At 39.5% G+C, this 60,948-nt stretch overlaps 2 protein-coding genes across 3 annotated transcripts; both read left to right on the forward strand.

Moving 5' to 3' along the window:
• The first annotated feature begins 44,779 nt into the window (after positions 1–44,779).
• On the forward strand, positions 44,780–53,854 carry mcm8 (minichromosome maintenance 8 homologous recombination repair factor). Of its 2 annotated transcripts, none has more exons than XM_080869884.1 (21): positions 44,780–44,915; positions 45,337–45,593; positions 45,790–45,855; positions 45,982–46,064; positions 46,255–46,404; positions 46,556–46,653; positions 46,747–46,945; positions 47,085–47,170; positions 47,744–47,889; positions 48,101–48,181; positions 48,269–48,407; positions 48,714–48,744; positions 49,459–49,596; positions 49,771–49,831; positions 49,952–50,032; positions 50,346–50,541; positions 50,621–50,834; positions 50,928–51,137; positions 51,276–51,352; positions 52,236–52,425; positions 53,043–53,854. In XM_080869884.1, the coding sequence occupies exons 2-21, from the start codon at positions 45,344–45,346 to the stop codon at positions 53,133–53,135; spliced, it is 2,589 nt and encodes an 862-aa protein (XP_080726010.1). In that variant the 5' UTR covers positions 44,780–44,915; positions 45,337–45,343; the 3' UTR covers positions 53,136–53,854. The 2 variants fall into 2 exon arrangements, with proteins under 2 accessions (XP_080726010.1, XP_080726009.1); XM_080869883.1 differs by having other exon boundaries at positions 44,813–45,019.
• A 225-nt stretch (positions 53,855–54,079) lies between these two features.
• crls1 (cardiolipin synthase 1) lies at positions 54,080–60,361 on the forward strand. The gene is made up of 7 exons (XM_080869885.1): positions 54,080–54,734; positions 56,161–56,298; positions 56,697–56,826; positions 56,909–56,994; positions 57,632–57,700; positions 58,414–58,505; positions 59,343–60,361. The coding sequence occupies exons 1-7, from the start codon at positions 54,231–54,233 to the stop codon at positions 59,437–59,439; spliced, it is 1,116 nt and encodes a 371-aa protein (XP_080726011.1). The 5' UTR covers positions 54,080–54,230; the 3' UTR covers positions 59,440–60,361.
• The last annotated feature ends 587 nt before the right edge of the window (positions 60,362–60,948 follow it).

The following is a 60,948-nucleotide window of genomic DNA, read 5'->3' on the forward strand; positions in this document are numbered from 1 at the left end:
CTGAGACACTATTCACCTCCAGTGATCTCAGGTTTCTCCATCAGATACCGGGTGTGTTTGTGTAAATGATATCTGAGTGTGTAAAGTCCTTTGTTAATTCTTATGTCTGGCGGGAAGCAGACAGGGAGCATCAGTGAGGAGAGGAGGCCTCCCATGACGTTTGCCCTATTGTAGCTCTGGTGGTTTTCAGACAGCATAGAGCTCGGAGGCTTCTCCCAGAGTGACGGGCCTCCAAAGAAGCTTTTCCACCAGGCCACCTGTCAGTCAGCGTTATCCCTTTCAACTGACGCCGAGACAAAGAGTTGCAGAGATAGTGAGCTCCATTTATGGCGTTAAACAAGAAACACTGGGTCTGTAGTGTGTTGTTCTTGGTTTTACCTTATTTATACAGCCACATAAAGGAAAACCAGGACAGGTACTTATTGTTTTAGAAGTGTCACAACACCCACCCAATTAAAAATGAATCAGTTGAAGGTGAAAAACTTGGTTTTGATGATGGCTCTATTTTTGTGGTAAGGTTAGCATTAAGGACTGGTGAGTGTGTAAATTAAAGACAGCACATGTTTATTGTAGGAAGTTTTAATTTTAATGCATTTGTTGCCATGCTGATTTTGTTCATTTAATTAAAATTCCTCGTGTGTAAATTTAACAACCCGCACACGTAGAACGTAGCGCAAAGAAGCCATCATGTGTGAATGTCTGTTTTGCACACGCTGCTGCAGTTGCACGCTCTCACAGGTTGCTCTCTGCAATCAGATGTAAATCGACTGACTTTTGACTATTTGGAGGTGGAGCCCAAAGGAAGCGAGGGTCCTATTGTGACTGGTCTTGAGACTATCAACAGTCATTGTTTGCAGTGGAAATACTGAAAACTGTCACTGGATCCCTTTAATAGTGAGTAAATCTTTAAAACTGGAAGATTCTGCAAATCCTGAAGCCTCTGCACTGCTATCTCGTTAATCTGGTATTAATGCAACGTGTGACTGAAAAGTAGTTTGATACCTATACTTCTCTTTAGGATTCTTTTGGTGCCATTTTCTTCCTGACAATGTTGCTAAGGTGACTGAACAAACTAGCAATGGAATCAACAGAACCACAACATGGTTTTGTCAATTCCATTTCTTTCTGAAATCTCTTTGTGTTTCGATATAATGGCTCTGATTCTTTGTGGAATTCAGCTTTACCCCATGACATCCTAGTTGAAATATTGTCTGGTGATAAATCTGCTGCATTTTTCATCATCAGGTTGTTTGCAGTGTTCTTATTTTTTGACCCCGTGATTGTGTATCTAATAAAGAGAGTAAAGCCTGACTCAGTGTGTGTGTTTGTATATCTGTGTTTCTCCTCTGCAGTGGTCCTTATGAACACAATCTCACTTATATTTGTCTCCCTTTATATCATCATGCCTTTATTTCGGCTATTCCTCATCTCATGTCCACCATGGTTACCTGCAGAATGTACTGTATATGCTTACATCCTTGTTTTCTGAATCATTCTATAGTGCTCCATACGTGAGATTCTGTGTGGGTGCTTGAAAGTGTATATAGCATATAATGATTTCACATGCATTTCTATATTCATTTGTGCTAGAGGCAATTGGGGAACGCATTAGCTAGTTTGCTGACTTAACCGTTGTGGAAATGGGCAATTTTAATACCTGCAGTTACACTGACAGTCATGGTTTATGAATGCAGATGATTTTTTAAGAAGCTAACAAAAGCTGAATCATCAGCAGCAGGCAATGGCTAGAAATGCATGGTTATCGCATGCATTCTAGCAAATGCAATCCTCATTTTTCTCTCCGTAGTGACTGTTTACATGAATGCAACCAGAACCTCCACGGATATGATTGGTAAATAACATTTGGACTTAAAGTGACCTAACAAGAATGCTTCTGGTAATAAAATTCTTGTCCCTTTCCCGGATAGCCTTCATATTATTATGCAGAATCTGTTTATAGAGATGATGCTGCAGGTGCAAGGGTGTGTGTGTGTGTGTGTGTGTGAATTTCTGTGTAACCCATTATATCCAAAACTGTGTGTGTGAGCAGATAGCTGACTTCTGCGTAGAAATGATGTCAAAGGGCACAGAACATGCCAAGCAATGTTGATTAAAGCTGACATTACAAAGATAAGCTTGATTAATTCTGCCACTTACTACAGGTTGACAGCCGAACAAATACCGCTGGTTCATTATAAAACGCTGCCAAGAGGGAGAACTCTTCACCACCAGTCCATGTTTGATTAATTCTGCTAAGAAAAATGGATTCCTAATTTTGCTCCGTGTTTGCTTTGCTGCAGTAGATCCCTGATAAAACAGGCTTATAAAGCATCACATTCACCATTTGAATTTAAACTTTGAACATAACCACAGAGTGAGAAATACCTTAATAAGCTGAAGCAGAAGAAATAAAAAGAGTTGAAGGCTTGATTGTAAAGTAAAAGTTAATGAAATAATTCTCTTCTTACAAAATAAGCTCAAAAACCATAACCAGAAATGGTGAGTGTGGCCTATTTGTCTTAATTACTCTGTATTGCGTGACATCTGAGAATGCTGCAGCATTGCTAAAAAAAAAAAGAGAGAGTTTCTCATGTGCAAAAAGCACAAGCAGCTATGTGACCATGGGTGATTATAAAAACTCAATGTTAGCCAATTTCCTCTGAAGAGAAAATAAAGTAAAATTACAACTCAAACTGTCAGATGTAAACAACCATCCCAATTTATGACTGCCGAGCCCTTTTATGTGAATGCACTTTCAGCTTTGAGGGGAATGTAATTGCTCTATTATGCACACTGGCAACATTTTTCTAGTCAACAAAGTGCTGCAATCTTGTATTTTAGAAGCATCTTAAGAAGTGGTTGGGGTTCTAAGTGTACAAAACCCTGAACTCTGACAAAGGACTTGTGTTGGCATCCTGCATCCTGTGTTCAAGTCTGTCTTCAAAGAGCCTTCATATGGACACTAAAAGCATCATTGACTGTTAATTGTTTTTTATACCAATACTAACAACAAGCAGATCCCTTTCCAAAATAAGTTAAATCCTGGATGAAAGCCACCTTAGCAATCTCAGTAAGTCCAATCAAAATTCATTCTATTAGCACTACCTTTCCTTTTATGTCTGTGCAACTGTGTTTTCCTCTCTGGGCTTCTTAAATCTGGTCCATTAAAAAAAATAAAATCAATAGATCTAAAGCATCCACTTTACTACACTACATAATGAGCATTGAACATTGGCATTAGACACAAAGAAGTTAATTTTCTCATTATGAGCTGAATTTTTAAGGCTGTGCTACATGCCAAAACTGGTACAATCCATCCATCTTCACCTGCTTTGCCAATAAAGAGTTGTGGGAGAGGTTGGCTGGAGCCTATCCCATCTGTCACAGAGCAAGGGGCAGAGTACACCCTGGACAGGTTGCCAATTTGTCACGTGGCTCAAAAGACAATAATCTTTAGTGTAAAATTAGAGTGCAGAATTGTGCAGATATAAGCTTAATAAACACTGATTATGGTTACTGCATGTGCCATAAGTGGATCTCAAACAAATTATATGATTTCTATGAACACAAATTACACAGGCTGACTCTAACATGGGACATAAACCATGCTTCAGTTTGAAATCTATGTCGTAACTTATGATGGCTCCATCGGCCTGACATGTAGTTACATTTCTTGCGAGGTGCACGTCAGATTTCGTGGAAGGTTACGGCATAGGTTTAGGAGGTGTCACCAGCTACGTCAAAGCTGCGACGTTCCAGCTCAATTCAGGCAGAATTGTTTTGTCTTTGAAAGCTGACACAAATATCACCAGAGTTTTATTGTTGTTTTCCAACCGGCTGCAGGTTCTCTTGCACACCTTTTGCAGACTAGCAGCTGCTCCTTTTATTTTAGTTTGCCTTCACTGACGTTTATGTGTTGTTGGACTTATTCTTTGTATCAGTTTTATTAAATAAAGATGACTGTTTTGTTTTTGAAACTATCTCCATGTCTGCATCTGGGTCTTCATTTAAACCAAATTGCTTTCGTGACGGACTATAGAGTTGACTAAAATAACAAAAAACAAGGTCCAAAATCTAATAAACCAGAATTTACCTTTAATAACTAAGAACCAAACTAATAAAATACGTTTGAAGTGCCACTGGCAGCATAGGCCCTCAGGTATCGAGTGTGTGTTTTTTCCCTCCCTTATACACTGACACGAGCTCAAACTCACAGCCTGAGCGGACACTATAAACCATTACCTGATGTGATTTCACTTCCAGTACTGTCGTTTTTTCTAATAAACCAGGGTTGTAGCAGAATCCCACGAGTACATGCCCACTCTGAAAACTCGAACCCACAGCATGTAGTGCACCCTAACATGATGAGCCCCGATGTTTATCACATCGACTCGAGGATTATAAATAAAGCATTCATACAGCACTGCGGGTATACCAGCCCAAAGGTGCACACCGAATTCGAAGGCTCAAACTCACGGCCAGATGCATTGGTTGAACCTTAACCCGCTGTGCCACTGCGCTTTTCCACAGCTGAATGGGGGATTTTTTTAATAAAGCAGCCTTATAGCACCACAGGTACCAGAGGCCCTCAGGTAAACAGCTAATGAAATCCCTCTCTCCCTCTCGGACTAAATCATCCAAATAGCAACTGGCACCTCAGGCACAGAGGCAGACGGATGGCAAAGAACCAGAGACAGATAGAGAGCAGGGGTGGAGAAAGGAAGACAGACATGTGGAATGAAAGAAGAAGAAGAATAGAGAGATGAGATTAATAAAGAGATGAGGGATAGATTATTAACAAAAAAAGTTTGAGAAATGATGATTACCTGCAAAACCAGAATGTGTGAGTCGTACTACAAAGCACTGTTGAGCACTATGGATTTACAGTTATTTTATAGTAAACCTTAAACATCTTGAGTACTATAAATCACTACATTAACAAACGTGGCCCTAGAGGAAGCAGCAAGCATCTGACAGCTGTTATGAATCGAGCCTTTTAAGATGAGATTGATTTTCTTCCACTTGATGCTGTAACCACGGCTTGAGCCACGTACTGCAGGTTCCACTTTGTCTTTTCAGAAATAGGCGAGCCTCAAACACGGAAAAGGTCACTTCATATCGTTGATAACTGTCATACTGTAGTAACAGTCTTATTTTATCCTTTTATATATCCCTTATATTCCTTTATATTTATAATTTCAAAAGTCTGAGATCACAAAAAAAGGTGAGAAAAAAGAATAAACAGCTTAAGATTGTAGGTCTGTAGGGCTCTTTTTCTGACATGGGTTTTGCCAGTGTATGTAATTCAGAAATTGAGACATTTGCAATAGTAGAGGTGGATCCTGCACTGGATTTAGATTTAGTAACTAACACACAACTCCCTTCTGCTACAGCCCAGACATTCCCAGTTTAATTCTACAGAGCCAATACACATTTCTGATTTCTGACCTTTCGATTTGCACTTGTTTTGGAATGGATATGTTTTCGTTTGGTTTTAGCAAGTGTAGTCAGTTTTTTTGCTCTGATTTTTTACCACTGCTAAATAAATACAGTTAAATCCCATCAGTAGTATACAGTTCAACAGTTAAAGGTTCAATGAAGTAGAACAAAAAGCTGGCAGGACCTCGAGCTCGGAGAATTGAGAACTTGGAAAGAAACCAGCAGCTGTTTATTTGATGAGACTTCATTTCATCTCTTATTACTTTTTATCTTTTTTTGTGTGTGTTTGTTTTTTTGCTCATGATGTTTGCTTTAAAAACTGATCTTTCATGCAAATTGTTGGCTTCTGTTTTATATCTGGTCAATAATTAATAAAATAAAAAAGTAACAAAGGCCAATACTGTAAACTGAATGTTTTTATTCAATTGAGTTTTTGGAGAGTTGTAAACGGAAGTTGTTTATCTAAAATAAAAAAAGAGTCACAGTTTATTGGGGTTATTTCCCAAGTCCCTTAAATGTAATGTCATCTACTGTGCTAAAGGTTTTTTTCCACCACGGAAATGTAGCTTTTGAACCAATTTGATCAGACTGAAAAAAGCAAACAGCTCCAAAAAATCAATAAAAGCCCAAAATTTCCATGTCATTCATGCTCATGATGAGTGTATGTAAACATCTGACCACAACTATAAATGGGTATCGACAGTATTTTTGATCCATACCTTAAATAAAATGGATTGCGAAGCATCTCTTTTTTTCCAGTTGTCATAGACCGTATCTTATATAGATAAGAAATATTGTATTTGAACCATAAAATGCTTATTAAGACAAGGAGCTTTTCTTAAACAACCACTTATTTTACAATTACAACAAAAATCACAACAGCATTTATTCACCTAGGCCAGGTTTGGGACTTGTCTACAGCTGCCCCAGAGCAACCAGAAAACATTATTACATTAATATTAGCCTTCCTTCTGGGACCCCCTGCAATTTCAGGCACTGATTACAACAAGGTATTAAATGCTCAATAATTTATCACTGTTTGGTTTAACCAATATAAATGTGTTCAAGCTTGAACTTATTGACTGTGGAACTGCTTTTCATTCACCACACATCAGTGGAAACAGCAGGGGGCTGAGCTGTCTCCTGTGCCCTCCCTCCCGAATGAGCTCTAAGCTCAAACCTGTTCATTCTAGACTGATGAACACATTTTTCAAGTAAACTGAAATGCAGCACAGCTACTGTGAAATTAGAAAAGATTCCACCTCAACTTTTGTCACTGAAGAAGGCATCATATTAACTCTTCTGACCTTAAGACATGAGTATGTTCAACACAAGCAGCTGGGGAACAACATCAAACCTTTGGGAAGCATCCATTCCTGAATTTCTACATCTTTCCAAAACTGGAAATTTTTAAAAGCATCAACTTACACAGGTTGAACAGGAAGGAAGGATTTCAGCTTACATCTTTGGCTCTCTTTTTTCACAAAGTTAGCATTTACACACTAGTCAGTCAAAATACAAACCACCGACAGGCCCTTGACTTTCATCTGGACATTAGAAATAAGATAAGATAACTATTTATTGTCATTGCACAGTCATACATAGTACAATGAAATTGGAAAACTGTCCTACGTCAGCACTACATATGACACAACACGACCCAATACGACACATCACAACGCAACACAAACAACACAACACAGTATAATAACTTAGTAATAAAAAAGAAGAATAAGTGTATTTGTATTGCACACTGTTATTATTGCACATTAATTGTTATTGCACCTTGTTATAAATATAAATATTATTATTGTTATTGTTTTAAACATTGTTACCTCCCCCCCAAAAAGTCTAGGTAGGTAGCCAGTCAGGTCAGCTATTTACATTGATTAGGGCTATTGCCCTGTTGTAAAAGCTGTCCTTGAGTCTGTTTGTTCGGGACCTCAGCAGCCTGAACCTCCTGCCAGACGGCAGCAGCTTAAACGCCCGGTGTCCTGGGTGTTTAAGCGAGTGCTGTACAGGTCCTTCAGGGAGGAAAGGGGATGTCCAAATTTTTTTTGGGCCATATTGATGGCTCCCTGAAGTGCCTTTCTGTGTGCTGTGGTGCAGCTGGAGAACCACACACCGATGCAATATGTCAGCACACTTTCAATGGAGCAGCGGTAGAAGACGGTCAGCAGCTCCTTCTTCAGGTCCATTTTTCTGAGGATTCTCAGAAAGTGGAGACGCTGTTGGGCCTTCTTTAAAACTGCACAGATGTTAGAGCTCCATTGGAGGTCTGTGTCTATGTGCACGCCCAGAAACTTGAAACTGGAGACCCTTTCCACACACTCGCCATTGATGCTGACAAGCTGCAGTTCAGATTTCTTCCTTCTGAAGTCAACTACCAGTTCTTTTGTCTTGGTTGTATTGAGGTCCAAGTTGTTATCTACTGTGACAAAGTGGCTAGGACAGAATTCATTTGCCATTTGTCACTTGCGTATATTGTTATTCTGTGTTCTGTTATTTTACAGTCAGCCATAATGCTTTAATTTAGACAGTGCTGGTGTAACTTCTCTTAACACACAATATCCCGGGTTTTGTTTGTGGTAGCAGTAGTTACATTCTTTACATCCATGCATGTGTTTTAAAGCAAACACTACTAACCATCAGATCATCTGAATTTTCTTCTGTTTACAGGCACATGTCTAGTAAATTATGTTTCTTTATGTTGCTTTGGTTATACTTACCATGGTGTCCATGTTGTGCATTCAGGTCCTGTATGTGAGACGGGTGTATGGGAAGGGCCGCCCACTACTTCCCGTTTATATAGGGTCATGAGGTCAATGATTGGATCACTGGGTGTAACCAAATGGAGGGTTTTTCATTTTGTATAGTATTGTTTGTTTTCTTTAAAGTAGCCTTTTGAGTTATATTGTATGCAGTGTTTTACTTTACAAACCATTTAGTTGAGTAAATGAGTTTGTCAGTTTCATGCATGACTTTATTCCTGTTCTTTGTTTAGAATTGTATTATTTGGTTTGACCTATTTTGTTCAATGGTAGGGGCTAACGAGGTCAGGTGTGGGCAAAGTCTTGTATAAAGCCAGTGGGATTTTTGCATGCCTGATTGATTGTTTTATGGTAAAAGGGAGATGCTAGCAATAAAGTATGCTTAAAAAGAACTTCAATTGTCTGCTAATGCTATTTACTTATCACCTTCCTTGCTGCTTAAGTTATGCTACATCACACTACACACTAGTGATGGCCAAATGAAGCTTTCCGAAGCACTGAAGCTTGTATTGAAAAACGGTTCATTACTCGAAGCTTTTCAACACAGTCCTCTCCGGTGACATCTGGTGGTGAAAATTTTGAAGAGCAGCTTGAATCTGCAAAATAAAACGGACTGCTCAATTATCACTGCTCACTCAAGAGTGGAGTTCTCTCTGATATTGGGCCACCGTTCCGTTGCTTTGAACATGTAATTGGTTTTGTTTTCTCGATTGGGGGGCTGAAAAAAATGTAATGCGTATCTGCGTAATACATTTTGATCAATAAACTTTCCCTATTTAAACATGCACTATGGTGTGGCCTTTCTTTGCTCATAACTCCTTGATGTTGGTAAATACAATAAGTGAGCAATATATATAATATACATATGATAATGCACAGCACATTATGGAGTATGCCCCTGCTGTGAAGTCCTGCCTCCATCTACTTGTCGTTTAATCACTGGACAGCTGGACAGGTTCATACAAAATATTAGATTAGGCCAATTCCTATACATATTTTTGACCTAGGGGTGGGATTGATTGTGAACTGGAAAGGGAAAATGCTTAGGGGGCTGAGTACGGCTGCATCGTCACTGATTTGTAGAATCCTTTTGATTCGATACAGGATCCGATTCAATTTGATTGGAATCTGGAAAGTTTTGCCTCAGTCAGAAATATTACAAGTCTGATCATTTAACAGTATATATCCATAATTTCGTATCTATTAAAAGAAAGCTGACACATGTGAGACTTAATTAGAGATGTAAACAGAGAGTTATGAAACCTGCAGCTGCAGAAGCCAGCGAAAAAAAAAAGAGGCAAACACAGCGCGGACCCGACGACGCACCAAAATCTGACTCTGACGCGTCGGGTCCGCACTCTGTGTTCACGTTTGTATGCAGAATCCGTAAACCTGCTCGCAGTTACTGTTTTAGCTGCATGGTGTTTGACGACATGTTGTGAGGTTTAACCTGAGATGCTGGCGTTTCAGGCATAATAACGTTAATTTACAAATCGACACGGGATTTTAATGAATCAATATCACTTTATTCAATTTAGCATGGATTGTAATCAGAAAAGCGATAATCAAAACCCACCCCTAATCAGGAACTTGCAAAGTAAAAACATGATCTATGTAAGGTAGCCCTTTTGTTATTTACATTTAAAAAGAGGATTAGTGTTACTGTGCGCTGGCTGAGTCTGTTTCTTTTCTTAGAAATAGTTTCTCCTGCCCTGGAGAAAATCCATTTGCATGGAACAGAAGAGGCTGTGGAGTGCAGGAACCACACTGCAAGCTGGTAGATATGCAGGTATTCCTGGGTCCTGCAGACTATCACCTAAAAACAATAAACAAAATGATTTTCTAAACTGTAGCAATGTAATGTACTGTTACACACCGGCCCGAAGCCGGGGTGCAACACAACAAAAAGATAAACCCGATACATAATAACGACAAAAAAAAAATCACACCACGGCAGAATGACGAGAGTTGGTTAATTTATTTACTGAACAGGTAGCGAGCTTCAGGGTGGGCGATGCCAAAACAACAAACAAAACACACTAGAAAGAAAAACAGAGCTAACTTACCTCCCACGATCCCAAAACAAAATACAATTCTCTAACCTGTCTCCCTACCCGAAACAGGAGAAAAGAGGGGAATAAAAGAAAACGGCTTCCCACCCCTACAGCTACCAAGCCCAGGTACAACCCCTTTTTCAGCATTAATATTGCAGCCCCGTGCAGTCACACACCACGACGGTCCCCAGACACACAGCTCACGGGAAACCAGGAAGTCTGCTCGCCGACCCAGTCCAACCCCTTTTGTAGCTGGCCTCTTTCCTTCCTCCACCAATGGGTGGCCTCCACCTGGAAACAAGCAACACTGAATACAAATACAAACAATAACAACACCGTACCGCAAATAATGACCCTGGGTCATAACAGTACGTATAGTGCCAAATACATTTTTGTAGTCTTCATTAGCTTTAATTCACATGGAAGTGTTCCTAAAGTCATATGCTGTAATGATATTTACATTATGAAAACATGATTTTGGACATTTCAAGTTTTTCACTTCGGCAGATAAAATGAATTGAGCAAAATCAACTCAAAATATTTCCACACGCCATAACGTCCTCTCTTCCTCGCTGGCTCCATATCTGTCAGTGGAATGATCACCTCGTCGCTATCTGTCACCATCAACACACTCCACGAATCCCGTGGATGATTCACTTCCTTATATCCGTTTGAATCAGGTACCGAAGCAGTTACGTGCGTAATGAAGCTTCGGACGTCACTGGTCATGTGACTTTTGCCAAACGAAGCAAGCCTCGACACAGTGCTTCTGAACCAGTGTGTTGTTTTTTTCGACACACGCTCCGGAGCGTCAGCTTCAAGCGGGCCATCACTACTACACACCAATCTGAAAGCCTCTGAACGTCAGCTCTGTACCCCATCTTATCTCCCCCAGAGATGAGCCCCACCACAGTGGTATCATCTGCAAACTTGATGACTGCGTTGTCTGGGTGGGTACTAACACAGTCATGTGTGTACAGAGTGTACAGTAGGGGACTCAGTACACAGCCTTGTGGACAGCCGGTGTTGAGGCTGAGGGCTGAGGAAAGATGAGGCCCCACTCTAACTCTAACCCCACTCTACTATGAAATGTATCAAATTTGTCACCCTCCTAAAGATGATTTCAGACCGAGCATACGGTCCCATTAGCAGTAGCCTCTCCACAGCAGGATATAACCTGCCAAGTTAGAAAATTGATTAAGAATTAGCATACACTCATTAACAACAACAAAGAGCAACACACAGCACAAAAAAGAGCTCTCTGCTAAAACACTAACACTAGCTGGTGAGCTAATGCTAGCTTAGGTCTTCCTTTCCTGGAAGATAATGGATTATTTTCACTTGCTGTTTATTTAACAGCCATTTATTAAACTTTAAAAAACGATCTGCTTGGTTATATTTGTGAATCAGAGGTTTGGATAAAGTACATTGTTGGGTTACTAATTCACCAGCTCGTTGCTAGCAAATTAAGTACAACTGTGGATTCAAGACTTCAAAAGTAACATTTGTCCAGTGTTTGCTGTACGATGAGATTTAACGGCTTGCTAGTGATGGCAGCTGAGGCCTACTACTCTACAGATGAATTGCTAAACTACAAAAGTAGCTAGGAAGCCTGCTCTCTAAGGATCTAAGGACACAAAGTTGAGAGATTCATATTTCAGATCTCAGAAAACATCCACACTCTGCCATTGACCATTGACAATATTTATGCTGACCCCAGCGTTGCTAAAATGCTGCCACCTGTAATAAAGGTTCAAACTAAAAACGAAAGTCTTCACATTAGTCATGCTAGATTACACTGCCACATTGCATGCTGTGGTGACTGAGTAACGTGATTTCTCAAGTATAAAGGTAAAAAGGTTTCCAAACCATTTTGGTTTAGCTTCAGTAGTTTTAAGATTCCACAACTAAATGAGAACATTTTTTCTCAAACACCCAGAGCAATCTGTGGAAAGAATAGTCCCATTCCTGCCATGCAGGGACCATTTATTGGCCCATGACCCATTTTGTTTACTGATCCATAGCATAAGAACCATTTTAGTAGAGAATAGAAAAAGCAGGGAGGACCTTGGACTGTGGGAACACAATGATGGCTTGAAACCAGGAGTGAAGGCTTCACTTGAAGTCACTTTAATCTACAATTTTTATTACTCAAGCTGTCTGCTGTGCTTATAAAAGGAGCCAGTACTCAGAGCCTTTCAGGTTTCTACAAGGCCTGCAGAACTTTATCCATTTGACTTTTATTTAAGTACAAAGAGATAGCATCTGCAAGTATAAATCCACCAGTAAAAGGGGGGAGAACTCAAACGTCTTGCAGGACAGAGGCAGACAGAAAATTGTCTTCAAGCAGAAGTGCATTAAAGAATCTATAATGGCTTTCTCTGAATGCTGACATTTTATCATAGAAAGTAGATAAAAATGAAAAAAGTTAAAGACACTTGTTCTCTTGAATCATTTATAAGGATGTGTTTGCTTGTTTTGAATTCCTGTGACATCAGTGCTTTAATTCACTTTCAACAACCATTTTTTAATGTATTTAATTTTTTAATGTGAGTGTTTAAATGGTGAAATGGAGTGTGTAATTAGTAAATAAAGTCAAAGTCAAAACCGTAAATGTGAATACAGTGTTAGACTTTAGAAGCAAAATGGGTACAAATAAATTCTTAGACAAAACTCTCCTTGAAAGCAGTTTGGAAATGTAAGTAAATCGATGATTTTTATATGACAAATGGAACTATTTCATGATAATAGATTTTTGTCAAATAGAAAAAAATACTTTTTTGTATTGGACAACAGAGGTAAACTCCACTAACTGCATAAAACATGGGAATGAAAGAAGGAAGAAGATTATATTAAAGTGTGAAAACATTACCTTACTTCTTACTTGATCAGTTACCTTGATCAGTTACCTTGATCAGTTACCTTGATCAGTTACCTTGATCAGTTACCTCAGTTTACTAGTGAGTTTATGGCTTCTACAACATTTACTAAATGTGTTTTAGGTCGTTGAGACCTGAACAATCTTTTTGGTGAGTCTATGTAGGGTCTGAAGTTTCATGATTCTGCTCATAAACTGAAATTTGATTTAAATTTAGCCACCAAGACCATGAATGTTTTATTTGCTGTCTTCGACAACTTTTACTATGAACCTCAGATTTGCATATAGATCAAGCACCAACTTCTAGCTTTTATTTCCAGGATTATCACTGTGCATAAAATCTGAGGCACTGGATAGGATCCAGAGACCAAACTAAGCCCAAAGGCTTGGATAAGGATAAGGAATAGCACTGAAAACCATACAATACAGTGTAAACATAGTGGCTCTGTCTTTGGGGACTGATAAACAAAAGATGCTCACCCATCCTTGGTCTCTAGATTTTGATCCCTGTGACTTTTTTTTATCCTCATACAACCGTTGCAACAGCTTGGTCCGCATAGCCAGCAATAAATTGGACTTGTTCCCAGTGGGCGTTGGACTCTGCCAGGGCTGCCCTTTGTCACTGATTCTATTCATAATTTTTTGGACAGGATTTCTAGGCATAGCCAAGCTGCCGAAGGCTTCCACCTGGGCGATCTCAGAATCTCGTGTCTGCTTTTCACGGATGATGTGGTTCTGTTGGCTTTCTCATGCGGTGGCTTCCAACTAGCACTGGAGTGGTTTGCATCTGAGTGTGAAGCAGGAGAGGAATCAGCACCTCCAATACTGAAGCCATGATCCTCAGCCGGAAAAGGGTGGAGTGTCCCCTCCAGGTCAGGGACGAGTTACTTCCCCAAGTGGAGGAGTTTAAGTATCTTGGGTCTTGTTCACGAGTGAGGGGAGAGGGGATCGGGAGATCGACAGACGGATTGTTGCTGCAGTGATGTGGATGCTGTACCGGTCCGGTGTAGAGAAGAGAGAGCTGAGTGTAAAAGCGAAGCTCTCGATTTACCAGTCGATCTACGTCCTCACCCTTACATATGGTCACAAGCTTTGGGTATGACCAAAAGAACAAGATGACGGATACAAGTGGCAGAAATGAGCTTTCTCTGAAGGCTAGCTGGCCTCTCCCTTAGAGATTTGATGGCCATCGGGGAGGGTCTCAGAGTAGAGTCGCTGCTCCTCCACAACAAGGAGCCAGTTGAGGTGGTTTGGGCATCTGACAAGGATGCCTACTGGGCGTCTCCGGGTTCGATGTTCCAGACGTGTCCCACCGGGAGGCCCTGGGGCAGCCCCAGGACATGCTGGAGAGATTATTTCTTTCGACTGGTGTAGGAACGCCTCAGTGTCTGGTCTGGGCTTCTCTGCTTAGACTGTTGATGAGTGGAAGAAGATGGATATATATATATATATATATATATATATATATATATATATATATATATATATATATATATATATATATATATATATATATATATATATATATATATATAGCTGATGCAATTGCAGACATCATTTAACTCACACAACACAGAGACATTGTGACTTTGTGTGAATATTGTAATGTGATAGTCATTAAAATTCTGATTTTACCACTAGGAGTCCAGAGAACAGTTTAATTGGCAGTCAAGTTTTATAGATGAGGTACCGGAGATGCTCCACACGAGGTAACCTTGCAGCAGGTTTCATCAGAAAAATCAGAAGCAGTGTCACCACCTTCACTTTATGTTAGAGGATTCAGATGTGCAGGAGGAAGGGGGTTCTTTTTAAAGTGCAGATATCATCAGGTGTTGCAGAACTCATTTAGCTGCATGTAAGCTTGTGGTTCATGAAGATTTACCATTAAAAATCTATACAGTCACTTCATACTTTACTGATTTCAGTCAGAGAGGTGGGATACAGGAAGATATGTGCAGCTGAACAAAAACAGTAACACTGATAAATATATCTTATCTTATGAAGTTATCTTTTGAAGTTTTTATACCTTTTTACCTTTGTTTCTTTTTTAAGCTAAATTTTAATTATTCCAATATCTACTATCCTGTAGGGCAGGGGTGCCCAATCCCGGTCCTCGAGAGCTACCGTCCTGCAGCTTTTAGATGCATCCCTACTCCAACACAGCTGAATCAAATGGTTTGATTACCTCTTCAGCATGCCATCGTGTTTGGCAAAGGCCTGATAACAAGCCATTCATTTGATTCAGCTGTGTTGGAGTAGGGATGCATCTAAAAGCTGCAGGACGGTAGCTCTCGAGGACCGGGATTGGGCAGCCCTGCTGTAGGGTATGTAACTTGTAAACTTTCTTGTGGTGTTGCTTGTTTTATTCCTGTTTAGTTTAACTTGCTTTCATGCTAACATAAACAGATAAATAAATGACTACATTTACAGAGGGGCAAAGCTGTGTGGCCTCGGAGAAGAGGAAATGCAAACACTCAGCTGCTTTTCTTAATGCGCATCCTGCAGCAAAGTTGACTGCTGTGTCCATTAAAAGCACATAACATGAATCCCTTTCTGTCATCCAATAAAAGGCTTTAAAGAGAAGAGCATTCCTTTATTCATTATGGAGAAAAGTTAGTCAGCATTGTGTATATAACAGAGGTTTCACCGACTATGTATACACTCACAGTCAAAGGTTTGGACACATCTCATTTAATGGTTTTTGTTTATTTTTACTACTTTCTACATTGTACATACAAACTGAAGACATCAAATATATGAAGCAAGATATATGGAATTATGTAGCAAAGAAAAAATGATAAATAACTCTAAATGTATCTTATATTTTAGATTCCTCAAAGTAGCCAACCTTTGCTTTGTTGACAGTGCTGTAAACCCTTGGCCTTCTCTCAATGAGCTTCATGATGTCATCACCTGAAATGGTTTGAGAGAGAGAGAGAGCGAGATAGATAGATAGATAGATAGATAGATAGATAGATAGATAGATAGATAGATAGATAGATAGATAGATAGATAGATAGATAGATAGATAGAATGTGAGAGTGAATGAATAGTGCTATTGTAAAGCGTTTTGAGGGGTCACGAAAAGCGCTATATAAATGCAATCCATTATTATTATTATTAATAAGTCACAGACTAACAAATCCAAGAATTTCACTCCTGAAATACCAGCTTTCACTATATTACAATAATTCTGTTAAAATGCTCCCAAAGGTACCATAATGAAAATATAAGTATTCTAATTATTGACCACATAACATTTTCACTAGTACAATATTCACTTTATCTTCTAGCTATACTTTGATAAAACATCCAATGCATTTAATGATAATTGCATTTGATTGTTTTGGTTTACAGCAGTTTTACTGTGCTGTTTATAGCCCCAATGCTCTCATAAACCTTATTTCCAGCATCAGAAGAGCAATCAGTGATTTGTATAAGAAATAAAGAACCGCACAGAGTCAGGCATGTTTGATGGCCTTATTTGACCCAAGTACTTGAAACACAAGTACTTGGGTCAAACACATGTTTAGCAAAGCTTGCTGCTGCAACACAGCATAACAGAACACAGGTAGACAAGTAGTGTCGGTTAAGAAAAATCAAGACGCTGAATGTATGCATTTCATCCATACACCCCAGCAGGCGATTTCATGGTTTACTTCCTTTTGCAGGTGAATGTCCACTGATCAAGGGAACAAGCTGCTGTAGTTACCGATTTGAATAAAAACCAGTGTACTCCTGAATTCGGATGACATGTTGAATGCACATCCACAAATAAACCCACAAAAGCCCATTTTTGTAGAGAATGGTCTTCTTTTTATTATTTTTTTTCGGCCGAGCAGAAAAAGCTGACGATAACACAAGAGAACAAAGTGGTTGTATTTGAGCCCAGTAGCCTGTTCTGCTCTGTGATTCACTGCATGATTTGACAAATGTCCCATTATAGACACTAGTGAAACTGAGAGTGAGGATAGAGCAGGGTTTGCTGTCATCCTGGAATAAAAACAGAAGAGAGCAGAAAAGAGCAACTGAAAAAGGAGAAAATGCAACTTCCAGGAAAAAGCCCATCGCCATCCCAGGAAAGTCTGCCTGGAGCGCAGAAATGCAAAAGCCTGCAAATGCTGCCCTGCAGCGCAGCTCTCCAAATGCCAGCTAGTAGTGTGCCACCTGTTTAAAGCTTCGAATTCGACATCCACGGGCAGAGCGCTGTGCTTCTCTGCTCAAGCCAAAGCTTTCATCCACAGGAAAGCGCTAGCTCACTGGAAAAAGACTGACCACCAAGGATGAGCTCTCATTTCTCATACTTCTCTTCCTCTCCTTCATCTTCCTGTGCCTGCTAACTGCCACTGTGTTTTTTTATTTTCTTTTTTTATTATTTTTTTATTTTATTTTATTTTAGATCTGCTCTTTGATTACCAGCTGTGCACTGGCTTGTGCACAGCTGGTTTGTTGGGATTTAAGAAATTACCCATGTCACCTTGCCAGGTGGAGTCCAGCTTGCTGCGAGGAGAGAGCTGTTACATCTTCATCCCCATGTTTCAGTGTCTCTCTAAATCTCACTGTCAGTTTAACTTACATCATCTATCTCTGTTATCTCCAGAAATAACACTGTTTCTGTGTTTCGCTCCATCACACTCACAAAATGACAATAAAACACTCAATTCCCTTTAAACTGTTGCAGTTTTTCTGTTGTGCTCCCTTGTTGTCCTCTCCTCCCTCCCTTAGTTTTTTTTCTCTTCTTTATCTGTCAAATTCAGTGGGCGTGATTGCGATATGACTGCAACAAATAAACAAACACTAATACAACATTGTAAAATATGACATGGAAATGCTATCAAAGGCATAACTGCTTCTTCTTTATTTTCCTCTTGCTCTAATCACTCTAATTTCACTCAACCTTTATCTCATCTTTTCTTCTTTCCCTTCCTCCTCTATTCTCAGCAAGATGACTATTGGCAAATCGAGTGAGGCAGAATTAATTGTAATTCAATGTCTATTACTGTCAGTGCTGCTTAGTTCAAGCCAGCACTGTAGGCGAGAAAGCGAAAGATAGAGGAATAGAGAGGGAAGCAAAAAGAATGAAGGAGACAGAGATTTAATATGAAAGTTAAAGATATAAGATGGAAGCGAGGAGAGGAAAGGAGAAAGAGGAAAATGAGAAGGGATATGACGGGTAGCAAAAACAGACTGCGCCCTGCTGTCAGCCAGAATGTCCAGACTGTCCATGCCCCTGACATTTCCCCCTTGTCTCAGCACAATCTCAGGCTTCCTGCTGAACAACACCTTCTGACCATCACAAGAACATGAAGGGAGTTATATGCCAGGGATGAAACATCCAAACAACCAAGACCTCTTCAGAGAGAAGTCATCATCTGCTTAAAACACCTAAACTGAACCATATGCATGTGTGTGTGAAGTAATTTAAAAAGCCAAAGAAATTGACAACAACTGCTCTGGTCAAGTTCTACATAGTTTGTTTTTGAGCTACGCATCTTTGAATAGAAGACATCAAGAGTGCTTGGCAAACTGCCAGTCAAGCCATGTTGCAGTAGGGAAACATACAATAAGCCCTACCTGATACCTACTGTTTTTCTGCACTATCAGGTGCACTTAGAATCGTTTAATTTTCTCAAAAATCGACAGTGCGCCTTATAATCCGTTGCACCTTATGTATGAATTCGGGTTGTGCTTACTGACCTCGAACAGATTTTATGTGATACACAGCGCTCAAAAATGTGTCAAAAAATGTTTTAGTACGACTTTGGTAAGCTACAAAGCCGCACTGCTTGATAGATTGTTGGAACATTACGCTTACCGTAGTCAGGAGCCTCGCGGAGTAACCTGGGTACTCCGTCCACTTCAGGCCTCAAAGTCAAACGAACACTACAGCATCACTGAGAGTTAAAAACTGTCTAAATTCTTTCATCTAATAAAGTGATCAGCGTTGCTACTTTACCAAGCGTAACAATGAAGTGTAACATCCAGGCATCCATGAAAACAAAATTTATTAAATGTAACAGTTAGCAGGAAGTTAGCTCGCTAGTTTCCACCTAAACATGATATACCATGTTCTGACTGAGATTTCTGAAAAAATTAAAACGTACAGCTCAACTATCACTTCCAACATGAATGAAGACAGAAAACTAAACAGCAGTGATGTCTGTAGGGTTACTGAAGTTGGACTAGCTGGTATAAAACGATGTGCTACATGATCGCTAGAGACACAGATATGTTAGCTTAACATAAACAGTGAAGCTGGAAGATGAACGCTAACTTTTTTCCACTTGATAAAAGTTAATGTGAGGGTTCCCGATGGTTATGGACAAAAAAAATCGCATGGCAGGATGCTGCAAACGGACCAAACTTCAGTCAGGAGAACAACTGAGATAATCCATCCACAATATGAGGTTAGTCATTAATATACTGCAACAACACAGGAATAGAGCAGCTGCGAGAGAATTCAGCATTAATGAATCAATGGTATTGAAGTGGAGGAAGCAAGAAGAATGATTTGAGTAAAGTTTGACTTATCTGATTTTGTTTCACTTAATGCGCCTTATAATCCAGTGCTGTTTATAATATGGTACTGTTTTCTGCACAAAGAGCACATTGCAAACTTAGAGGCATCTCTAAGTAATAACCTGGCTCATTTTAAGTGTTTCCACTGAGAAGAGTTTAACATTGTGTGTTGCCAGCACTAATTTGAAGTCGCTAAATATCATTTACTTTCTTCTTAGCTCAAGTTGTTTCCCATGTGGGTGGAGCCATCACCAAGTTGTTGTTTTTTTGGAGCCAGAAGTGGCCACAGTGGAGCGGTAAGTTATCTGATAGTCAGTGTTAAGTAAGACACTAATAAGATTCAAACGTTTCACTCACCAAAACTAAAACACAAACTTTGATGGTGGTGTATAATGCACAGCAGGAGATTTTAGGTGTCAGATCATTGAATTTGACTACTTCTGAGTTTTTCTATCAAAAAAAGAGGTTTGGATAAAAGATAACAGGTTTGTCATCTAATTTCATTTTTAATTTGCATTTAGCTGGTATGATTCTGCAATGCTTCTACAATGGCAATGAGCAGTTGGCTGACAAGTTGACACCCTGCTACAACTCCAGAGCAGAGCCAGCTCTACAACCTGGGGTGGTTCAACAAATAGTTAAATCTTCCCAAGATGAAAGTAATTAAACAATCTACTGCAAAATTTAGGCTTTTTTTAATATTCTACCATTCACTGGCCTTAAGTGATGAAATAGTACAAAATGTCAACAGTAGCCAAGTATTTTATGATGCACATTTATCCAGACATATATTAATTTCAACACTTCAACACTTTTTCCCTTGTTCCAGCAGGTGTGGCCGTCCCCCAGGTGCCCCAAATGGCTTGTCACCGCTCACTGTGATCACGAAAAGATTTGCTGGTTGTGGTGTCACCCAACGCTATCAGGAACAAAATGTTCGCAGCACAGAGCACTGCTGAGTAATGACTGGTACCCAAAGAGTCACCCCAACAATTGGATCCCTTTAAGATTAATGTGAACTTAAACTGCACCCAAAGCTATAAGAAAATGGGTAAAAAGTTGGAAATAAAACAAAAAGTCTGCAGGAGGGCATGCTGCACAATCTTCTACAGCCAGAAATATTTCAGAGAAGTTGGGAAATGCTACTGAAATTAAGGTTTTGATGGAAGAAAATGATTCCTCTTTACATCTCATGTTTTATGATTTTCTGTCATTTCTCTTCATTTGATAAGTGACATGGAAAGTGTATTGCTGACCAGATTGACCAGCTGATTCTGGCCACCTTTGTAACCTCTTGAGTGAGAAAAATGGATTCGAAAACAAACGACAGAAGCGCCTGAGGCTCATACTGCTGGCTGCATGTTAGCACCATGCAGCTTCAGTAAGAGAAAAAGCAGAGCTCACATGTCAAGAAAAAAAATAAATCAACAAATACAATGAAGAAAAAAAATATATATATATACATGCAGTTAGTTTTTGTTTTGTTTTTTTAATCTGTGAACTTTATATTTCATTTTTTTAAACTGGAAAAAGTGTTGTGGATTTTTTATATATATATATATATATATATATATATATATATATATATATATATATATATATATATATATATATATATATATATATATATATATATATACACACATAAAACCCAATCTAGGGGCGGTTGGTGGAAGATGAATTGGAGACACAGGGGGGAAACAGTTTGTTCCTTTAAGGCAGTAGTTGTCAAACCTTTTCTCTCATGCACCTCTTCTGCTGCCAAGAAGCATTTAGTACCCAAGCCCAACAATTTGTACCAAGCATTAACAATAAAAAGTATCCAAGTTTAAAATTAGTGACAAAAAGGGTTAGCGTATTAGGATCAGCAAACTCTTGTTTGTATTTTATTCTTATTTTGCCCAAATAAATCATATTCATCCTATGAAGTGTGTTTTCACTCCATGTTTTCCACTGGTCATTCAGGCCAGCAGAATGAGAACCATAATATTGTACTATTACTATAAAATCATTATATTATATTGTTTTATACTACTGATGTTTTATTTTTAAAGCATCTTTTCTCTAATCAATATGTTTTTAATCCTTTATTGTGTTTTTCAGGAGTCTCTGTACCTGTCTGTTGTCGGTGTGTGTGTGTGTGTGTGTGTGTGTGTGTGTGTGTGTGTGTGTGTGTGTGTGTGTGTGTGTGTGCACGCGCGCGCGCGCGCGCTTTTAACAAACAGAGACATTCATCCTGACTTCAGTGACTAAAAGAAAGAGAGATAATGATCAGCCAGGCCAACATGACCTGGCTGCCTTGAGAGTCAAACTGCGGCACCATTTAATTGTGCTTCCAGGTGAATGTTGGCACAGGACAGGGTTGCCAGGTCTACGGTTTTCATGTGAAATTGGGCCACAGTCTGTGGCTGGATGGGTTGACATTTTGTGCCCATGGGTTGGGTAGACCGACTTGACATGAAAATTAAATGAATATGTAAAAATAAAAATATTATTTTCATAAAAGTAATTTATTTTTACAAGAATCCTACTATAGTGAAGCCAAAGCACAGACTATATATAAAAGAGAAACCCCTTATTGTCAGGTTGCTAATTAGTCCTAAGTAATTAACAATAAAATACTCGCTTCACTCATCAAAAATGTCACAAAAACCTTTTGTCACACAGACTTCTTGTCTAGATTACACAGTAGGTCAGAGCTTTCATCAAGTAATCCAATTTAAAAGTAAATATAAATTACAAGCACTGTAATGGAAAATGTCCATTTGCCCCAAACCTGGTTTTTATTCCATATTTTTTAATGCTGTTAAAAATATGGAACATGGGAAACTATGGATGCCATCCTCAAAAGGCCACTCCAGGAACTGCAGGTTTTCAGTCATGCTGAAAAGCCATGAAGTAGGCTAGCCCTGGGTTAGGGTAAGTGTTGCATGTGCCAGACGTGTCAAAGAATGCAACATACACCTTATATTTGACACATAAAAGGTGGATCTGTAGCTGAATTGAGGCAGCCAGACTCCTCATGACTCAAGGCTCTCAATGAAGTCCAGATGTTGCCCATAGAAAAACTCAGAAATGGGCCAAACATTCAGTGGAATATGGGACAGCCACCCATGTACACACACAGCTTGTTGTAGTGCTGTACGTGATATTTAATGGTTAACATCTCCTGGTCATTGGGCCATTTTTATGGTGTTTGGATATCCTCTCTGTGTCTACATGGGTGCTCTGGTTTCCTTCCACAAAAAGTACAAAAACCATACCATACCATGATTTATTTATATAGCACTTTAAAAACAACACATGGCCGACCAAAGTGCTGTACAGCAGAAATATAAAAATACAATAAGAATAATAGATACAATAAATAAATAACAATAAAATAACACTTTCAGTTACGAATAAAAATCAGTTTTTAATCTGGATTTAAAAGCCACCACTGATGTAGATTGCCTAATGTGAAGAGGAAGATCATTCCAAAGCTTCGGGTCCACTTTAGAGAACGCTCGGTCTCCTCTAAGTTTCAGCCTTGATTTAGTGACTGAGAGCAACAGCTGCTCAGCTGACCAGAGTGAACTGGGGGGATGCAGGGCTTCAGTAAATTGGACAAATACACAGGTGCCAGAGCATTTAAGAATTTAAAAACCAGTAAAAGGATTTTAAAATAGATTCTAAATTCAATTAAAAGCCAGTGTAAGGAGGCCAGAACCAGAGTAATAGGTTCAAATGTTCTTTTTCCAGACATGCATATTAGGTAAATTGGTTATCTTAAATTGGCCATGTCTTACTGACCACCAGAGTGGTCAGTAAAGTTGTGTATATAAAGAGCTGCACCTTTGTTTTCAACTTGTGCATTCATATTAGTATCTATATATGACCACTAACAGAAAACTGGAGAACATAGGTTTCATTCCTCTCCAGATAACAGTTTCAAATTGAGTGAATCGACAGAGATGGAGTTACACAGAAGGGGATGTGAAAAGAGAGACCAGAAAGAGATTAAGATCGAGGAGCAAAGGAAAGGAAAAAAAACACAGCAGGAGAAATCAAGAAACAAAGACAGAGTGAGAATACTAAGGAAAGGAGCACTGGGATGGAAACGATAGAAAAACGAGAGGCTGACAGATTTAAAGGCACTAAGAGGAAGAGGTGTGTGTGCTTGGGGGGGGGGTGTGTGTAAAGGTATAGCGGGGGCATCACAGGCACGGCTGCCCAGGTCTGCGGTTTGTTAAATAGCTTTTTGATGGAATTGGTAAAGCAGTGAAGCTTGTGACACTGTTAGCTGGCACACCAGAGAGGGAGGGAGAGAGAGCAATGCAGAGGTTAAAAGAAAGAAAGAAAGAAAGAAAGAAAGAAAGAAAGAAAGAAAGAAAGAAAGAAAGAAAGATGCCAGTTGAAGGCAGAGGGGTAAAAAAGAGAAGTGAGTTAGAAAGAGATTGAAATGTTGATTTTTCTCTTTTACTGTGGAGTTATTCTGCCCTCAAGAGGTCATAAATGTTGCAGCAGCTTAACCACAGTGTCTGCAAATGCCTGCTTATTGAGCTGACAAACATAAGCTGACTACCACAGGTTGTTAATGCTGCTGAGCATGTGGGATTGGGGATTTCTACACATTAGAAAGAGACATTTTCCACATTATACGCCGCAGCTTCTCTGGTATGTTGTTTTTTGTCACACAGGGAATTATGTGCATTATCTGTCACCAGTAGGTTCGAAATAAACTGAAGAACAAGCTTTCTGCATAGGGACCTAAGACCACTGTGGCTGAAGAGATGCTAGCAACATCTACATAAACAGTATGAAGAAAAACTTTTCAAACAGAAACAGTTTCTTTTGTGTGTGTGAGTGTACAAGTCTGCACAGAGAATACATTGCATGCACTGAAATGTGATGTAAAGTTTGACAGATGCAAAGATATTTTGCATCTGTCAATCATGTTTAAATCTACAGCACATGAATACATTTATTATGAGAAAACACTTTTAATTTCTTTTGCTGTTGGGTTAAACAGAGCAGCCTTGAACTTTAACTGTTCAGGAATTTGTTGCACAAGAAAAGGCACAACAAGACAAAACATACATCAGTGTTAATGTGCCAAAACTGGGCTAAACAGTATTAAATGTCCTTTCAGGCTGTTTCTAATGTCTCTAATATTTTGTTTACAGGTGACTGGATAAAATATTTCACAGCTTTTTTTTTTCCTTGATAGATTTTAAGCTTTGTGGAAGAACCCTGAATGCAGCACTGCTCCTGTAACTAATGGCTCCCTACTGCTGCTCACCCACCATGATACACACAGACACACACACACACACACACACACCAAGCCAACGTGACTCACTCATGCACACACACAGATTTAAAAATTCATACGTAAGCTTCTGCTTTTTTCTGCTCCGAAGGGTAAACTTTGATTCCACAATGCTCCCAACAAAATAACATATCACAGCATCAAAAGACTATAAAGAAAGTCTATTTTTGTGATTTTTCCCATTCCCCCTACTTCTCTGTTCCAGATCGATTTGTTTCTTTGAAGACGGATTGTGAGAAGAAAACAGAACGGCTCAATCCATCATTCTGTCTGCCTGAGGCCCTGTGCCATAAACAATACATTACTGGTGGTATCTGAAAGCGCCCATAGGAGACCGGCACAGTTCAAAGCTATAACCACAAACAAACAGAATGGAACCACACAACTTATTTCGGATAATTCATACTGCTATCCCCCCTCTGTTGCCAGTTCCTCTGCTTCGCACCACTTAGAATCACACTGAAGGAGCGTTTAGCGCATGCATTTATCAGACACTCTTAACGCAGAACAAGAAGAGACATAGTCAGCATTCATGATTCACTGCGCAACAGAAACAAGCTGCTGTGCCTGTGCTCCAGCACAAGAGGAGTGAGGGAATCCTGCAGAACAAAAGCCAGGAGAGATGAGGGGTGGAGGATTACAGCGCCGTGAATTTTAATGCTCTGATGTTAATACGGGGAAACGGGAATCCAAGTAGCGAGATGTCTGATGGCATTTTTCTGCTCACAGATGCTGCATGAAAATGAGTTTGAAATGTCTGCAGCTTCTTATTTATTGCACATATTTGTTTCAGTGATCAAAAATGTGGCTGCACAGTCTCTTACTGTCTTTTTTTGCTGTTGTTGTTTTGTTGATTTTGACTGGAAATAAACCAAATATCGATGTGAAGACACCTCGTCAGTGGAGTCACGGGATGAAACTGTTGATATTTGTTGTTTATACAAAAAGCCAATGGAAATGCTTGTGGCTATCAAAATAGCACCAGACAAAAGCAGAACAGAACAGATCTCCATTGTCCAACACAGTACCCTCCTCATAATTCCAAAGGACACGTTAAAACAGTTTATTTCGGTTGCTTAAATCTCATGAGAACTAGCCCACACATTCCTGCAGATTCAGTCATGCTTGCATTCTTTCTTGACTTGTGTGATGTCACTGAGTAAGAAGGCTCTAGCTAGGGATAGCCAGGAAATAAATGTAAACAGAAGTGGCGACTGCCATCTGTGACACTGGTTGGCAACTTCATTTCACACTTCTGTCTATAACTACACTGGCAACATTACTCCTCTTTTAATTTTGTTATGTTTACAGTAGTAGAGCAGTAGAAAAATCTGTAAACAGTTGGAGCAGCGCTCTTTTCTCACGTTGCTCTGCCTTACAGAAGTGGTAGAAGCAACATCGGAGCGTAAAAATAAATTCTAACATGTTATTCTTTCTGTTTGGACGTCATAAGAGCTCGTAGATGCAGTATTAATTTTATGACACCCAGTGCGGATAAGCCAATCAACTCTAGTGCAGACATCTATTTTCATTCCTGACCTGAAGCAAGGCTATACATTATCTGTGATGGGCCATAATCAGACATATCACGTAGTCTGAATGTGTCGTGAAATACATCAGCCATCGCCTCCCTAGAATCTGTTGAAACTCAGACTGGCAGTAGATAGATGTTGTCTGATTGGATTGGAAGGGTTTAATCAAGGAGTACCTGCCCATCCACTACCCTTACATTGCTGCATTTAATTTATTTTAATTGAGTGGAACATTTTAAAATATTTTATGAATCTACAGGTTTTTAGTTACATTTCCAGTTTTATTAATTATTTAAAAAAAACAAATGTTTTCCTGATATTTCACTCACTGAGTTTTGCTCTGTCACCATATAGCACCACCCAAATCCCAGCTGTCACGCAGAAATCACTCTTGGCATTTTTAAAACACAGCAGTGAGCTGGGAAAAAGGGGGGCTATAAAACAACTGATAAGACAAACAGAGCCATGTCTTTAAGTGAGTGCTGTGATAAATATATTGATTGATTTTTTCTTTGTTTAAGGAAGTAACTGAGTCATTATCTACTAGACAAGGTTTTGTGTAGGGTTTAATTATGCAGAAACAACTGACAAATTGAGAGCTGTGGTTCTCTTTCATTAGCATAATCCAGATTTGATGAAGAGCATTATAAGTGTTGCTATTACTGCAGTAGATGTACAATTAACTTGTGCACTTTATCATCTACAAATATATCTGGCCACGACAGTGACCCAGTTAGTCACCCAGGGTGCATGTCTGAATCTTTTTTCATCATCAAAGATGATAAAAGAGCAAACTAGTTCAAGTTTTTATAATTAAAGCCAAAGGAGGTTGGCACTGGGTGAAAGCCAGACTCAAGGACAGAGGGAGTATAAACACAGAAATCAATACCAAATCTTTCCAACGCACAACAGAATTCAGAAAACAATGCATTTTGGAAATGTTTCAGCTCCTGGCCCTCGGCGATGTTTCTTCCAAACACAAAGGCCATGTCCCGATACAAATATTTATGTGACTCACTAGAAAAAAAAAAAAAAAACATGTAAAGGAAATGTTTTTTAAGACCGTTGGCACAAACAGTCCTCGCCAGATAAAGAACTCAGCCTCACGACAGCAACACAAGGTCATCTCAAGTGTAAGTATTTAACGTGCTAGTATCGAGAGAAATAACATGAAATCATTTATATCTGAAGCTAAACGGTTTTGTATTAGTTGCAGTGCCTATTATTTTCCGACTTAAACTGAAAGTGAAAAGCACGCTTGCCCTCATTTTACCATCCACCATGAAACTTCACAACAGATGCATCAATTTATAGGATCATTGTCTCTTCACAGCATGTAACCAAACTAATGGCTTGTTGCTTTAAGTGAAATTTGCAGTAGAAGTGAAGTGAGCCACAGTGTCACTTTCCTCAACAGTTAGTATTGACGAAAACAAGGAAGTCTCTGGGTAAAGGCCGGGATCTGCGCCGGTCCACAGGCTCATTAACCAGCATCTATCCTGCCCTATTAGCTGTAATGGAAAGGGTCCCTTAAGGTGGCGGTCCTGTTACTTTCTAGTCCCAGAGACAAAAAGGCAACTATTTTCACACTTACACACATACTGATCCCTTGAGGGCTCCCTTTCCGGTTTAGCCTGCACAGATGGAGACTATTAGCCACTAGCGTTTTTAATGGAAACAGGTTATCAGAAATAGTCACAGAGTGTGACAATGCTCGTGCTTGCTGTTTCCCCAGACAAACAAACAAAGAAGATGTCTGCTTCTCTGTCACAAGGATAAAAAAAAAAATACCCTGCTGTTTTCAAGACCCTGAGCAGAGAAATCTGCTATTTGTTCCTGGTACAAAACACCCACAATGTGTTTACATTCAAATAGAAGGCAGCATGGTTTCCAGAGGCAGGCATAGTTTGCAGTTGGTGTTTGTTTTAACAAAGGCTTTCATCGCAAAAGTGCAGAAGCTGACAAGTTTAACCCGTCAAGAGGGAGACAAGAGAGGGCCTCGAGAACAGAAACGCGCTCACAGACAATGCATTCAGTGCTCGTTTAGACACGCGAACAGGTCCTTGGAAAGATGAGAGCTTTATCGGGACCTGTACAGCTTGTTTCTCTCACACGCTCAAAACAAAAACTATATGCACACAGTACACAGTTCATCACATGTCACCTGTAATGTTTTGGGCTCTGCAAGGAGGGTACCATGTGTGTGCAATGTATTACAGAGAGGGAAGCATAAACAAAACATAAATATGAAAACCATTCAAGACCATATGAAAATCATTCCTAAAGGATTTTTCTTAGAAAAGAAGATTATTTGGATATTTTGAGTCTTGCATCACCTGCAGAGGCACTGGGAGAAAAATCAGTCAGTGTGAAGTGGTGGTGGGTGTCAAAGAACAGTCTCCTGCTGTTCTCCCTAGAGCAGGACAGGGTATCAATTTAATGTACTTCATTTTTTTCATGCTACTCCGTTATTGGCAAAAACATGTAAAATGATACTTCAGCGAAACACACACACACACACACACACACACAAAGGAGTACAGCTATGACATTTCTTTGATCCAAAGAAATAGCTGGATGCTCGCCTTAGTATCCCTGTAAGACTGTTAATGGAGAGAGTGGATTTGGATTTCAGGGAATGTGCCAGGTCGCTGTCAGTGAATGGATGACATTTGGCCTGGTGATGCAGCCTCAGAACCCTTAGATCAAGCAGTCATCTCCAAAAAAAGTGAAAATCAGAAATGAAACCAAAGTGTAAGTGACAAAAATTGAAATTCGAATGGTTACTTGAAGCTGCCTCCAAAAGTAAGTCAGTCCTCATAGAAGTCTGTGTGAGAATGCTCAGTTGTAAGTCAGTAGAAAAGTTTTTTTTATGGCTTCAACTTCATAGCATATATATATATATATATATATATATATTTATTATTTTTTTAGTGCATGCAATTGAATGCTGTTAAGGCTAAAGTTAGTGTTGTGGTGATTTTGACAGATGTATGGACACAGAGAAGACTGCAAGCAAGAGAGGTGCTGTAGTAGAAAAACACTACATTTGTACAAAGGACAATACCTGTGAGGCAATATTCCCTCTAAGCTGCGCACGTGCGCAATTGCGCACTGCTGGCACGGTCTCTGCACACAGAAAATCTGCCTTGTGCACAGAAAAAATATCTAACCCTGAATTGAAATTAAAATGAAAACTTTAACAATTTGGGCAGCACGGTGGCACGGTGGTTAGCACTGTTGCCGCACAGCAAGAAGGTCCTGAGTTCAATTCCAACATCAGGCCGGGGTCTTTCTGTGTGGAGTTTGCATGTTCTCCCCGTGTTTGCGTGGGTTCCCTCCAGGTACTCCGGCTTCCTCCCACCGTCCAAAGACATGCAGCTTGAGGGGATAGGTTAATTGGAAAATCCAAATTGCCATTGTGTGAATGTGCGAGTGAATGTGAGTGCGAATGGTTGTCTGTCCCTGTGTGTTGGCCCTGTGACAGACTGGCGACCTGTCCAGGGTGTACCCCGCCTCTCGCCCTATGACAGCTGGGATAGGCTCCAGCGCCCCCCGCGACCCTGAAAAGGATAAGCGAATGGATGGATGGATGGATGGATGGACTTTAACAATTCTGTTTTGCAGTGTGAGTCAGTAAGTGACTGGCTGCTCCCGTATGGGATTAGAACGATGCCACCTTATCCCATATTCCAGCCAATAATGCAATTCACATTCATATATACGCAGCTAATCAACGTCGTTGACAGCGTTGACAGGCTATGACAGCGTCCTTACATGCCAACACCGGTGTTTTAGCGAGCAAAGCGGCGTGGCTGATGTGGAGCGAAGCCATGTTAATGACAATGTGTACAAAGTGTGGACTTTATACCAGTTTTTAAATTGTGTTGATAGGTCACGTAAAACCAGAGTTATGATAAAAAAATATATGCAATGTTTGTTTTTCTTCCTGAATACTGTCGTTGTTTATATTTACTGCAGGAAGAAACTGTAAAAACGGCCTTTTATAAGGAAAACGCTCGAAAGCGCTCTCCGCGTGTGAGCAAAAACAACACCAAAAAAAACCCCCACCCTTTCCTATTGGTGGAAAAATGTACCATGTCGACCAATCAAAAAAATGATATGGCAACATGGCATTTAGTTGTTTAGGAAGGAGGGAAGTTTTAGGAGTGACAGCGGTGTTTTGAGAGCGCAAATCTTGTGTAGTTAGTGGGCAAAAATAATTTGTGTGGCATCAAATTTGATGCAGAACAGCTGATTGTTCTGTAAATAGTTTGAAATGTTTATTTAAAAAAACGCCTTGGCTGCATTTTTAGGTAAACAGCTGCAAAAAACTTTGCATAACTCAGTTAGTTACTTCTTCAAAAAAGTAACTATATAATTAATTGCCCAACATTGGTCATTATATACTGTATTTTGCAGACAGAGAGTTACAGGACTCTCTCCCAGACCACAGACTCACAATGCAAGTCAGAGCTTTATTACAAAAAAAAAAAAAGAAAGTTGTGTTTTCAAATTTGGAGTTCAAGTTATTTTTACTTCCAATAGTGTTAACACACTACACAGGTCATGAACAAGATTTTTTAAATTTGCATTGTAAGTGGGCTAAAGCAGTTAATTAAAAGTAGTCTAACATAAATGTAAATGCTGTAATTTGATTATTTTAATAAACCATGTAACTTGGATGGATTCGATGCTGGCGTGACCACCGTTCACACGTTTGCTGTTGCTCACAGTGGTCCAAGGGACCGCTCAGGGAGTTTGTGTGTTCGCCCAGACACATGAAAAATTAGAGGGAACATTGGCTGCAAGGTTTCATGTTGGTGTCATTATACACATGACATCTCAGCTTTTTTCTCAGCATGGGCAATCAATGTAGGAAACCACACGCTGAACATCTTTGGTGAACAATAATTGTTTATTGACATGTTTTTTTCACATGTTGTGCAGTTTTTTCTGCAACCAATTAAAGTGTCTAAAGACATGGGAGATAAAAGAGGGCATTATATTTGGTTAGATATAAATGATAAATAATACCATTATCCCTTTTTGTATAATATCTATAATACATAGGGGTGTTTTTTTATTTATTCTTTATATTACTTTTAAATATATGTTGTGTCACTGACACAGTCAGAAATTTACTGTATAGATATTTCTGGCTGAGTCTGAAAAGATGATCGCTGTCACATACTGAGTGAAGAGACTCAACGGGTCATTTGGTAAAGAGTGAGAGGTTTGACTGATGGTCTGTACAGTGCAATGGACCCAGAGATTGGATGAACAGACAATTGACATTTTGTCCTCTTTAATTCACTTCTTTGGATCTATTTCTTCTACATTTTCACCATCGCTGCTGTTTGTTGCTTTAACACTGGAGCATAATTTCATTTATAATGTGAAGAAGTTCAAAAGTTTCAAATTGCCTCGGCTCAAAAATCCATCACAACAAACCTAATTTATTTTTTTAGCAAATTTCTTGGCAAATTCTCTCTTTTGTTCTTGTTTCTTTGTCCCAAACTGCACATTTTCATATCTATGTGTGGATTAATATGCAACACTTTGCTTAAAGTCAATCACTTGACACCCACAGGGAGAAATGAGAGGAAATAATCTCTCAAAATCATTCAAACCATGGCACATCCTCATCGCTCAGAGAGAAGGAGGGATGAGGATTTTCTTTTATTATTGAAAATAAGTATAAACTTGTTGGAACTATTGTGATTTTTCTTCACTCCTTACTAGCAGTTTTTTCATGTTTAGTACCTTTAAAGGTGTTTTCAGACAGTAAGTGGGTGCTATAGCCCATAACGTTCACAGTGCACGCACGACAGCTGTTGGCAGCTGATGTCTGAGGGAATCATGGAGAAACTTTTTTTGGATCTTAGAGACAAACAGAGAAAAAAATGAAAAGGCAGTACACACATCTCACTGATCATTACGCAGGAGTTTCAAAGTTTTACTCTCAGTTAGGCTAATAAACAATATATATTGTTAAGGAACTTTCTTTGGATGGTGTTTCAGAGGTCATTTGCACAATAAGTGCAGTCTCAATTTCAATTCAAGTGACCTCATTCACCGGTAGCTATGATTCATTGTCTGTCTCCAGCACCGAGGACACAGAGATACCTTAGACCTTCCCTGTAATGGCTTTGAGATAGAGGCTTTGCATATTCACCATGCTTCTGCTTCTACATGGACCAAGCAGCACTGTTTCCTTGTTTGAATATTCTTAGTTTGACATCCTTAGTTTGTTACCCTTGAAATAAAGACACTGAAACTTGAAGTTTTTGTCATAGTGATAATGTATTTAGGTTACAATAAGTGCTATTTTTTCACTATGTGATCATAAAAGTGATCAAAGATAGATGCAGCTTATGGGTTGGAAAAATTAAGCCAAAACAGAAGTGCCTTAAACATGCTTTATATCTGAAGGCCACCAGAGGGCAATAACTTTGGTTGCAATAAGAAGTCTATGGGGAAACAGCTTTCTGACTTGATTGCGTGAAACACTTTCATGAGTGCGCAGTTACTCATTTTGTGTCATATTAAATAAAAATACATATATAATTACTAAATAAAATATTATCTGCAGTATACTTATTGGTTAATGATTTATAAATGACAATTTAATTCGAATCAATTCAATTTTTATAGCACCATATCACAACAACAGCTATATAATGTAAGGTCAAACAGGTAAAACAGATGACCCCCCTATGAGCAAGCTGTTTGGTGACAGTGGGAAGGAAAAACCCTTTTAGTAGGAAGAAACCTCTGGCAGAGCGTGGGACAGGGAGGGGCAGCTGTCTATCCCCACCATTTGGGGACAAGGGGACGAAGACAGGACAAAGACACAATGTGGAAGAGAGCCAGAGATTTATAATAACTAATGATTAAATGCAGAGAGTTATATAACACCTAATGAGTGAAAAAGAAATACTTGACACATCATGAGAATCCCCCAGCAGCCTAGCTCTATTGCAGTGTAACTAAGAGAGGATTCAGGGTCCTTTTAGTTAGCATCAGTGCTAACTAAAAGGAAAGTTCTGAATCTAATCCTAAAAGTGGAAAGGGTGTCTGCCTCTGACACTGAATTCAAGTTGTTAGCCAATGAGCAGTGTGACATCAGTTTGGGTTTGTTTTGTTTTGTTTATTAAAATGGTGGATGTGAAAACACTAATCTCAAAGTTTCAACAAATTTTTCAATATAGTTGAGGCTAGTGCCTTGTGAAGGCCATACCAGAAGCTCTTAGCCTCCTTTATTTATTCCAAAACCAACTTTGATGTGTTTGGAACCCATCATTGCCCTGTTGCAATACCCAGTTGTGTCCAAGTTCCAACTATTTAGCTGTAGGTTTAAATTGAAAACTTTGGAAGCGGTCCTCCTTATTCGTTAGTCCTTCCATTTTGTGCAATGTACCAGTATAAGGGCATGATGTTACCTGTATCATGTTGGAGAGCTGCTCGAGTGTTCTTTGAAAGAGACAAAGATTGAGGTATTTGGCTTTTTCTTGTTCTGGCCAAATACCTCAATCTTTGTCTCGTCAGAAAAAAATACCTCTCCAGAAAGCATTTGGTTTGTCCGCGTGGAAAGTTCCAAATTTCAGTTGAGCTTGAAAGTTTATATTTTAAAGCAGGGGCTTCTTTCTTACTTAGCATTAGTTGGTTGTTACTGGGTTGTTTCTCAGCAAAGTCCTTCTCATCTGAGGGTGACAGTCTGGGTTTTCTTTTGATGTGTACTTAACACACAATTGATTGTCTGTTTGTGATATTCCAATGCTAAATAATATTTAATATAGTGGGCTCTCCTGGATCACATATGCTTTTGTGACTGATGATACTAAATGTTTTAACTCATGTTAAAAAAAAAAAGTATGATCAACTGGAAGTGCTCTTGTTACATTTAGAAGCGACAGCAGCTCAGGCAGGAAATGCCAACATTCTCCTGACTCAGTAACTGCAGAGTTTCAAATCTCCTCTGGCATTAACATCAGCACAAAAACGATCTGCCAGGACTTTCATGACATGAGTTTCAATGGCAGTTCCTGTGTGTGATGTGTAGGGGCCCCAGTAAACTTATTCTTGCCTAACCACTTGGAGAAAAAGTGTCAGAGCCTTGTTATATTGTGTTTAAAAAAGCACCGTGCCAAGGCTTATGCAAACAAGAATACAAATACAATTCTTATGTTCTCTTCCTTGATCAAAAACCTTGCATTCCTGTAGTCTCATGACAGCGAATGTCTCTACAGAGCAAATAAGTCTCCTTAAACTAATGAGACACGTAAACCTTTGAACCGCAAATTGTATTTTTTCCATTACTGTTTGTACTTATTAAGCTCTTAATTAGTGACCATGAGAGGTAACGATTGGCATTGTTCAAACCTTGCAATGAAGTGAAATCATTACCAAATTTCAAACTTTTTAATAGACAACCATTACCATGAGTAACATGTTTACATTTCCCTATGAAATCAGTGCAGCGTAATGTTAATTGAACATTTAATTCCAGCTCCACAGTTGTAATCAGGGTCTTGTAAAGTGGCACTTTATTGTGAGCTAATTACTGTGTCTTGGGAAATGTAAAAATCTAATTGAATGAGATTAACAGAAGCAAGGTTCACGTATATAGTTAAATCCAATCCTCACTACTTGAAACTGATCATCTGAGAGAAACTCTCTTGCTAAGTTGGCACATGCAAACACACATCCTCTGAACCACCCACATATACGCACACTGCAACTGTATGCAGTTTATGTGTCTGCACTTCATAATAGTCCATTAGCCTCCACTAAAAACACAAATTAGTTGAGATGAAGAAACAGACCCAATGGGGTTTAGAGCTAATATGAAGCCATAAAACACACAGGCACACACAGTTTCACTGAGCTTGTCAATAAAGAGGTTTAACTGGAATATTACTGTCTTTTCATAGCCATGTTATGCATCCAATTGTCTTCAAAAGCGCTTCTTTTTCTGTTTATGCTTTTAGATGGGTGCCTTGTAGAGTATTTTATGCATGTGCATTGGTGTAAGCCTGCACATGCACAGATTGTGTGTCTGAGAGTAATGAAATGGATGAATGGTAAAAGGAAAAATGCAAAGTAGGAGAGGCTGGAGAGAAGTGACATATATTCTTTGGCCTGTGAGAGACAAAAAGACAGACAGGAGTTGGAGCAAGGTCACTGAGGTCATTAATTGCTCTTTTTATTTTTTGCTCCTTAGAGTAAAAAGCAGCAATTATTATGTGCCTCTTTTTCAAACACAAGCATGGGAAGAAAAGTAGAGAGCAAAGAAGTGTCATCAGAGTAATTTTGTTTTCAAATTGCAGAGGTCTGTGGGGAAAGCAAAAAAAAAAAAAAGCAGTTTGTGCAATCCTTGACATTCTCATCAGACCGAAGCTCAGAAAAGAGGTGTTGCTCTTTTCTCTGAAGAGACCTTGAGAGACAAATTTCATTTTCTGTGTTTCAGAGTCTCTGCTGGTGTCTTCATGCATATGTTACTCTCAGATAACAGCTGAAATGCCCGCCATCTGTAATTGTAGTCTGGTGGCCTGCAGAGAAGACAGAAGTGTCAGCAGGGCATGCCAGCAAATTGCCAGAGTGGCTTTTTCCAGACTTTTTGTGAGTGGGTTTCTGTTTTAGTGTGTGCTTGTGGATATGTGTTTGTTTGGTGGTTATTTGACATTTAATTGTAAATGTGTTTATTTTGGTGGCATGGAGTGATTTCTCTTCTTCTGTTTACTTGGGATAGCTCTTTGACTTGTCTTCAGTTTTGTTTTTGTGCAGTGTTCATGATGATTACCCATCATCCAAGTAACAGTTCAGAAAATTAATATTAGAACAGGAACGATTAAACTACTCACCAAGTTTAATTTTAAAAACAGAAAGAATATATGGAAAGGACACTCAACAACTTAAATGTGTCTTATTTACAAGTGTATTTTTTTCTATATGGATGCTAAAGCATAAATGAAAACTCGTGGAGCAGTAAAACATTTTCAGGTGCTGGACCACACCTTGAAAGACACCCCCCCACCCCCACCCCCTTTCTGGCTGCACATCTATGAATGGCTTCCTGCTGAACGTGTCAGATAATTGTCATCTCTGTGCCTCATCCTCCATCCCTATTTCTTAGTTCTCACCTCCTATTGGTAATACCAGAGGGCTCTGCCTGGCCCAGGAGTCATCGCTGATGCTCACAGTGCCCTATTAACACATTCAGCAAGCAGAGAGCAAGAAGAGTTTTTGCATAACTACCTGTATCTAGAAGTCTGCTTTTTGGGGGGCTTTTTATGCTCATAGCTGGCTCCTAATACAAGTAGGTTTTTTCTGTTTGCTAATCTTTTGTGCATATCATTTGGTGTGCTGGTATGGTCTGGTTTTTACCCCTTTTGTTCCATTTTGGAAACAACACTGATCAAATAAAACACTTAAGCTGTGGGCTGTAAAAACACACTTAGACGAGAGGCTGCGGGAAACTGCAATAAGTGACAATTCTCTGTGGGTTCATCACTGCAAGGAAGCCCAGTAAACGCAGTCATTAAAATCTTGTGTATATGTCCTCACACTGCTCTGAACTCCAATTCTACTTTTGCACTGAGCTGATGTTACCTTGTCAGCTGGGTTTATGCTGCATTATAGACTTTGATTAGTGGGAATATACAGCCCTATGAAAAACCAAGTGCATCCCATCATAAACTTGTAGAAACAATTGTTTTGTATAAGACTTTAAAAGTCTCTCATACCTTTGTAGGGGAATTTTGACCCATCTTCTTTACAGCATTGCTGTAAGTCATTAAAATTTGTGTGTATTTGTTTATGCACAACACTCTTAAGGTCATCAGAGCATTTCAATCAGTTTCTTGATTCTGTTATAGATTTTCTAACATACCTGTCATGTTTGCCATGTGGCAGGCAAGAGATTGGACCCATATGCAGGACTTGCAGGACACAGGGGGAGGCACAGAGACATGACTGACAGGGAGACAGAAGGAACATGGAGAAAAGTTACTAGATGTGGAACATGTGGAAGACAAAGTAACAGAAACCTAAATTGTAGGAACTAAGAATATAACATAAGCAGAAAACAATAATGAGAATCAAAACCATGAATAACAATAATCAAGGAATATAAATTAATCCACAACCACAAAACACTGAGTCGCAGACCCAGTGCCATGACAGAACCTGGGATCATTGTCCTATTGCATGATCTAGTTTTGACAAACTTTAGCTTTCAGACTAATGTCCTTACAGTTGACTCTAATTAGTTTGCCATGCAGAGTTTATCATAAACTCAATAACTGCAACGTGCCCAGATCCCGTCGCTGCAAAACAAGCTCAAAACATCACACCTCCACCACTTGGCAGCAGGTATGAGGTCTTTGTGCCATCAATATGATATGCATTATGAGAAACATCTCCACTTTGCTTTTGTTTTTTCAAAGTGCTTTTTTCCAGAAGTCTTGAGGTTTTATTCAGATTCAAATTTGCAAACCGAAGTCATGCTGCCATGTTCTTCTTAGAAAAAAGAATCTTTCTCCTGGAAACACTTTCACACAAGCCAATTTTGTTCAGTCTTTTTCCAGTTGTGCTGTCATGAGCTTTAGTGTTTAACATGCTAACTGAAGCCTGAAAGTGTGAGGTGTAGCTCTTGGGTATTTCCCTGAGCATTGCACGGTCTGACCTTGGGGTGAAATTGCTGGGACAGCCACAACTGGGAAGATTGTGACATTCGTTTAATACCCAGCTGAATGCTCTAGACCAGTACACTCATAAAACTTCTGCATTTATTGGTATGCTTGCATTTGCTCAATTTGCTCAATTAACCAAGTGAATGTGATTAGCAACACCTGGCTACTACTTACCCATTTTATTCCCATGGAAGCAGTAAGGGTGTGTTTAGGTTTTTCACTGGACTGCGTAGAGTCCTGTGAAAACGTTCTTTCTTTTCCACATGACTGTAATGCTTTCTCACTGTTTATGTGACAAATAGAAGTGTTAAAGTTTGGCTACCAAGACTAAAGCTCCAGCGTGGCACCGTGATAGGATGCTATCCAGTTGTGTAATTTCCTTGCTATTAAATAGAATAGAATAGAATAGAATAGAATTCAACTTTATTGTCATTGCACATGCACAGGTACAGGGCAACGAAATGCAGTTTGCATCCATCCAGAAGTGCTTTAGTGATATAGATATATTACAATATATATTAGCAATAATATAGATATGTGAGTATATTACAGAAATGGGTCTATTATGGTATGTTATAATGTACACGGTATGAAGTATGTTGTGAATATTCTATAACTATAAGTATGTACAGGCTGTAGTGAGTACAAGCTATGTACAGGATATGAACAGGATATAAATATGAAAAACTATACAGAATATGAAATAAATAACTTTACAGAATCTGGGATATACAGCTATACAGAAATGGGAACTATGCAAGTTGTAAACAGTTGTAGGATTAAAAATTATCGAATGTACAGAATGATTATTTACACAGAGCTATATTCCACAGTCAACTGTTAGTGGTATTATTAGTGGGTGCCCAGGGCCAAAGTGCACAGAGGTCATCAACTTTCTGCAGAATCAATCACTACAGACCTCCAAACTTCATGTGGCCTTCAGATTGGGTAAGATCTGAGCTTCATGGAATGGGTTTTCACAGTGGAGCAACCCCATCCAAGCCTTACATCACCAAGCACAATGCAAAGCATTGGATGCAGTGGTGTAAAGAATGCAGCCCTTGGACCCAAGAGCAGTGGATTCAGGTTCTCTGGAGTGATGAATCACAATTTTCTGTCTGGTGAGTTGGTTTGGAGGTTGCCAGGAGTAAGGTACTTATCTGACTGCTTTGTGCCAAGTGTAGTGGAGAGGGTGGAGAGGGGTGGAGGGGGTTGATATTCAGGAATTGGGCTCGGCTCCTTAGTTCCAATGAAAAAAAACTCTTAATGCTCAAAGCTCAACCTCATAGAACACTTTGGGCTGAATTAGAACAGAGACTGCAAACCAGAATCTCTTGTCCAACATTAGTTTCTGACCTCCAAAATTCCCCAAAACACACTTAAACCTTGTGGAAAAGAGTTGATTCTGTACCTACAAGAGGTCATGGCTAAAGATGGGAGAAAATAAGGTCACTATATTTGCAAATATTTGCTGTGAGTTATAGGCTCAGACTTCAGACAGTGTTCTCAGCCTCAGGTTTTCATGCTCTTTGATATATCAATAAGAGGCACAGGAGTCCCATCAAACTTCGGTTCAAATCCTTTGATTATCGGTGGCATAATAATGTCCAATTAACATGCATACACTTTACTGACAGGGCCATGTAGACATTAAGAAAAACAAAAGTTGATGTGATTTACAGAGTAAAACTGTGTTGTGTAACGCATTAAGAAAATAATGAAGATGCTGTCAAACAAAAACATCCTACTCTGATCTTTGTTTTTGCCCAGTGCATGTGCTGCTCTCCTGCACTGTTGGCTAAACATATTTGGGGTACTTTTCCTCTGCAGGCTTCCACAACTCCTGCCAGTTCAAAGAAAGTTGCCTTTTACAAAGGTGGCCCTTAGAGAGCTGGAAGCTAATGCTGTCTATTTCAAGCAGGGGCTAAACTGAAGGGCTGTGGAGCTGATATAGTATGGCATGAATAAGGGTGATTTTTTAAAATCTTTTAATAATTTAGTTTAAAGCCAAATTGAAGTCCTAATAAGCATAAAACTGGAAATAAGTCTGCTGTTTCAATGAAACCACTAACATCTCAGAATAATTTATGCCATGTGTGCCAGAGTTTTCAGGGTTTTTCTTTCGTTACTGCTCTGCTCTGCTAACTGCTAAGCTATATGCAAGTACTGAGGAATATTTCACAGGAACAGTAATGTTCTGTTTTCACTGCAGCACATCCTCATTTTAGAGCTAAAAGTTTAAGAACAAACTTTTCTTGGCTTTCACTATTTTAACAATACTACCGTTGTTTCACTAAAACCGTTACTTTTTTTTTTATCAGTGTTAAACTATGTGCAACTGTCTTTTCTGTGAAACCTCCAACCATTTCTCCCAGTGAGTTTCTACACCCAGTACTTTCTGCAAAATAGGGAGCATGATGGTTTGACAGCCCAATTTTTCTTTGCAGCAAAAAGGTGATGGCCACCTGCCTGTACTCATTGAGTCATGCTGTTCTCCTAGAGCCACGATTGATCCGTGTGTAATACAGTCCTCGAGGGGAGCCATATTGCACCCACTGAACCTGGGATATTATACTTAGGAGAGTTTTCTCACCATAAAGTATGACTTATCGCCAAACATCAAAACGAGTGAAAGCCTTTTCTACTGTGAAAAAAAGCAGCAAAAACGAAAATTATATCATCTAAACATTTATAAGCAGCTAATATCAAGTGTCTTGTAAAGAAGACAAAGGAAAATGCATGTGTGATCCAAAAGGACAAAGCATCCAATGTTAACAAAGCATACATTTAATGTGTATTTCAATCTTTGCACCTTTTTATTTGTCTTTCTCTGCTAGCTTGTGGCCACCAGAGATTAAGGTGCTTGTAAACCTGAACACTTTGGTGCTGATCTATTGCTGAGCTGATGGCTGCAGACGCAGCAAACAAGACATTTGGAACATAACAAAATTGTATATCTGATATAAATCATTGCCCTATATGTCAATGGGGACATTGTATTGGGGGGAAAAAATAAATTATGGTTACTCTGTGGGTTAGCACTGTGGCAAACTCAAACTCCAGGTGAGAAACGGATTGAATCATCGAGAGGAAGAGTCTGCAAATGGCTGAGCATAGCAGCAGAGCATCCAAATAGGGGATTGCTGCTGTGAAAATAACTCAGTTTGACTTTATGCCATCTTGTCCCGTCCCTAACACATCCATAAGTAATGAAATCTGTCTCTCCTGACACCCAGACTCATTTTAGACATAGGCTGTAGATATTGTTGTCATGTCACAACCCAGCGGGGGTGACTCATCGTCTACTTAACTCTAGAGTCTGGCTGAAAAACAAACTTTGCTGAAAAATGATTTCACCTTGTTTGCCAAATAGCTGTGAATTCGCACTGATTTGCTGTTGATTGATCAAGTAGAGATTAAATACCTTGCCGAGAGGCGCAGTCCACGCATTCATCTCTCTGAGGCGACTGCTGGTGGTTCAGCTCTCTCCCGGCACTTCAGTTTCTACATCTCTCTCCACAAAAGACCTGTTATCATCACAAAGGCACACACACGGAGGAAAAAGCCTTATTTCATTTATCAGTGCCTTGAGGATAATGATAGGAGAGAATTAGAGGACATATCTCCCCCTCTGTCTTTATTTCTTTGTCTGCTTCCCTGACAAGAGTTGTTTCTGACCTTAGCAACAACCTGCAGCAACCTGTTTCACAATCTGTCTCCCTTTACTGTATGTGTGTGTGTTTGTGTGTGTGAGTGAGTGTGTGTCTCCATCCCTCTCAGCCCTCTGCTATTACCGCTAACTACTCCAGGCCACAGTACTTCAGGTATTGATTTTTCCCCTTGTTCATTCTATCTCTCTTCCTTAAAACCACTCCCTTGAGATGGTGTGTGTGTGTGAGAGAGAAAACGTGTGCTTTCAAATAGGTTTTGTTGTGTGGACCACTTTTAGTTTAAGAACACACTTTCTGGTCACTTTCTAAACTACATTTGGCTTCTTGTTTTTGGCCAAGCATCTGCCCCTCTTTTTGACATGGATGTTTGGATGGATGTGTATTTTTCTAGTTCAGCTGTGAAATCTCACTAATCTTGAATAAATTTCCATTCGCAGAGGTCCTCGCAGGTTTTGAAATGCAAATATGTGATTTTATGAAGGTACTTGGAAAATCACACACATAAAAACATCTTTCTTTGGGTTAAATGGTACAATTATTCAAACCATCTGAGTTTGAATTTGCTGTGTATGTGTGAAGACACACTTAAAGCAAACATGTTTATTTTACTTTTGGTATAAAAAAAAATAAGTGTGCAAAAAGGCTTGAACCACTCTCATTTCTTTATATTTTTCTAGGAAAATAAGAGATGGATTCAGATGTTTACTGAAATATACAGCTGTAATCAGACATACAAATGCAGCATAAATGACAAAAACAAGCTTGGCAGTCAATATTTGGTATGTCCACCTTTATTCTTTAACACATTTGACACAGCCTGAACTCCTTTAAGCAAAGCTAATTTAAGTGGCTTCAGGAATAGTTCTCCAGACTTCGTGAAGGACATCACAAGGTTCTTCGGATGTTGGCTGATTTTTGTTGTCAGTTGTCAAGATGATTCCACACTGTTTTAATAATGTTGGCCAATCCATGACTGAGTGTTTTATTGTGTGTTTTTCTGTCCGAGTATGCTTGTAGTGCATTGGCAGTGTGTTTGGGATCATTGTAATGTTGAAAAACGTGGCCACTGGTAATCAGACACTTTCCAGATGGCATTGCATTGCGGATCAAAATCTGATGGTACTTTTCTGAACCACAACCATCAAAACCGAACCAAAAACCTGTTGCTGCTGATTTTCAGTTCAGTTCTTGTGTAATCCGGTATACTCTCTGGGGATCTTGCCCTTTGGCCGCGAGGGTTCTGACTGGGGCATCCCTCCTTCTTCTGGTGTGGGCACACAGTTGTCATTGAGATGTGTATCCTTGGGTCTTCAGTACTGTCTTGGGCTGCAGATGGCCTGAGCCCCCTGGGTCTTTCTCCATGTCTCTGGCTCCTGGTGGGCTTTGTTGCACCTTCACACCCTCATTATCAAGTATTTCATCACAAACACACACACACAACACAGCAAGACTGTTGGTTAGTGCATGTATTTTTTTTTTTCACTTTTCAGGTGCTTTTCTTTTGATGTGTTTTCTTACAGGTCCTCTTGTTATTATATTTTTACCTATTTTACCCCTTTTTCCTTGCTATTTTTCTTCAACTCTGACATTGCCGTGTTACAAGTGCACTCATGTGAATAATAATAATAGAAATCAATAAAGAAAGAAAGAAAAGAAAAGGACAAACACAACAAGAGGAGCCTACAGAGAATCTATGGAGCTCATCTTTGAAGAGCAAATATGCTTAGCACAATGATGCATTCAAATCCTGATTCTGACTCTGCAAAATCTGCCGGTCTCGACCAATGACTGTACAGGTTACAAAAAGACTACAATATGTACAAGGAAGTCTGAATAAAAGGTGACTCAAGACTTTTTTTTCCAATTTTATAATAACTAGCTAAAATACGTATACATGGATTGTTTGTACAATAATGTTGAATTGAACTTGAAATGAGTTACTATTTCATGTAATGACATAAAATGTCCAGAAGATGGAGGCAGAGGGCTTTGTTTTGTGTTATGTGGTAGGCGTGAGTCATGGGTTGAAGGAGAGGGTGGGTTTACATCAAGGTTCTTATCTGCTCTCTTTTTTTTTTCATGGTGGTGATCGACAGGCTGAAAGTTGAGGTCAGGCAGGTCACAAACGACAATGTGATCTGTAATGAGAGTAGCGAGCAGGTTGAAGGGCCCTGGAGAGGTCGAGATGTGCTCAGGAGAGAAGGTGAATGAAAGCCAGTAGCAGCAACACAGAATACATGTGTATGAATGGTGAAAGGTAAAGCTACAAGTAGTAGAGACAATGAAGGTGGATGAGTTTAAAAACCTGGACTCAACCATCCAAAGCACCAGACAGTGCACCACAAGAAAGGTGAAGAAGAAGTGCAGGTGGAGTAGGTGGAGGTGAGTGTCAGGGCTCATTTGAGACAGAATGACTGCAAAAAAGGAGAAAGGGAAAGCCTGGAAGATGGTAGGGAGAGCTGCTAAGATGTATGGCTTGGATACAGCAGCATTAACCAAAATAAAAACAGGAAGCTAAGCTGGAGGTATCAAATCCCCAAAGCTGAAGATGTTTAGGTTTTCAGTGGAAATGAGCTCTATGGAAAAGATGAGAAATGAAAAATCTGGACATAGACCTCTGATGTTGGAGTCAGTCTTCCAGTTTTGAGGTTACAAGTTCTAATGCTTCTATTTATACTGAAATCAGTTTGCACTTTGCATCATCATTATCATCATCATCCTTACCTCGTAAATCTGCTCGTTTTAGCAGCAGGAAAGTGTCGGGGTAAAATCAAACATCTTTGGAGCAACTGACAGGGTTTGAATTCCTGCTCAGAGTATGCAGAGTATGGGGGCGGCAGGCGAATAAGAATTCTGTAGTAGTTTCGCTATCCTCTGGGGGGCAGTAAAGCGCTTTAAAGGCACATCTGACAAAATAACATTAAAAGAAGAAGCTTCTTCCTGGAGGGAATTTTTGTTTGGTAATATCAGTCTGCGTGAATTTTGAGACACCGAAACACGCAGTTTTGGTTTATGGAGTAATATATTGTGCACTTTCTTAAACTGTAAGATTTTTTACTCATTCTGTTCAAGAAAAGGCAGGCGGTGTGTTTTTACCTGTTGGCACTTTTTGAACGGAACATGTAGGGAAAAGTCGATGATTGTAGTTGTAAGTTGGCTAATAAGGATAACGTTACTAACTGTTGGAGAGAAAGAAATTAGACATGAAACATTAGCCCGCAGCTTTGTAACCTGAAATGTGTAGTTAGATCTGTAGGGATTTCACGGTTTTTAAAACGGAAGGGCAGTTAAGTTACCCAACAGTATTTTAAAATGTTAAAGTTGATCTTAAATCTGCAGTGTTGACTTGGAAAAGTAGAGCCAATCAACACAACATATATCAACATTTGCTGTAGTGCATATTTACAGTGTTTTGTGTTTCGTTAATACTGTCACTTATTTTTGTTCCTCCTTTCATTGTCTTAGGAAAGTAATGAGTGGACAGGATTCCAGGAGAGGCTCTTCTAGAGGAGGCAGGGGAGGAGGGAGTGGAAGTGGTGGCGGTGGATGGAGAGGAGGGAGTGGAAGTGGTGGCGGTGGATGGAGAGGAGGAGGTGGTGGTGGTGGTGGTGGATGGAGAGGACGAGGTAGTGGTGGAGGATGGAGAGGTAGACCATGGAGAGGAGGATCCGGAGGAGGTTGGAGAGGTGGAGCAGGAAACCATACCTACAGAGCGCAGAGAGGTGAGTTTCTGACAGTGTTTTTTTTGTAAGAAACCATTAGTAGAACTATATTTTTCTTTTTCTATTGAAAAAAGACGAGGTGAATACATGCTACATATTAGAGTTACTGCTTTGTCTAAAAAAACCCACACATTTGTGGTTGTGCAATGAATGAACAGCTGCAACAAAATAACCAACTGCTCAACTGTCTCTTCAGTCCTTTGTCAAACTACTCTTGATGCATTGTGTCCGTACAAAGGATGGACACTCTACTTCACAGATGGTATGTGTGCATTAATGGGTCCCTGTCACACTGTTACAATGGAAACTTTAGAAAGACGTCACATTTAATAGTCAGGATTATCTGTCTTTGTCTGTGCCCGTAATCTCCATGTCTTTTTATGTCCAGGATTTATAGAGAGTGGACCTAATGTGGAGAAAATCAAAGTGTTTGAGAAATATTTCACTTCCAGGATTCATCTGTTTGACAAGGTTCGTCAGATGAGCTCAGTGCACAACACACTGGCTCTTTAAGTTATCATTTGTCACAGCAATGGCACTACTTGGTGGCATCCTACTAAGAGACTTAATATGTTTTTGTTCCTTTAATTTCTCATCCATCTATATTATTTTCTTTGTCTGTTTCCATGTCACTTAAAGTGAACTTTGTTTTTGTGTACAGGATGAAATTGAGCGTCAGGGAAGTGTCCTGGTTGATTATGCTGACTTGATTGCAGACAAAACTGTGCGTCAGGCACTTCCTGACATAGTCACACAACTGAAACAACAACCAGAGGTGATGCTGAACTGTTTGGGACTGGCTATTCACCAGGTACACGCACAAAAGACCCTACCACACATTTTATGCTAGCGGGATGTTACAGTCTTAATGATGTTCATATTATAACAAATGCTCAAATTCTCAGTCTCTCTCAATCTAAAAACCCCAAACCCTGACTGAAAACTGTCTGCACATCATTCAGGTGTTGACTCTGGATTTGGAGAAGCAAGCTGCTGAGCTGCAAGAGGAAGAGTTTCCTGTTGCTACACCAGTCATCAATATTCCCCATATTAGTGCGAGGTATTTCATTCGGTGAAGAATGAGTTGTTTTCTTGACAGCCACTTTGAATGACAATAAATACGGATGACTGCATTTGTGTAAATTACCTGCAGGCTCTATAACTATGAGCCACTGACTCCACTGCGAATGTTACGTGCCAGTGTGTTTGGCCGGCTAGTTTGTGTGAAGGGAACAGTGGTGAGAGTGAGCAGTATTAGACCGCTATGCACCAGGTTGGCCTTCAGGTGTCGGACCTGCTCGACCACACTGTCTCTGGCTCTGCAGCATGGGAAATACACTACACCTACCAAAGTATGTACACGCACACTTATACGCTAACTTTTTTCTGCAACTTTCTTCCTGTACATAAAGGCTGTAAGTTAAATTGTATGCATGCATATGGCGTTCTTGTCAGCATTCACACATCTCTTGTTTGTGTTTTATCACCTAGTGCGGAAAGCCAGACTGTCGCAGTCATACCTTCATCCCCATCCGCAATTCTCCTCTTACACAGACTGTAGACTGGCAGATCATCAAGTGAGTATATCATGTACAGTGAAAAACTACAGTAAGACATAGCTAACAAAAATGGTTGTTGCAGTTGTTATTTGAGAGCGGGAAAGGATGCCATGTACTGATATCTACTGATATTTAACAAATTTCCCACCTGTGGGACTAATAAAGGTTATCTTATCTAAATGTACATGTAAAAATGCATGAAAGCTCCTCCAAAGAAAAGCCTTTCTGTTGCATGTATTTTTGAGGTATATACAGCATGTCCGTAAACTACTCTGTTGCCGGTCCATATTATAATCACCCTAACCCCAGGTCACTTACATTTAATTTTAAGTTGATTCATGAAGAATCTTTGTATGTAAGTTATCAGTCATTTATATTAAGGGACTTTACCTTTTGTTTTTTTGCTTGTATTATTTAGTGTGTACCATTTACTGTGCATATGTGTGTAGTTTTCATGTGTCACTCTGGACATTGTGCTTTATCAGCAGTTCACAGATATGAAGTATTGTCCTTAAAGGTCACATCTCGTGTAAATAACCTTTGTCATGAATCCCTGATCAATTGAATTTGAATTATTTTGTGCCACTTCAGGGTGCAGGAGTTGATAAGTGGAGAGCAGAGGGAGACTGGACGAATCCCACGGACAGTGGAGTGTCACCTGACCTCTGACCTCTGTGACAGCTGTGTACCTGGAGACACTGTTACTGTGACAGGGATAGTGAGAGTTAGCAATGATGGTACAAAAACACACATTCTGATCATTGTGAAAAGTTAAGCCAAAGAAATACCGGTGCAGTCTCTAATTCTAAATGTGTAGTGAATTATAAAAAATGTCTCAACTAAATCAAGCATTTATTCAACAAAAACTCTAAGCCTTTGAAGTTGGAGTTTGCTGGAAGAAGTGCCCTCCTACTTAGACATCAAACATAGTTTGACTGTGCTTTTTAGGTCCAGGCAGTTCTAGAGGAAATAAGGATCAGTGTATGTTCCTCCTCTACATTGAAGCTACTTCTGTCAGCAATACAAAAGGTATTCTCTTTGAGACCTTCACATTTATATTAATAGGCTTTAGTCTTTTAAGTATTTAATGAACTGGAACTTTTTCTAAATATTTAGGCAAGCAGTCCAAGATGGGAGGTCAAGGTTCAAGCGGGACAGTTGAAGATCGCTGTGGTGGGGAAGAGTTCAGTCTGAAGGAACTGTATGCTATTCAGGAGATCCAGTCACAGCCTGACTTGCTGCGACTTATAGTGCAGTAAGATGATTACTTACTGCATTTAATGCAGCTACCTAGTTTCATGTAGTATTGTTCTAAGAGTTATCGCAGCATCTATTTATTAAATTTTTGTCCAAACAATGGCGTTTGAATGGTATGGCGATGAGTCAATTTTAACAATTTAATCTCAAGTTATCTAGTTAGCTTGATTATTTATTTTATTTTTGTCAGGATTTAGAACTATAAAATTCTTCAGTCATCCAAAAATGTACTTTTTGATGATGATGGCATGCTACTACTGCACATCAACATATTTTAACTAATTGCGTCCACTTGTTTTTACAGCTCTTTGTGTCCTGTCATCTACGGCCATCTGGTGAGTTCCGCAAGACTGAGTACACTAACAAGCTTTTCATTAGAAATTACTACTTCTTTCCCGTCAGGGCTCACATCAGCGGATCGTCTAACTCAATCTCATCCTATCACTAATATCATCCTCTGTCATCCCATCTGTTTGTCCTCCTTTGCTATATTCATGATCTATCTCCATGATCTTCCTCCTTTGCTCCTGCCTGGCAGCTCCATATTCGGTATCCATCCAGTGTATCTACTCTCTCTTCCCTGTCCAAAAGATCTCAACCTTACCCCTCTAACTTTATCTCCAAAGTGTTTGACCTGAGATGTGTCACTGATATATTCATTTCTACTCCTGTCCATACTGATCACTCCCAATGAAAACCCAAACCCCTTTGGCTCTGCCTTTCTCTGTCATGGTCTCCAAACCATACATTATAGTTCAAAGTAGTTTTCACTACAACTTGTAAACCTTGCCTTTCACTCTTGCTGCTGTCCTTCTGTCACAAATCAGCCCTGACTCCATCCACTCCACCCTGCCTGCACTCTCTTCTTCACCTCTCTTGTACTCTGTCCATTGCTTCGGATAGTTGACCCGAGGTATTTAAACTCCTCTGCTTTAACTACCTCTACTTTTATCAGTTTCACTGCTGCTAATGAGGTCTTACTTGCAATGCTAAAGTTTAGTCTAACATCTTATGTCTCGTGTAATTCTTGTGTCTTTGTGTATCTGCAGCTGGTGAAAGCTGCCCTTGCTTTGGTTTTGTTTGGAGGCAGACAGAAACAAACAGGCAAGAATAGCATTCCAGTGAGAGCAGACCCCCACATCCTAATAGTGGGAGACCCCGGACTGGGAAAGAGTCAGATGTTACAGGTAACTTAGAGGACTTTGCGTAGAGAAATGAATACTAATGTCATGTCAACAGCGCTATGTTGACGACTCATAAGCTGAGACTGTGTATTGTGCTGTGTATTTCCTTTTTGAAACTTTGATATGTTCTTCTTCGACCTAGTACTATGCTCTACGTTTGTCTTTTACTCTGCATAGGCAGTGTGTAACGTGGCTCCCAGGGGTATCTATGTTTGTGGCAACAGTACCAGCACCACAGGTACAATGTGTTAAAGTAGAAAACTTCTTAACTAATTTGTTATACAGTAGTCATTAAGTATTTGGTTAAATATAGTCAAATTAGCAATGTGATCTTTACAGTTTTTCTGTTTTTCTTTAGGACTCACAGTAAGTTTATCTCGAGATGCAGGAACAGGGGATTATGCTCTGGAGGCCGGTGCTTTGGTTTTGGCAGACCAAGGTGGGAAATTTGTTTTTAAGCATATTTTAATGTGCTGTGAACATAAAACATTGCGACCTGTTCTAGTGGCTTTGAGGTAATTGCACTTTGGTATCTAGCCATATTTCTTAAAAAAAACATGTATAAAGTATTATTTATATTTCTTTTAACTTCACAGCATCTTCCACAAAGTATTCCTCCACTGCTTTGACCACTTTCACTTAGTTTGCCAGGCTCAAATTATCAGACAAGCCTTTCAGCCTGCAGGGGAATCTTTTTGCTTCACATGTGTCACAGTTAGTTGCTTGCGTTTCTTTTTTACTTGTTTATTTAGGTCTTTGCTGCATTGATGAGTTTGACAAGATGGGCAACCAGCAGCAGGCTCTGCTAGAAGCAATGGAGCAACAATCTGTGAGTCTGGCGAAGGCTGGTATAGTTTCCTCTCTGCCTGCTAGAACCTCAGTTGTGGCTGCTGCAAACCCAGTTGGAGGACATTACAACAGAGGCAAAACAGTCTCTGAAAATCTGAAGTAAGTTAAAGATGGAGGATACAGCAGATTGTATAGTATGTGACTTGTATTTACATTTGTGTACTCTTTTTCTGTATAGAATGGGATCAGCTCTCCTCTCTCGTTTTGATGTTGTCTTCCTGCTCCTGGACATCCCAGACGAGTCACATGACCGCCAGCTGTCGGAGCATGTCATGGCGAATAGGTCCGGGAGAGGCAGAACCAGCAGTGCCACAGTTACCAGAAATAACACTGAATTACAGACCTCAATCCTATTAGAGCACTCTGACATGCCACTGTCCGAACGTTTGCAGGTAAAGATGCGCTGTCTGCTCTCAGCGCACACGGATCACAATGATATCACACAAAAGCAATTGTTTTCAGGCATTAAGTGTATATTTTTCTAGATCCCTGCAGGTGAAAGTATAGACCCCATTCCAACGTGCCTTTTAAGAAAGTACATCAGCTACGCTCGTCAGTATGTCCGTCCCAAACTCTCTCCTGAAGCAGCACAAACCCTTCAGGAGTTCTACCTGTCACTGAGAGCTCAGGCAAACCCTACTGATGCCACACCAATCACCACACGACAGCTGGAGTCATTAATTAGACTAACTGAGGTAGGTTTGGATAGCGGTGCATTCTCTCAACACACCTGGCAAAATGTGATGGATGAATACACAAAGTAAAAATACAGTTTTGGGGAACAGAAGGGATCAGTTTCCTGCTGGTGTCTCATGGTAGCTGTTTTTGTGTAGGCAAGAGTCAAGTTGGAGCTGAGAGAAACAGCCACTAAGAGTGATGCTGAGGATGTTGTTGAGATCATGAAACACAGGTAAGCCGAACAATCGATGCTCACAGCTTGTAGGCAATAGCATTTATAAATGTAGGAAAATGAAATGCATTTTCTGTCCTTTCAGTTAGCTGCTGCCTTTGATGACACATTACCTCATTTGAAGTATTGATCAATTGCTCCAAGGTGCCAGGAGCAACACCATTATAGCGCAATAGTTGTGAGGGCTCTAAGCATAAAAGTAAAAATAAAAATCATTGCTCAACACTTGTACCTCTTATGTCGTGGTTTGTGCTTGTTAACTAGCTGATTAAAGCCAAGCCTTTCCACCATGTTACTGCATCAGTAATTTGCATCCACCATTTGCTTATTGTCATATGGACAATATTGGACTAATGTAACCCTCTCCATCCATAATAGTGTCATGTGGAGCGGAGCTAGCAATGCTCAGTTGAGTCATCTGTTTGCTCTTGAGTTCCACATCGCCAGCTGCTCCTCCTCCTTTGCAGTCTGGTTGTTCTCAATGGTGTTTTTGCCTCAAACACATTTGTTGTTTCCACCAGTTTTCTTGCATATTTTGCAAAGTACTGTGCTTTGTTGGAGGTTGTTGAAGTAGCTCCCTTTCTAGGAACTAAATTGTAATAGAAGACTGAAACAGCTCTTACAGTCAGACATGCTTGGACTTGTTTCACTGGGGAACATAAATACATGGTGTTGCTATTGCAGGGATACGGTATACAACACTTTAATATCACAGAAAATACATACTAGTAATAATGTGCACAGTATGATAGGCCAAAGCCAACTCTAAGATGATAAGTGTTAATATTTTTGTTAAATAATATTCACAATATTAATACGTCTGAATTGCTCACACCTGCATGTAAATTTCTCTCTCCTTCGTTTTGTGGGTCTTGTTTTTCAGTCTGGCCAACACGTATTCAGATGGTCTCGGCAATCTGGACTTTGAGCGCTCTCAGCTCGGGTCTGGTATGAGTCAGCGCAGTGCTGCAAAACGACTGGTCAATGCACTGCACCAGCACGCTCAGAGGACCGGTCAGAAGCAGTTCGACGTACAGACGCTTCGATCCATTGCCGACAGAGTGAACGTTAAGGTGAAAGCACTGAAATATAAAATAATAAATAATAAAAATACTGTGTCTGATTTACAGTATAAAGCAAAGACACAAACATTAATAGTGTTCTCTCACCATTTGTGAGCAATTACTTTGGATGTCATCATGATACAAAAACTTTATTAAAGGAAAATAGGAAAAAGGTATCGACTTGTTTAAGCTCTTTGTGAATAAAAATGCAAAAACAAACATTAGAAAAGCATGTGGAAGATTTAAAGATATACAGACACTGCTTTAGCCAATATGTAGACCACATCAGCAAGGGTTAGAACTCTTGATTATCCCAAAATGAAATAAAACTCCAACTCTAAATGTTTTATCAAACACAGCACATCTTTAATGGTGCCTTACTGACTGAAATCGGTCAGATATTGTGTACAATACTTTTGATTTTTACACAAAGCTTTGTACCTAATATAGAGAAGATTTTCCAAAACCTTTATATTTTGCCTTTTGTAACTATACACAGGTTGGCTTCCCCCTCCTCACCACAAACCTTAGTGATTTCATACTTAAACATGAATGAAAACGATATGCTCAATTGCATTAAATGTATAATTCTTAATTATATTAAGTCAATCATTAATTCTTTCTAGGTGATGGATTTCGAAGGCCTCTTGAGTTCCCTGAATGAACAAGGTTTTCTGCTGAAGAAAGGGCCCAAGCTGTACCAACTGCAAACAATCTAACTTCTTACAGCTTTCACAGGCTCAAACCTGCAGACTTTATCAAAAGGTCGATCATTGGACCATGTTCTGTAAAAAGCAAAAGAAATGGAGACTGCAGTTTGACCATTAGAAGAGATAGAAAAAACCACGAACAACAAAAACAAGGCTGAAAAAAAAAAGGAAATACTGAAACTTGATCTTTACCGCTACCACAGCTTCTTGTAAAGACAATATCCCACTAACCAGAGAAATGTTAGACTTGAGATTGATATATTGTCTTAACATTTCATTCATAATCCAGATAAAGATAGATTTTCAGAACCGGGCAACCCTTAGTTTAAGCAAAGTTGCAAATTTTGCCTTTAAGTTACACAACTTTGTCTAAACTGAATATGAAAGAAAACTGATTACTTACCATTTTTTTCTACAAATACTTAAAGAATACTTCAGAAGAATGAACATAATATGTATATGATGTTTATGTAAGCTTGTCTGTGGTTATATTTTAGAGAAGGCACTAATATAACCCCGTCAACCCATAATAGTGTCATAATAAGCTGCCCTTGTATTATAAAATTTCTTATTTTTCTGAAAGATTGACTTCAGTATTGGGTGTCCTGTTGGATGTATAGTATTTGCTTTTCATTTTTGTCTTAAACATACGTTCATGGTTACGTTCTGTCTCTCTGCGGTGCACTTTATTAAATGATGTGGAACAATCAGCCTTTTGTTTGTTGTTGTTTTTTGATTTGTTTTTACAAAAAGGGAGGTAGTGAAAATGCTTTTAATTTGTAATTCAAAAGACTAATACGCTAAATATTTACTTATTATTTAAGAAATTGTTACAATTTATTAACGACAAGTCCGACTATTATCTGATTTTTCTATCTCTTGATACACCACTTATTTAAATAAGCGACTCTCTTTTTAAATTAAAAACGCTGAAGGAAAGTAAGTTTTACGACATCATGTACCGTATCGATTTACGGCAACATGGCAGCCTGCTGGCTCGATGAGGGTACCCGTCGGCTCTGACCATCAGGGTCTTTAACTTCACGATGAACTCGCGGGGAAACGGCACGAGGCCAGCAGGTCGGTAACGTAAGTCTCGTGAAGATGATGACGCTGTGTTTTCGGGGGATTTCTGCACCGCTGTGCCGCAACACAAACGTTCGTTGTCTGGTGTCCGCGCGGAGTGCGCCCGTGTGCCTACTGGAGCCCGTATCATGGCGGCTCAGATACACACCTGCGCCCGTGTGCCTACTGGAGCCCGTATCATGGCGGCTCAGATACACACCTGTCACGGAGTTCGCTAGGTTGAAACGACCTCAGGTGAGCGGCTCGTACCTCGCGAGACTCAAAGGGACAGACAGCCGTGTCGCGTGTTGGAGTGGGGTCCTCCAGCAGGGAAAGCAGACTCCATGGCACGTGCAAGGACCTATACCCATGACCCAGGGAGGTCACGAGCGGTATGCGGCCAGTTTCCGTTCTCTGCTGTCCCCGAGCGCTCGAGGACTGTGCAGTGGAAAGACCGACGAGAAGCCGGACAGTTCTACCGGAGAGGAGAGGGGTGACGCCGGCACGGTACCGGGACACGGACTGTTCAAGTTCAAAGAGCTGGTGAGTACAGAGGTGACAGGAGTATGAACTTCACAGAAGGGGGTAGGCACCGTAGATGCATGTTGTACAACAATTAATAAAGTGTAACTCATGTGTGTTCATCAGTTGCTGGCCAAAACGGTGCAATGGTTTATACTTTTAAAAGGAACAATGACCATAACATGACCAAAACATGAAGAAACACACAGTTGCTTAAGTAGAATTTACAATAGTGTAATCATTGGTCACACTAGAAGAGCTTTGTGGGTAATTTTCCACTGAAGAGGGAGCACTGGGCTTTGTTCCAGAAAAGAGAAACTGGATTTTTGTGTTTGTGAGCTATCCCAAACCCTGGGTCATTTACTGGCCCAATGGACTCTGTGAACCCAGAGGTTTAAATGTCAAGATTTTTTACAGTACGTTTCCTCGTAAAACAGCCTTATTAGGTTTAATGAATACAAGTCCACAAGTAAATAGTTTTTCCTGTACATAAAAATGGCATGTTTAAAATACCCATCAGTCCATTTTCTTCCACTTGTTGCGGTGGGCTGGAGCCCATGTCAGCGGTCATAGAGGTTTATGGTCACAAGATTGTTGCGGGGATAACACAAAAAGAATGTTAACCATTGATACTCACACCTAGAGCCAGTTTATAGAATCACCAATGAACAACGTTTTTGAAGCCAGAGTACCTGGAGAAATCCCATGCAGACAAACAACATGCAAACTCCACACATAAACTCTGCAGACTGGATTTAAACCCAGAACCTTCGTCCTATGACACAGCAGTGTTAACCGCCATATGACCCAGCTTAACATAAGCTTTTAATTACTAAATACCACTGTGACTTGAATGGTGTGGAAGGTTGTGGTGTAGGGATAAAAGGAGTTTTCAGTTATGAAGTAGATCTCCTGCAGTCTTAAATCGAGCTTTACTTGGTCACTATTGGGTTTTTTTGTCCTCTAGGAAAATTTAAGTTCTGTGACTGTAGAACAACAATATCACCAACTATTTTCTCCCCTACTGTTTTAGATGAATCGTAGTGATAAGTCACATTGGTACACGTTCATATTCCTTGGACCTGATAAAAAATGGAGTCTCTTATTTAACTGTCACCATCTTGTATCCTGTTGTAGGTCCTCTACTCATAAGGGAAACAAATAAATCATTATTTAAAAAACTGTTTTAAAGCTAACTATTGCATTTGCCAACATAAAATTGATTTGAGTCATTAGAGAAAATATAAATTCCTGCCATTGGTAAATGTCATCTTATTTGTTTATAAGGCCAATGCAGAATCGATATATATTGCACACATTACTGAGAACAGCTGCTAGAAAAGATTTAGGCTGACTGATCTGAAGCAAGTTCTGTAATGATTTTTTTTTTTCTTAATAGCTCTAGCTGTAAACTCTGTCGTAATATTTACTTATTTTTTTTCTTCAGTATGAGAATCCATGGACAATCCCCAACCTGTTATGTGTGTGTCGGATTTTGCTGGCTCCATTCCTTGGTCATCTGATCATCCAGCAGAAATTTCACCTCAGTTTGGCTCTGTTTGCGCTGGCCGGAGCTACTGACCTGGTAATCTACACATAAACGGACATTTACACTAAAGCACTTCCTGCACAGGTGTGTGGTTCCAGTCTGGAGTTGCATACCTGTACAAGGAAATCTTGTAAACTCATTTTCAGCTTCTGAGGATTGCAAACAGTTTTGGACATTTAACACATGTCAATGATGCACCTGTAAAAATATTTTTAAAAACGTGGTAGTTGAAATATTTACTATTTGTGTATCAAGTCAAGATCAAGATGCATGAGATGCAAATAAAGTTAATTAGGCTTTTAAATTGGGACTCACTGCATTCTGATCTGCCCCGAACCTTTTAGTTGTCTTACTTAGCTCAGCTTAGAAACTTGTACCACAATGAATTTACATCTTTATTTATTCATTTTTCTGTCTCATTCTCTCTTACTCAGTTGGATGGTTACATTGCCAGAACGTGGCCCACTCAAAAGTCGGCACTGGGCAGTGCTCTCGACCCACTGGCTGACAAGATTCTCATCAGTATTTTATATGTCAGTCTCACCTATGCTGAACTTATACCAGGTATAATACTCAGTGTATTTCTGTGTTTTCTTCCTGTCTCAAACAAGGATATAAGATTTTTAACTGTGGACTTCTGTTTCAGCTCCACTGACAGCTCTAGTGATTTTCAGAGACATTGGTTTGATAGCTGCTGTCTTCTGGGTCAGATACAAGACGGTACCTCCACCGGTGAGACATATCATTCTAAAAAACTAAACTTTAACTGAGGATCTTCTATTTAAATGCCATGTAGACACTCAAATTTCAAGATATTTTCATGTGCACTGTACAGAAGTTTGCTGCAGCTAAACTGTGGGTGCAGCAGAGGGTGCTTGCAATGTAGTCCTCACTGCCAAAAATGGCACAGTTGATTTTAGTAATTATATTATTTATACCCATCCATCCCTGTATTTATAATGCATTTTAACTGAAAGGAAGCACTTCGAGAGTGCAACCCTCTGTCAAGGCAGCGCGCTTGCTGAGTATATTTACGTTCAAACAATAATATTTTATTTTGTATATATTTATTTTGGTTTCTTTGTTCTTTTTAAGCATACTTTAAGAGGTTTATAGTGCAGTAAACAGAGGTTTACTTTGATTACTCAGATATTATGTAAGAATAGAAAATATGTATTGATTTGTAAGTTGAAAAACATGAATAAATAAATCTATATAACAATTTATGTTGTCTTCTACCAAAAACATGATGAATATTGCTAAAGTAAATCTTAACTGCTCTTTACTATTTTGGGGCCACAGTGATTCTGGACTGCATTGTGAGTGTCTGTAATACTGAATCTACAGTTTCTTCCTCTTATTTCTGCAGGTGACCCTCACCAAGTTTTTTAACCCCTGCTATACTACTGCCCAGCTCAAGCCCACACTCATCAGCAAGGTGAGATGTACAACCATGCACTCTGCTCTTTACCGATTGGAAAAACTGTAGAAGACCTTTCACCATGAAGTGTTTGTAATGTAGTTTTACCTCTACACGTGTTAGGAGCACCGCTGATGTAGTTTTACAGAGTTTACTAATCTTTACACTCAATAAGCAAAAGTTACTAAACAATAAATGATTAATGCCTTTAGGCTACTCATCAGCACCTTTACACAGCCTGTTGTGCATCTTGCATCGGCACATTTCCTCATGCTTGGCGTCAAATTGGATGTCAGTTAAACTCTGTAAACATTGGATGTTTTTGAGGTAGACATTCAATGTGATGAGGATATGAACAAAGCTAGTTTGTGCCTGTTGTGTCCTCACCCTATCAACACCCAGATAATTAAAAAATTGTTTCATTTTTGTTTAAAAGACCTGTGCTTCAGTATTTCCCAATTTTGCACAGTTTATTTATCCAGGGTTTAATATTCATAACTTCAGCCAACATTCTCAAGTTATATGGTTTATTACTGCAGCCTATGTAAAATATGTAACTTCTCTTAAATACACCTGACACTGATTCATTCTATGTTTGAATCCACAAATAGCCTTTAAACAGTCTGAAATACTAGCATAATTTCATTTCAAATATGTGCAAAATTCTATCATGCCTTCATCTTTCTTTTCTGACTTTTATTTTATTCATGATTCATGTTCTTTTTCAATAGATTAACACGGCCATTCAGCTATGTCTGGTTGCAGCTTCTTTGGCCGCTCCGGTCTTCCAGTATACAGACAGCATCCTGCTGCAGTGCTTATGGTAAACCACACGCTCTACATTATTTATGCAATCGCAGTTTCATCCACTTAGCTTTCATATCCAAAATGTCCTTTTCCTTTCAGTCTGGTGGTACAACCAAAAAAAAAAAAATTGTACAATGGATGCAAATGGTCTCATCTCAGTCAAGCACATAAATGCTGTTTGTTGCAGCACGTTGTTCAGGTTAAGTGTACTGACTCATTTCAGTCCGCACCTCAGAGTGAGCTTGAGTAGAAATCAGACCAATGACAAACATGTTGTGCCATAGTAACCTACATTTTTACAAATCTACTTCAGTGGACTGTTGAACTGAGCATCGTAATTGATTTACAAGCCTTACAGTTTGGATTACTGATATGAAACTATGGGCTTTTATTTAGTTAGATTTTAGAGTTGTAAGACAAATCTTAAATGCTTTTGTTTGCTGTGGTTGATTAAACAGACTATATCGAATATCTAAAGATAGTATATACAGTTATAATAAATTTTTCCAATTAAATCGAGTTTTAAGTTAAACAACAGGTTAAGAAATGAATGAGGGTAAATTACAGTTAAAGCTCATCATACTCTTTCTTTAGCCAATGTGTCTTTCTTCATAAGACCACTGGGGGCAGCATAGTCACACTTTCAAATTCAACACATTTAATGTTTATAACAAACTGGAGATTAATTCATTCCTCACCACAATAAGATAACAAATTCTATTATTCTTTTAATATTAATATAAAAATGATTTACCTCTCCATCTTTTTTCTAACTTTGAAAGTATTTGGTCAAATTATTTTTAAGTGCAAAGTTTGGTGTGTATTACAGCACATGTCATTTATCATGTTGCAGGTATATTACAGCAGTGACTACAACTGCATCAGGTTATAGCTACTGGCACTACGGCCGCAAGACTGTTCAGGTGTTGAACACCAGATCACCGTCATAAACGCACCGAAAGCAGAACAAAAGCAGTCGCCCCAGAGACACTGAGCCCCAGTAAAAGGATGGACAGACGGATGGACGATCGCCAGGAGCTCTAAGACCAAGTGGATGTGACAACCATACACATGTCACCATGGAAATGACACATGGAAACCAACTGAGGCCGCAGATGGTTTACTGCAACACTACAGAAACGCCTAACAGCAGTGGAGCCTGCAGACAGCATTCAGAGACAGGATAAAAACAGCAAACGCAAATATAGACCGTCCACCCACAACACGAAACAAGAGCTTCTGTTTATTTTTTCTTAGGTTTTCAATCAAGGGGTTGCAATGTGAACCTAATTATTGTCACATGATTGTCATTTTTACACAACTGTGATTTATGATTAAAAAGGAAATCTGCTTTCGTGTTTGTCCACGAGAATCTTTCGGATGCAGGGGATTTTTTTTTCCCTCAGGGAGGGGTAATCTTATGGGACACATGTGACAGCTGATCTATTTAAAACCAACAATCGGGGGATTAAAATTTGGGTGCGCGGTGAAATGACATCCTAGCTGGGCTCCACAGGCCCAGCAGATTCTCAGTCCTGATTCATTTAGTGCTGCTTTGAGCTTAAATTTGTCAAGGCCAATGCCAAGCTGCAGATTAGTATCCTTATTAAGGAATGTGGAGTCAATGATCCTATTATTACTTGAATAATTAATAAAAAGCATCAACTTTTAAATTGCTGCTATTAATCCAAACCTTCAAATTATCAGCTGTTGTGAGAACAAAACACCTCAGCTTTGGGAAAGGTGAGGATCCCATTTTATTATTTTCCTCATGTATTGTAGACAAGAAAATAAATAATAGGGACTGATTGCACACATTTCCTTTGCTTTTATGTATGTGTATCATTAAAAACCACAACAACTGCAGTGCTGTTTTCAAGTGCTTCCAGTCTTGGGATCAATATGCCTGATAAGCCAGAGGTTATGCAGAGGCCCGGGGAGAACGCGAGCCATTGCGGATGAACTCCTCAGGCGGTCGTATCTTACTCCACTGTGCATTTTTTTCCCTCAAGAAGAAAACTAGTGTGATGAGGGGAAACGAGAAAGCATAACCTTTTCATCTCCATTTATTTCCCAGCAATTTTCTGCACCACTTGGGTAATGCAGCTTCCTCGCCGAGCATGTGCTGATGACTGCCAGGCTTTTGCAAGTTGTTTTCATGGCCTTGAGTAGGATGTCTCCTCATTATATCTTCAGTGAATAAATTTAAACGATCCCATTTTAATATGAGACATCCATCACCGAGAACAAATTGATACCTACGCTTATTAAAACACTGCTTAAAGAAGTTCTGCTGCTTTATATTTTTTTCCCCCAAAGTCTATATTTGATAAGACTAATTGGATGTGTACAGTATAATTTGGAAGTTGTTTGGTGCCCCACAGTCTTTTCATATAGTGTTTGGGAGAAGCTTTAATTAGTTATGCCTTTGAGATTAAAGATGGGGAAAACACACCTTC

Source organism: Rhamphochromis sp. 'chilingali' (genome assembly GCF_963969265.1).
Source record: "Rhamphochromis sp. 'chilingali' genome assembly, chromosome: 20".
NCBI lineage: Eukaryota > Metazoa > Chordata > Actinopteri > Cichliformes > Cichlidae > Rhamphochromis > Rhamphochromis sp. 'chilingali'.

What these genes read in the sequence shown, in the direction of transcription:
- mcm8 (XM_080869884.1), top strand. Translation starts at nt 45,344, where the DNA reads ATGAGTGGACAGGATTCCAGGAGAGGCTCTTCTAGAGGAGGCAGGGGA. An exon ending in CAACAGTACCAGCACCACAG is followed by an intron (nt 49,832 to 49,951) that starts GTACAATGTGTT and finishes GTTTTTCTTTAG; the next exon opens with GACTCACAGTAAGTTTATCT. An exon ending in TTTGGTTTTGGCAGACCAAG is followed by an intron (nt 50,033 to 50,345) that starts GTGGGAAATTTG and finishes TTGTTTATTTAG; the next exon opens with GTCTTTGCTGCATTGATGAG.
- crls1 (XM_080869885.1), top strand. Translation starts at nt 54,231, where the DNA reads ATGATGACGCTGTGTTTTCGGGGGATTTCTGCACCGCTGTGCCGCAAC. An exon ending in TGTTCAAGTTCAAAGAGCTG is followed by an intron (nt 54,735 to 56,160) that starts GTGAGTACAGAG and finishes TTTTTTCTTCAG; the next exon opens with TATGAGAATCCATGGACAAT. An exon ending in TGGCCGGAGCTACTGACCTG is followed by an intron (nt 56,299 to 56,696) that starts GTAATCTACACA and finishes TCTCTTACTCAG; the next exon opens with TTGGATGGTTACATTGCCAG.